Raw genomic sequence first — 60948 nt, 5'->3', positions numbered from 1 at the left:
TTCAAAAACAATAAAAGGGAGACTAGAATATAAAATTGTAGGGTCCAATCTAAATTAAGTTAGGTCTTAAGATCCAAATTTTCTATAAGGAAGGTTTTAAGAGGTGGCGAGTGAAGCATAGCATGCACCTATTGTGTGCTATTGCTTGGAGGCGGTGGGCTAGGGCAAACATGTCAAGCTAGTTGGCAATGAAAGAAATCGCAAATGAGGTGTGGAGGGAGAGTTGCAATGCCATTTTAGTCACTGGCGCCTTTGCGTTGCTAGACTTGGATGGAGACCATTGTTTTTTTCCTCACTCACTCACACTCCCATGAACACCTTTTAGGGGCACACATATGTTGAGGGCCTACACGGTGAAGTAGTAGGATGCAGGAGCTAGCAGAGGTGGAGCGAAGCGCCCCGCTATTTGCTTGAGCTACCGGCGCCGTCTCATTGTGCTGCAGCTCCGTAATATAGAGAGGGCACTGTGCTTGTGATTCCTGAGCTACTACGATCAGCGCACGTGTTTGTGGGAGTGCGAAGTTACCTGATTGTTGCATGGGTGGGGCGAGTGTGGTCTTGGGAGCGAGAGCAAAAGGGTGAGTGAGGTCAATAGATGCCCCTAGATATATGCCCCTAGTGAGGTCAAGAGAGGGGTTTGACTAGGAAAATGAGGTTCTTTTTTTTGTGGGGTGGTTTTTTTTTTTTTTTTCTTCTTATTGTGCTGCTTCTTCTTCGCCATCTTTCGAAAATCGTGGTCTTCTTCATTTTCTTCATTTTCATCATCTTCTTCTTCTTCTTCTTCTTCATTTTCTTCACAGGAGCATCGCCATCGCCATCGCCATCGCCATCGCCATCGCCATCGCCACACACAACAGCTTAGCTTTCTTTGCCTCATCCTCTCCATCTCTTTACCTCCACCTTCACCTCCACTCCATAGCTCCCTCCTCCTCCAAATTTCCCCTTCGCCTTACCCTAGCCCCTGCTTGCCTTGAGATCCCCCCTCCCCCCCCTGCCTCACCTCGAGAATGCCGTCCTTTCGCCACCAGTTCCCCCCCTCCCCCCCCCGGGGAGAATTGGTTGGCTCTGCAGGCCTCCATGCCTCTTAGTCAAATTTTGGTTTCTTTGCAGCTCCCCTGCTTCATCGCTTCCCGAATCGGTGTGGCACAGCGATCTTTTCCCCGGATTGTGGCTCTGCCTTCCTCCTCTCGATCTCTCTGCTCACGGCAGATCTTAACAGAGGCAGTAAGAGGTAGCTTCGTTCGTCTGAGCTTGCATCGTCCGAGCATTTGCGGTGGCGCTTGATAGGGCATGCGCGGGCGCGTGGCTTCGACGATTTCGTGCGGGGGTAGCTAGGTATGTTCAGTTTCATTCGCAAGACGAAAGGAAACAAGCCTTCGAAACCGGACGGCAATGAAGCTTCTGCCTCAGGGACTACAGCCGTCCAGCAGGGGGAAGCTCCGGGTGCACGACCGGCGGGAAACAATGCTGTCCGTGGCCCGGCGTTGTCTTTTCAACCTCCTGCGTTGCGGTTTCCTGCGGGGAAGGACAAATCCGGGGCTCTCAATGGGCTCGAGACTTTACCCGCTCTGCGGGATGTGCCGAGCTCCGAAAGGCCAGCTCTTTTGAAAAAAAAGCTGAGCTTGTGCTGCGTACTCTTCGATTTCACTGATCAGACCAAAAATGTGAGGGAGAAGGACATCAAGCGGCAAACCCTGCTGGAGCTTGTGGACTATGTGGCATCTGGGACAGCCAAGCTAAATGAAACCGCAGCGGAGGAGAGTTTCAGAATGATATCCACAAATCTGTTCAGATCGTTGCCTGTCTCGTCGCACGATAGCGCAGGGTCCGATGCATTTGATATAGAGGAGGAAGAACCTACGCTAGACCCAGCATGGCAACACCTGCAACTAGTGTACGATTTCCTCTTGCGCTATCTGGTTTCTCAAGAAACAGATGCAAAGGTAGCGAAGAGGTACATTGACCACTCTTTTGTGCTTCGGCTGCTGGACCTTTTTGATACGGAGGACCCAAGGGAGAGAGAATATTTGAAGACAATTCTGCATCGTATCTATGGGAAATTCATGGTTCATCGCCCCTTCATCCGCAAAGCCATCAACAACATATTCTACCGCTTCATCTTTGAGACAGAGAGGCACAATGGCGTCGGTGAACTTTTGGAAATTCTAGGGAGCATCATCAACGGCTTTGCTCTCCCTCTGAAGGAAGAGCACAAGCTGTTTCTAGTCCGTGCCTTGATCCCACTGCACAAGCCTAAGTGTGTTGCGATGTACCATCAACAGCTGTCATATTGCATAACTCAATTTGTCGAGAAGGACTTCAAGCTTGCAGATACTGTCATTAGAGGATTGTTAAAGTATTGGCCGGTGACAAACAGCCAGAAAGAGGTCCTGTTGCTTGGAGAGCTGGAGGAGGTCTTGGAAGCCACTCAGCCAGCGGAATTCCAACGTTGCATGATACCGCTGTTCAGGCAAATTGCTCGTAGTCTCAATAGCTCCCATTTTCAGGTTAGTCGATTCTGCCAGTGCTCCGGGCCACTGTATCCCTTGCTTGCATGTTAATGCAGTTGGTTCTTTTTGCATGCCTCCAGTTGAGTGCCCTTGGTGCTTTCGCTGCCACTGGGGGGCACATTGGGTGCATTCCTTCTGTATAAAATGTGGTCTGGATTTCGTCATTCAGTCACTAGCATCTATCAGTCTATCAGTTGGACTCTTCTCACTCTTCACGTAAGGCACCAAGATCATATATCGCTTAGTAGTACCCTTTCTCAGACATCAGCCATGATGTGTGCGTAGTTTCCTTGATCGTATTCTTTGCTTGCATCCCTTGCTTGCATGCTAATGCAGTTGGTTTTTTTTGCATGCCTCCAGTTGAGTGCCCTTGGTGCCTTCGCTGCCACTGGGGGGGGGCATATTGGGTGCATTCCTACTGTATGTTAATGTGGTGTGCATTTGTTCATTCTGTCACTAGCATCTATCAGTCTCTCAGTTGGACTCGTCTCACACTTCACTTAAGGCTCCAAGGACACATATCGCTTACCAGTCCCCTCTCAGACACCGGCCATCATGTGTGCGTAGTTTGCATGATTGTATTCCACAGGCACTTTCATGTTTCTGAGTTTCTAACAGGCCATTCTTCACACTTTTATCAAGGTCGAACGCTGTGCCTAGGATGTGGTAGAATTCAGAAAAGGAAGTTCTTTTTCTGCCATATCCTATCACATCTAGATCACAGGACGATTGCCATTTCTCCTCAACATTGATTGGCTGAAGTGGGATTGTGCAAAACTCACTTGCCTGTGCTATTTGATCAGAAGTTGCCATGCCCTTAAAAAAGAAATCTTAAATAGCTAATCTAAGCTGGAGGAATAGTCTTAACTTGCCAAGACCTTGAACTACGGCATATCTTTTTGAGTACACATCTCATATCTTTAAGGATATTTGATGGGTTTTGCTTTTGCAAGCGGGCTAGAGTGATGAAGATGTGATGGCTTGTGGTTGAATGAGGTTGTATGCTCTACATTTGATTATCTTTGCCTGCTTACTTTCATCATGGTCGAGTCGGCTTTAGAAAGTCGGCATGTTTGTCTGTGCCTAACCTGGCCGTTCTGGATCTGCCTTATGCTCTGGTTTAACCTCCTCCGTTGGCACAGTTATGGCCTCTACTGCAAGTGTAAGCTGGTCTTCCACTGCTTTGAAAGGTTGCAGGTTTGGCGTGGCCTGCACGTCATTGCATTGAGAAGTGGATGCTCATGAGATCATCAGCAATCTTTTTGGCTCCCAAAAGTTGTCAATGTATCAGAGGGACCTTTTATTCCCCCCTCCTGTTCAATTCTTTAACATTATCCATGTTTGAACTGCACATATGAGCTCGCCAACATGGTTTTGTCTGAGGTATCATGAGTCTGCTGATATTTTCACTGGGCCATGAAAGGTGCTGTCACAGCATAGATTTCCAAACGGAGGGTGTGTATTACCTGGCGAAGAATGAATGTGTGTGTGTGTGTGAGAGAGAGAGAGAGAGAGAGAGAGTTTATTAAAGTCTTCGGAAGAGCGATGGGTCTATGAGACTGCAAAAAGACCTGAATACAATGAGCTGTGGTAGTGGAGCTACTAAACGAGCATCCACACCAATGCAGAATGCAATAAAATGCAAAATGGCAGTACTAAGTCGTAAGTACAGCATAGTCATATCCCGACTATATATATATCAATCTCAGCATCATCGTCGGCATCACCATCATAACCATATCATCATCATCGTCAGCAACATAACATCAGGATGGATGAGGCTGTGGAAGTGGAGGCATGAGGTCGGCAATAGAGCGCTGTCGCCCCCTCAAGGGTGCAGTCTTGGTACGTCTCCTGGTCGTAGCTCTACATCTAACCAAGTCCACTGTGACCCTCGTCGGTCGGGCTCCGACCCTAAACAAGGAGGGATGTCCCCAAGTGTGATCTGTGAGTCAATCCTTTGTCTGAGCTGTCGGGTCACAGGCTTCGGGTCCGGTCATGTTGAGGTCTCGCCTCAGGGGGTCTATGTGATCTGGCTGAAAGAACTCCGTGATAGAGCTTTGAGAGGTATCAGTCAAGGGAGAAGTCTGCTCCTATCTCCATGCTCAGAGTATCCTATCTTGGTGTCTGAGCATCTCATGAATGAAACCAGCCAAACATCGCTGGTCTAGGTAGGAGAGGACACGAGCCAACATCCCATAACTATCTCTGAAGAGGCAGTAGAAATGCCCTCGGATCTCATAGTAAACAGGACATCTGAAGATGGAATGCCCCTCTTTCAACCTCTTGCATGTCACACAGTGTGCATATGCGCCTCTCCTTGGGTAACCGCTCTGCTCGGCCGCTCTCGATACGAAGTCTATGTGAAGAGATCCGGAACTGCCCAAGGGAGATCCTCAACGAGGGGGGTAGGTGAATCTGTGTGTATCCTGGTGGATCAATGAAACCCTCCGTTGTGATATGTAAGAAGTGATCTCTGTAGAAGCCCAGCTTTAGTGGAAGATCACTCGGGCCCAACCAAGTCCGGAATGTTTGTAGCTGTAGTAGATCCTCACGGATAATGTGGTTGACCTCGTGTGATAGGAGGGGAGAGAAAGGAGCATCCATGCTATATTGGAAAGGGGGTAGTCTGTCCATGTGGAGCCCTAATCATGCAAACCATCTCTCTGTGCGTGCATACCAACACCTCTGATCTTCCGCTGTTGCAAGTGCCATAGAAGAGCTAGCCATGGTATCCTGCTACACCCGGATGTGTAATCCCCATACTTCCTGACTCAATACAGCGATATAATGAAAATTATTATAGGTTAGCTATGAATCCATACCTTGGTACCTCTCAGCTTATTGGTTTGCTTGAGAACCTTGCTTCTTGCCATCTTATCATTTGGCTTGTGCCCCCTTGATGGACAACACAAACTATATCCAAGTCCCACTAAACCTTGTTGGCTTGTGCCTCCTTGTCAAGAGACGTCGTGGGTCTTTAACCCAACATAGCTGCTTATGCTTGGGCATTGATGATGACATAAGTGTTGCTTTTGCTAAGTATGTCTACCTTTTGTTTTTTCAAATTTTTTTGTTACCTCATTTTTCTTCTCTTTGGTCTTTTCTTTTAGTTTCTTTGTAGAATTTTGGACTATAGAACAAAAAAAAGTCTGAATTTGTACGATTGGATATATTCTAGTCTTACAAAGGATTATATATCCCAATCCCTCTCAACCTGGGGGGTTGCTTCTATAATATAATCAATCTTGTTTGTCATGCTCCCATCATGCCAATCCTCGGGTAACCTTCTATGTGTAGACTTAGGTATCTAGAAGCCCTTTTTTCCTGTTCGTGTACTTTGATTTCAGCTGAGTGGTGACCATGTCCTGGACTTTGGTCACCAACTGTGGTGCAGTGCTGCTTCATTGTGTATCTGCAATACTTTCTGTATTATTTCCTGTTTTCCCTTGTTTTCCATTTTGAAAACTCTCATTTCCAAAGAGGCAACTCTAGCCTTAACCACCCAGAGCTCCTGCTTTAAATAGTAGACTTGTTCTTGTGGGTCCAAACCCATGAGCTTGCTTCTTTTCCTTCGGTAATTCAAAGCATAGGGGGAGGGACGGTGATGGCTGCATAAGACGGTCTCTCTTTTTGAGTTAGGGTGGTATTAAAGTCTTCTTCCTATTAAAGTCTTTGGAAGACCGATGGGTCTATGGGACTCGGAGAAACTTGATACAAAACAAGTTGAAAGGAGAGAGAGAAGTAGAAGTAGAAGTAGAATTTATTAGCATCCTCGGGGGGCCAAAAATGACCCATGGGACCTGTCTCAATACAATGTAAAAAGAGTCTCCTCAAGGAGAGGGGTCAAGAGTATCTGAGTTCCTGACGACAAGTAAAAAGACAAGGGACAAAAGATCCCAAAGCTGCCGGAGAGGCAGTGGAGAGAACTGATGTCAACTGAGCGGAGTCCTCCAGTATCTGCTGGTAGTCCTACCTAAAATGTGCATAACGGGGGCACTGTAGAGCTACATGTGCCTCCGTCTCAACTGTTTGCATGTCATAAAGGGTACATGCTCTAGCATGTCTGGGCTGGTGTATCCAAGCTCCGTGCTCAATGTCAAATGTATGAGATCTGGTACGGAACCTGGCTATGTCTTGCGATATAGAAGGGGGATAGGTGTGCTAATATAAGGCTGAGCATGTGTCTCTATGGACATGTATGTAGACCAACATGTGGGATTTATGTTGTCTTGATAATATTCCAGCCTTACCCTCTTTTCACTTGTCAGCCAGTGATTCTGCGAAGTGCTCAGTAAAGACAGTTGAAAATCTTGCATGTTGACCTTTGCAGGCGGCATGGTCACATATGCTTCCACTTTCCATTTGCTGAACCATTTTCTTATGTCTGTCGCCCATCCTGTGCAGATGATCTTACTTTTGTAGTTCTTTTGAAGCTTTGTGCTGGCCTTCCATGCTTTATGAGGCTGCCTATTAGGTTGCATTTGCTGTACCTCTATTAGATATTGCATAACTCTGATCAATGCATGAAATTCAATCGGTCTCCTTCCCGTTTCCAAGAGAAGTGCTGAGTTCTTGCTCGGTCTCCTATCCACTTCACAAATTCAGCCTGTATCTTCATGTGAACTGATGCTTTGCCATTAGCCATCTTCTTTAGTCCAACTTCAATGTCTTCAAAGCTGAAAGGACTAGTGCATGTGACCGACAGATCCTCCTTCCCCGCATGTGCATGATTGTACAACTTGGTAACATAATCGAGCATGGTTGCATCTGATATATCCCTGATTACGTGTTTCCATCTGCCTTTCACTTGTTTCCAGCCCTTTCTTGGATTTTTTATGAAAGTGATCAAATCAGATTTCTCTCCTTCCAAAATATATATTCTTTTCTTTTTCCTTGTGAGGGCATTGTATGTCTTCTCTAATTGTTTATGCCTATCTGCATCCAGTATGTATTTCAGCTCTTGGCACAGTTGTTTGCATTCCTCGTCATACCATTTCTTGTGTGGTAACCGTTTGACCTGTTTCTTTTTTCTTGCATTTGCTGCTTCAAATGTTTGCGTGGCTGAGGCAAGTATTGCTTCCTGCAAGGCTGTCCATGTGGGGTTGGTTATTGTGCTCAGCTTTGCATCCAGAGTGTCTGCATAAACTTGGTGGGGTTGGTTATTGTGCTCAGCTTTGCATCCAGAGTGTCTGCATAAACTTGGTGTTTGTCGGGGTCCACTTTGAGACCTCCTGCATATGCTGAAAATTTCTGCTCCTTATGTTCAAGGTGTATGTCAAGATCTATCCATATTGGGAGATGGTCCGATTCCGGATATTTCATCCCTATGTTGAAGCTTTTGATAATGGGTATAGTGTCCACATGTACCAAGGCATAATCTAGCACACTGTCCTCCGCTGGCTGAAAGACACGTCATTTTGTGGGTGTTGGGGAATAATTGCATTCCATTCAAGATTGGCATGTGCAGCCCATTAATCATGCATCTGAGTGCTCTGCCTTGTGTGTTGATGGTGTCATCCTCAGATGCTTTCTGCCACATGGTGTTTGCTTCTATGACTGATTCTTTATCCATTTCATCATGTGTGATGGGCTGAAACTGTAGTTGACCAATTGTTGCATTAAGGTCCCCCATCACTATGACTTGACCCTTTTCTCTGAATTCGGCCACATCGAAACATAGTGCTTCAAACGCATCACTAGGGTCCACTCCGTGTCTGTGGTAGAAGGGTGACTCATTGTGCGGTATGTAGCAACCTGCAAGAAAGACGAGGCATTTGCCAGACTCTATTTTCAGCCACATGTATCTTTTGTATTTGTCCACTTTATGGATGCTGACTTTTTCTGCCATATGTTCCTATATCAGGCATGCAACACCTCCGTGTCCTCTTTTCCCGACTTGCCTTTGGTATATTGAGTGTACCTGTGGGATCTTGCATGTTTCACTTTCCCAGGTCTCTCCTAAAAAGATGATGTCTGCATTGTGAATGAAGGCATTTATGCTTATCCCTTTATGCCAAGGGAATACTTTGCAATTCCAAAACATGACTTGTAAGCATTTGTGTTTCCCATGGGCCGCGAATTCCTATTTTGCATTTTGATCCCCATCTTGTGTTTGGGGCAGCTTTCCTTGTCTCATTAGTCTTTCCGTGTATTGTTTTCTTCGCACTTCCTGTTCGGGGTATGGTCTTCACTGACATAGAAAGGTGTGCCTTTGAGATACACTTTACTGCTATCCAAGACAATCTCCCTTTTCCATGGATCTGCTATAGTGCACACGATAGCCCTTTTATTGGGCTTGTCTTCTTGTGTTTTCCCTACGCGGTGGGCTGCATATACAGTCACTTCAGGCATTCCAAAGTGTTCTGAAAAGAATTCAGTCACCTCTTTGGCCAGAGCAAGAGGGGTTTCCTTATCCATCTCGGGTAGACCATGGATGACAATCTCTTATCTCTTGTTTTGAGACCTCTTATCTCTTTCTCTCTGTTCCTAAACATCCTGGACATCTTCCTGCTTTGGGGTTGGGGACGTGGCAGTACTTGGGCTGATTTCGATGGATCTACAACATGTTCTGCATTGGCAGCTTTCTTGGAGACTATGTCAATCCACTTCTTCCCTTCTTGCACATCCTTTGCATCTCGTTCAATAGGTTTGGCTTGCATGAACTTTTGCATCTGTTGTCATCCACTATCCACTGTATTCTCCAGGGCATCCACTCTTCTTTGGAGTTGCATGACAGTTTTTTGGAGCTGGAAATTCTTAGCTTGTAATTCGATGAACATATTGGATCTACAACATGTTCTGCATTGGCAGCTTTCTTGGAGACTATGTCAATCCACTTCTTCCCTTCTTGCACATCCTTTGCATCTCGTTCAATAGGTTTGGCTTGCATGAACTTTTGCATCTGTTGGCATCCACTATCCACTGTATTCTCCAGGGCATCCACTCTTCTTTGGAGTTGCATGACAGTTTTTTGGAGCTGGAAATTCTTAGCTTGTAATTCGATGAACATATTCATGAGCATGTCTATGTTCTTGCTATTCTTGGTGCCATACACTTTCCCAAAAGGAGTATTTAGGCCCGGATGTTTGTTCAATTTGAAAGAAGTCTGAAAGGACCCCATGTTTCCTGGAAAAAAGGCAGCCCACTTCCACCACTAATCTTAGGAAGAGTATGCACTCTGTTTAGAAAGAAAGAAAGAAAAAAAATTTTCCTGTGTTCTGTGTGTATGTAGATGATCAACTTTGTTGGAGAGGTGCAGTGCAATGTCGAGCTGGCTGTCGATGGCAAAGGCAGGCAGGCTGTTCTTGAGCTGATTATCAAAGGCAAGCGGAAGGTCCAGGGCGGGAGCAGCGTGCACCAGGCAGCGGACTATCAATGAGTATGAGTTGAGCTGGCTGATTGTCAATGGCGGTGAGGCTGGTCGAGCTGATTGTCAATGGCTGCTGAGAGCCATGCAACGAAGTCGAGCTGATTGTCCTGCTAGTCGACGATGAGAACAATGCAATGCAGGTCGTGACCAATGGCTGATTGTCAATGGCTGCTAGTCGGGCTGATTGTCAATGGCTGCTAGTTGATTAGCATGAGAGCCATTCAAGCTGATTGTCCTGCTAGTCGATTAGCACTAACGATGAGCAATGCAGGTTGTGACCAAGGGGGGCAAAGTGTTTTGAAACTTTGTTTTTTGCAGACCTTTAATTGCCAAAAGCAGGAGCCCTTGTTTAGCTTGGGAAGCCATGCTTTCCACAATAGTAGGTGCTTTTTGGGTGATAAGCAAAAAATGAAATTAGCTTTTGAGAGCTTTTTTGGAGCCAAAAGCTTAGGCCAGCAGCTTCAAAATCCCCATCCTTGTCTAGAGCCCCTTGCACAGTTTAGGTTGATTGGCAAACTACCAGAGTAAGCTTTCAGCTAGGTCTCTTCATCGTACTTTCTTTTTTCCATCGCAACCCTACTGAAATTACAACTGCTCCACACTCCTAGACCCAGGCATCCTTCTCTTAGATTTCACCATCACTGCTAGCTCGTGTGGCTAAGATTCTCTTGCGATTTGCCATCTCTACGTGTCTCTTCACAGCACAGGCTTTGTAGTTGCTGTTGCTTCCCGGCTGAATTCTTCATCCCTTGTGCTATCCTCCTTCTCCTCTACCATTCCTTTCAGCCATAATCTTCTAGTGGACGATTTCCCCTCCTTGCACACTAGGTGGGTAGAATTGAAGTAGCTTATAACTTGCAATTTCAATTTTCGCAAGTTTTGGCAATGGAGAGACACCACAGTAATAAGATTATTGTCTTGTGGAATTGGAGGACGAAATCACCTCAAAACTCATTCCACGAAGATCGTAAGTTGTCCTACAGGAGATGGAGAATTTGCAAGAAGAGCTTTGGGAATCTCTTGTGAACAAAAAGAGAGATGGAGAGCAAACCACAAATGTACTAAATAGAGATAGGAAAACATACAAGAGGTGAAAGCTTTGTCCAAGTGACAAAACGTAAACCTATCCACTAACGGTAGTTAGGGATCCTAATTGTGTTTAGGGGGAAAAACCTCTAATGAAGGAAAAAGTGCCCTAACTCACTTATTGACTATACATTGGTCACTGCCATGAATTATGGCTGCAATTCCAACACCCCCTTGTAGTGTCAATGTGATGATGTACAAGGAAAAGATCAATCACTAAAAGGCGATAAATTCAGGGCATTGCAAAATGCCTCAAACTTCTCACGTGGAAGTGCTTTGGTGAAGATGTTTGCAACATTGTCATGTGTGGAGACATAGATCATACTGATCTCCCCAGGATGCAACTTCTCTCTGACATAGTGATAATGAACCTCAATGTGCTTCGTTCGATCATGAAACACATGATTCTTTGCAATTGCTATAGCACTCTGACTATCAATGAGAATTGGAGGACCAGCTTCACACGAGGAAGTAGCCATGGCAGATTGTTTCTTACTTAGCCAAGAAATGCAAGACAAAAAGAAACAATTACCACTTGTGGACTGCCTAGTGTCATAATCTCTAGCCCAATTTGAGTCACTGTAAGCATGCATCTGCAAGTCACCCCCCCTGGGAAACATTAAGCCAAAAGACTTTGTGCCTTGCAAGTAACGGAAGATGCGTTTTATAGCTTGCCAATGTGCAGTCTTTGGGCTTTGCATATACTTGCTCACTTGAGAAACTGCAAACTGAATATTGGGCGGTGTATCACACAAGTGAATGAGGCATCCAACAGCCCGGTTATAGAGTGTGGCATCTACTGATTCACCTGCATCATACATAGTAAGCTTCAGCCCTGGCTCCATGGGAGTGGCTGTAGGCTTGCAATCTTGCATGTTGAACCGATCCAAAAGCTTTTGCACATACTTGGATTGAGACATAACAATGCCATGTCTCTGTTGTCTAAACTGGATGTAACATGCCCAAATCTGACATGTCAAATGGGGCTTTCAATTCAGCTTTGAAATCTGCAATTTTTTCTTCATGTGACCTTGTGAGCAGCTTGTCATCTATGTTGGAATAGGAAGCTATGGTGGCTCGTAGATAAACATAGCTGGAGAGATGAAGAGAACCGACTGAATGCAAAAGATTGTGTGTTCTATTCATTTGAGAGGAAAGCCTCTCATTTTATAGAAAGAGAGAGAGGGTGGCCTAAATCATAGGCACCTCTCCTACATCAAAGGAAATCAATCCCTATATCATAGGGACTCCTAAATCAAAGGCACCTCCCTATGTGGGGGCCTTTGCATTACATCATCACTTATGCCATAGACTATGACACATCATAGCACTTATTGTGTACACATATATGATCATAGGACAAGCCCTTGATTACACAATTCCCAACATACCCCCCCTCAAGGGTTTGCCTCTTGCTATGTCAAGGATACATCTAGTCACATAGTTTCACAAGCCATCTCGTGGTGGTCAAGGATAAATCTATGGCTAGGATCCTCATGCTAACAAAGGTGCCCAAGGGTCAAGGTTTATAAAAATGGGATTGACCCCCCCAAATGGTTATCTCCCTTGCATGTACAAGGATTAATCTTAGGCCTTTTTGTGGACCTACTTTCTCATGTCTGCAAGAGGTACCATATCACATGGCCTACATCATATGGTGACCAGAGATGATTTACAAAAGACAAAACACATAACATTCTTTTTGGAGTACTACTCTAGGCAGAGAACCTAAAAATTGATCAACTGATGATAACATTTCAAAGATGTTGGACCTTTCCTTTTCTACCACAAGATTTGTTTCTTCATTTGCTGATGGAGTTCTTTCTTCAACTAGATTTGCCTTGCCTTTCTTCTTCAACCATAAAGTGACGTATTGTCCAAATAGCTTTACCCCGAGAAGTATGTAGGCCTAGAGGTAGCAGTTTGTACAGGTCGGTATTCATAGACTGAGGTGGCACGTCACAACTCACTGAATATGAATAAAAGCTCCAGCAGAGAACTAATAAGAGAGTTTAAGCCAACAGACATGTGAGAAATGTTGCATGAAGAGCAAGTAGTGCTATTACCATGTCGCTAGTCTTCATCCTAGAGTTTCAACCTTTTGTTCTATGGGTTTCAGTAGTGTAAGCAGCATCAATACTCAAATCAACAATAAACTCAGCACAGCTTATTACGAGTATGTGTGCAATGGAAGATTGTATGCAAAACACTGAGAACGGTACGTGAAGGTTGAATTCGTAGCCTACAATGCAAGAAATATTCAACTGGCAAAGAAGTCACCGATCAGTCTGAGCAACGGCAAAATGAGAATGCACAACCAGTAGAGACTCTAATAGCTCAAGGTAGATTGCAAAGCCAACAAGGAGATCCTGTCACATGAATGAATTGTGTAGAGAACTGGAAAACATGGCTACGAGAAATCAAGGCTCTGATACTACATGTTGGAATAGGAAGCTATGGTGGCTCGTAGATAAACATAGCTGGAGAGATGAAGAGAACCGACTGAATGCAAAAGATTGTGTGTTCTATTCATTTGAGAGGAAAGCCTCTCATTTTATAGAAAGAGAGAGAGGGTGGCCTAAATCATAGGCACCTCTCCTACATCAAAGGAAATCAATCCCTATATCATAGGGACTCCTAAATCAAAGGCACCTCCCTATGTGGGGGCCTTTGCATTACATCATCACTTATGCCATAGACTATGACACATCATAGCACTTATTGTGTACACATACATGATCATAGGACAAGCGCTTGATCACACAATTCCCAACAATCTACATAAAGAATGATGACCAAAATATCCCCCCCATCCTTCTTGATGTAGAGGGTACTTTCAGTTGGACTGTTATGAAGCCCCTTGCTGGTCAGAAGGCATCAATCTTGGAGTACCATGCACGTGGGGCTTGTGTCAGCCCATACAAAGCTTTATTCAGCTTGCAAACTTTATGTGTATTATCCAAAATTTCAAAGCCAGGAGGTTGTTTGACATAAACCTCTTCCAACAAGTCTCCATTAAGAAAAGCTATTTTTATGTCCAAGTGATGAACATTCCAATCAAAATGTGTAGCCATAGCAATAACTGATCTGATAGTGGTCATCCTGGAAGTAGGAGCAAACGTCTCCTCATAATCAATGCCCTTCTTCTGATCATAGCCTTTTGCAACCAGCCATACCTTGTACTTGTCAATGGACTCATCTGACTTTCTTTTTACTTTGAAAACCCATTTGGTACCTATGGCATTCTTTCCTGGTGGCAAATCCACAAGATTCCAGGTCTGATTTTTCTCAATGGATTGCAACTCATCTTGCATGGCATTCATCCAATGCACATTGTCCTTCTTAGGGGTCGTCCTCATCAATAAGAGTACTTCATATGGTGATTCAACAGAAAGGGCTCCCCCTTTGTGCCTTGCTGCACTACGAGTTCTGCGAGGCAAAGGAGCATCAAGCTTACTCTCCCTTAGAGTTTGGAGCAGCCAATGGGAACTGATTTGGCTGCGTGTATTTCTGTAATCTCTTGCCTGACAGCATCTTCCATTGCCTGTGGAGGAACTAAATCAGCCAGTGGTTGAATCAGGGCATGTGATACAGAGGAGCTTGCTGCAAATTCTGATTTTCAGCATGGATGTTAGAGGCGGAACCCAAAGCAATGGGTATTAATCCCTCAAAAACATCATCTGATGTAGAAGAAGCGTGCACATTAAATTCAGCTTGTGTACGTGTTGATTTTTCTGAAAAGATTCCATCTCTGCTGACAAAAATCTTGTGTGAAGCAAGATTGTAGAGACAATAGTCTTTTCTCTTTGCACTATACCCAACAAATATGCATTAAATTGCCTTGTCTGACAGCTTATGTTGAAACTCAACAGGCACATGGGCATAAGCAACAGATCCAAAGACACGAAAATGTTCCACTGAAGGCTTTTTCCCATGCTAAACTTCATAAGGAGTCTTTGTATTCAAAGCCTTAGTGGGAGCTCGGTTCAAAATGTAGTTGGCACACATTAGACCCTCAAGCCAAAACTTGCGAGGCAATTTTTTCCTTGTGAGCATGCATCTATCCATCTCCATAAGAGTTCTATTTTTCCGCTTGGCTTTGCCATTTTGTTGAGGGGTAATCCTAAATCAAAGGCACCTCCCTATGTGGGGGCCTTTGCATTACATCATCACTTATGCCATAGACAATGACAAATCATAGCACTTATTGTGTACACATACATGATCATAGCACAAGCCCTTGATCACACAATTCCCAACAATCTACATAAAGAATGATGACCAAAATATCCCCCCCATCCTTCTTAATGTAGAGGGTACTTTCAGTTGGACTGTTATGAAGCCCCTTGCTGGTCAGAAGGCATCAATCTTGGAGTACCATGCACGTGGGGCTTGTGTCAGCCCATACAAAGCTTTATTCAGCTTGCAAACTTTATGTGTATTATCCAAAATTTCAAAGCCAGGAGGTTGTTTGACATAAACCTCTTCCAACAAGTCTCCATTAAGAAAAGCTATTTTTATGTCCAACTGATGAACATTCCAATCAAAATGTGTAGCCATAGCAATAACTGATCTGATAGTGGTCATCCTGGAAGTAGGAGCAAACGTCTCCTCATAATCAATGCCCTTCTTCTGATCATAGCCTTTTGCAACCAGCCATACCTTGTACTTGTCAATGGACTCATCTGACTTTCTTTTTACTTTGAAAACCCATTTGGTACCTATGGCATTCTTTCCTGGTGGCAAATCCACAAGATTCCAGGTCTGATTTTTCTCAATGGATTGCAACTCATCTTGCATGGCATTCATCCAATGCACATTGTCCTTCTTAGGGGTCGTCCTCATCAATAAGAGTACTTCATATGGTGATTCAACAGAAAGGGCTCCCCCTTTGTGCCTTGCTGCACTACGAGTTCTGCTAGGCAAAGGAGCATCAAGCTTACTCTCCCTTAGAGTTTGGAGCAGCCAATGGGAACTGATTTGGCTGCGTATATTTCTGTAATCTCTTGCCTGACAGCATCTTCCATTGCCTGTGGAGGAACTAAATCAGCCAGTGGTTGAATCGGGGCATGTGATACAGAGGAGCTTGCTGCAAATTCTGATTTTCAGCATGGATGTTAGAGGCGGAACCCAAAGCAATGGGTATTAATCCCTCAAAAACATCATATGTAGAGACAATAGCCTTTTCTCTTTGCACTATACCCAACAAATATGCATTAAATTGCCTTGTCTGACAGCTTACGTTGAAACTCAACAGGCACATGGGCATAAGCAACAGATCCAAAGACACGAAAATGTTCCACTGAAGGCTTTTTCCCATGCTAAACTTCATAAGGAGTCTTTGTATTCAAAGCCGTAGTGGGAGCTCGATTCAAAATGTAGTTGGCACACATTAGACCCTCAAGCCAAAACTTGTGAGGCAATTTTTTCCTTGTGAGCATGCATCTATCCATCTCCATAAGAGTTCTATTTTTCCGCTTGGCTTTGCCATTTTGTTGAGGGGTAATCCTCACTATAAGCTGATGTGTGATGCCTTTCTCTTTCAAATAAGCCTCAAATTCATAAGACATATACTCCCCCCCTCTATCTGTGCATAGAATTTGAACCGTGAGGCTTGTTTCATTCTCAACCTTTGCCACAAAGTGTCGAAAATGCTTAAACACATCTGATTTGTTCTTTAGACCATAGACCCAAGTGTAATTTGACTAGTCACCAATAAATGTGACATAATAGAGATAACCACCCAATGCAGGAGTCCTCATGGGACCACATACATCACTATGAATGAGCTGTAATTTCTGAACAGCTCGTATTGCACCATCCTTCTTGAAGTGAAACTTGTGCATCTTCCCAAGTATGCACCCTTCACAGGCATGAGGGGGAGGTGACTCCAAAGGAGGCAAAGCATCAACCATAGAATGTTTTTGAAGTGTCATGAAACTGCCATTACTCATATGCCCATATCTTGCATGCCATAACTCCGCATTTTGCATAGCAGTAGTGGGAGTAGAAACTGCAAGTGCATCATTTGATCTTTTCTCAAAAACATCAAGCTGAAAAAGACTATGAAACAGCGTGCCAGACAGTCTCAAGGTATAATTATCTTTCCTATCTCGGACTGAACACTTGTCATCTTCAAAGACAACATGAAATCCTTTTTTATTGAGAGAGGACACTGAAAGCAAATTCTTCTTGATTCTAGGTACATAAAGCACATCATGAATTCTGAAATTTGTGCCATCTATGGCTGTAAGTACAATCTCACCAATACCACGAATTGAATAAGATGAATCATTTGCATAAGACACCCTTTTTCCAGCGGGTGATGGATGCAGAGAATCAAACAAACACTTCCTGGAAGTGAGATGTTTGGTGGCACCGCTATCAAAGTCCCAATTATTCAATGTATCATTGACATTGAAAGCTCATGAATCCTTAGAATGATCATATCTGCAAGTTAGAAAAGCATAAGAGTCATCCTCAGAAGTGGCTGTAATATCTAGAGAAACCACCTGAAAATCAGGACTGCAAGTCAGAAAGGCATACTCTTCTTCCACCAAGTTGGCTGAAGCATCACCACCATCATGTGCATGAGGAGCTGAATCTGTGACAGCCATACCGGAATCCTTTTTCTTTTCATTGGCAATTCTTTTCTTGCATTCCCCTATGTAGTGACCCGGCTTCTTGCAATAATGACAAACACCCTTTCTCTTGGGCTTCTCTGCATCATTCTTAGCCTTGTGAGAAGGCTGTCCAGAATCAGCTTTATGGTGATGTGAAGGCTGATTTGCATGTTGCTTATGCTGCCCCTGCCCTTCGGGCTTGAATTTTGAAAGCATCGCATGCTCACTAGCTCGTGAAGCCATGTTCTTCTTGCGACAAAAGTCCTATCAACTCATGAAAGGTGAGAGGGTTGCCACCCCCCTCAATGACAAATTCAATGAGGTATGAAAGCCAAGATAAGACTCAGGAAGAGAATTCATAGTGGTAGTGACCATCTTTGAATTTGGAATGATCTCATCAATATTCAACAATTGGTCTCTCAAATCCTGAAGTTTAGTGAGGTGCTCAGACATAGAGTCACCCTCATCCATATGACTATGAGTCAATTCTCTCTTCAGGAAAGAGACCTTGGCATCATTGCGGGCTGAAAACATACTCTCCAAAATATCCCAAGTTGCCTTTGAGGTCTTGCATGACCGAATGTGTGGAATGATAAACCTTTTGACAGAAAGGGAGATAGCTGAAAGTGCTAGTGCATCACGTGAATCCCACCTTTTCTGTTCTTGTGTGGGAGCCACTGCTGCTGTTGCACCTAGCACTTGTCCTGCACCTTGAGCTTGTCTTTTATCCCTTCCTCTACCTTGTTGAGGAGGAGTGGCAGGTGCAACCACATTCTCTAAGTGTTTGCCAACTAAGATATTGCGAACCATAAAACTCCATAGGAAGTAGTTGGTACCATCCAACTTATCCTCCTGTGTGAAGACTCCAAACACTTCATTGGGATTGTTCTGGGCCATAACTGCCAAAGAAAATGCAGCAAATACCATAAAAAAATTCCCTTCCTGGGACAAAGCCCTTCCGGGATATTGATGCAAACTGGCCATTGCTCAAAAAACGGTCAATCCATGGCTTAAAATGCAACAGCCCAAAAGCATAAACTCAATTGAATATTTGTCAAATGTGCCTGCGAAACACCTACAAAAAAATACAAAAGCCTTAAATACAGGAGAATGGGTGTCCCAAACCAAAGGACAGCTCGCTATCTCGGCCTAGTAAAGGCTCAGAATGCACCCAAACTTGCAAATGCCCAAAATTTGCCAAAAAACATTGCAAAGTCTGCAATGTGACTCAATCTGAGTCCAAAATTGCTTGCAAGTGTTCAAACGCCTTGTACATTGTGAAATTGCAGCCCAATCATAAAATCCCCAAATTTGACAGTGAAATTGCAACGAGAAAAGGACGAATTTTCTAAAAACCCCAAATCTTGACGAATGTGCAATGTTTCCGCAAAAGTCTCAAATGCGCTCTGCAAAATCCGTGCAAATAGCTGCAAATGTATGGAGGAGCTGATGTGAGAGCACGCGGGCTGCAATATTGTACGGACGGGCCAGTTGGATTAACGAAATCCGTACGATGTACTGATTGTGTTGAGTAGACGATCGTACAGTTGGCGGGATGACTTGTGTATGTGCATATGTACGGAATGGCGGGACGAATTGTGTATGAAAGGAGCTGTAGGACCGCACGACTGTATGACATCAGCACAGACATGACTACAGAGCTGTACGGTTGTATGGGCATGGCACATAATTTCGTACGTTGTACAGACTGCTTGTACGGATGGCTAGCGCCATACCAACTTGTATGAAATGGCTGGCGGTGTTGTACGAGAGTGTGTATAGCAAGTAGCAACAGAGTCAACCGTACGGCTGTACGAAATAGTGCACGTCTGGCAAGGTTGCATACAAGCGTGACGATAGACTCGAGGTTCGGGAGCAAAGAGACAAGCTTAACGATGAGCGTTGGGCATCAGATCCGGGAGCAAGCAGGCTTTGATACCAATGTGAACAAAAAGAGAAATGGAGAGCAAACCACTAACGTACTGAATAGAAGAGATAGGAAAACATACAAGAGGTGAAGGTTTTGTCCAAGTGACAAAACCTAAACCTATCCACTAACCGTAGTTATGGATCTTGACTGTGGTTAGGGGGAAAAACCTCTAATTAGGAAAAAGTGCCCCTAACTCACTTATTGACCACACATTGGTCAGTGCCATGAATTATGGAGATAATTTCAACATCTCTTAGATATTATGGCCTACACCCACTGTTAGATATTATGGTCTACACCCACTATTGGGCGCTGATGACGTCAGTGGGGATGTCATAGTAGCTAGTCCCTCTATGCGTGATGGAGTTTATGGTTTTCAATCTTATGAGTAGCTATCGTGAGATTGAAATTGCACTATGTTGTGTTTTTAGAGGATGAGTTTGGGAATGTTCCTGGATTCATCTAGGTATATGCTTCTGCGGTATTAGCGGACATGCAAATTTCACCTTGTGAAGTTTTCGTGCAAGTTGCGGCCTACTGGTATTGCGATGATTCTTTCCATCTTAAATGGTGCGTTGCCCTATCAGCTAGATTTAGATGCTTGTTTGGGAGAGACTAAAACGAAATCGTTCAGACTTTACAAGCAGTTGTAGCTTGAATGAAGAGATTTGGACTACTTTTTGATTAGCCTTCTCCTTTAGTGCTAGCCTTCGTCATGGCTGAGTTTGCCCTTCACCTCTGGAGTGCCGATAGAAACTCAGTACGAAGACTTTGTATAAATGGATACTCAAGTATGTGTGGGTGTGTGGATTTGTATGTGTGAGAGCATATTTTTATACTATGGTCTACACCCACTGTTGGGCGCTGATGACATTAGTGGGGATGTCATAGTAGCTAGTCACTGCTATGCGTGATGGAGTTTATGGTTTTCAATCTTATGAGTGACTATCGTGAGATTGAATCTGCACTATGTTGTGTTTTTAGAGGATGAGTTTGGGAATGTTCTTGGATTCACGTAGGTATATCTCTTAGATATTATAAGACTCCACAGAATCAGAAGTATGTGACTGAAGGCTCACACTATGACAAGTGTCGAGAATGTGTCTTAGAAGCATTGTGTCAATACCATATTCTTTATAAGCTTAAGAGATCTCTCTAGGCATCTCGGCCTTTCTTTGTACTCACCAAATTTTGGGCTGAATTAAATACATAGTTTTCTTATGCTTGCCATAAGGTTAACTCTGAAGATTTTGACCCACTTGTGGATGTGCTTTTAAAGATTTTGACCCACTTACTTGTGAATGTGATTCTGAGTTTTGGGAAACAAGCTTAGTTTCTAGGTTTTGATGGGTATAGACAGATGATTCGACTAGGATGCTGGTCAAGGAAGTTTTTAAGTACACAGATGTTGTCTATTCCCCGGACCAAGAGTTGGTCCCTAGGCTTGAATTGTGTTAATACTTTTTGAGAGCTTTTTTCAGTTTGTGGTTTTTGGTTGGTCATTTGTATTTACTATTTATGATAGTATGTGACAGATCCACAAACTAGTGTTATAGCAATCATAGCACGTGGGTGTGGTGTATTATGGTGGTATGGGACGCCATGATCCATTACATATTGTCGGGTTATGGCAAAGTATCCAGATTTATTTAGGATCGGCGCCTACGAACACACACTCTCTCTTGAGCAGGTGGATCTCTTGGTAGGATAGTGAGTTGTTTCTTGCGAGTTGACTACTTCCGAGTTTTTATGAGCTCAGGATTGAGCTCCTTGAGGAAGGGGAGTATATCATGTGCACGCGAGGGACAAGCAGGCATATGATGGGCTAGATCGCTATCCGTGGAAACATGGGTCTGCAAGATTGCTTTTTCACTTTTCTTGGCGCTTGTGCGCTTTTCTTGGCTTTTCTTGGTCAGCACTCTTCCCTGAGGCTATAAAGGGAGTGCCAGGGCCATAGTTGCACACATCGGCTAATGAGGGAGCAGAGCTAGGAGCTACCAGCGTATACTTTGTTGCTTTTGTGGATGATTTCACTGGACATACTTGGGTTTACCTATCTAAATCGAAGTCAGATGTCTTTACTTGCTTGAAGCGATTGCTTGATGGAGATGGCATGGTGTATGACAAAAGGTAAGTCTTTGCCCAACAAATTTTGATTGGATGTTGTTATGTGTGCCAATTATGTCTTGAGTAGGTCACCCACCAAGGCATTAAAGACTATCACCCTCTATGAGGCTCGAACAGATTATAAGCGGTCATCTCACATGTGAGTGTTGGGATGCCTTGCATATGCACATGCTCCAGCTCAGTTATGGCATAAGAATGAGGAGGACAAGGTTACAACTCAGAAAGAAAATGCTATTGGTTATACTAGCCAAGTACTGACAAGGTTATCATTAGCAGAGATGATGTCTTTGGTAAAAACTCTATCGTGCCGTTGTTGGTTTGAAGAAACGGACTTTTCAAGAATGCAAATGGGTGCAATGCATGCATAATTCGAATGCCAATTGGCCCTCGTGAGAGTACTTTTTGCTTTTTTGGACCTATATGCAAGGTGGGAGAGAGATGGCGGATGAAATGCAAGGTGAATAGAAAGAATGCTACGTGATTCACAATGAAGGGTGATACCCTTTCATTAATGTCCCTTGAGATCACTCAAGTTCCATCTTCCCATTTACACCTACCCTTATCCTATGACCTATGTATCTACCATTCAATGCACCTTAATGAACCCTTCCCTTCCTATAGCCCTTAGGACCAAGACACGTGTGTCACGTGTGCACATCCTCATTAATAAAATAAGCGTCACATGCCCAAATTTGATGCCGTTTGAAGCAGTGGCTCCAGCTTGACTAGTTCTGTCTACTGAGATGATCCATTGCCATAACAATTTGGTCAGTGTCCATCATAAATACAAATGCATGTTACACCACTAGCGTAAAATATATATAATAATGTTTTAATGTCTACTAATCACGGATTAGTTATGTCTCTTGTCATGAGAGTTGGACTGTCAAAAACAGCCAGCTCTTGTTGGTTCTGATGTCTTTAGTACATTGATTTGTTTGTTTAATTTTGCTTAGTCACCTTCTTCCTTTCTTGTTTTCTCTCTCTTTTGTTTGTTGCCTTTTTTTTTTCTGAATGCTTTTATAGATCGTGACTAAGCTAGATGCTATGACACTAGAGTGTGACATAGTGGCAACTGTTTGCATGCTTAGAGCTTCATGCATGTCTTGGTTCGGCGAGAAGCAGCCTATAGTTGCTACTTCTAGCTGTAAATTTGAGTACAGAGCAGCTTTTACAGCCACGGTGGAATGTATCTGGCTATGGATATCGCTTGTAGATCTTGATGTCGATCAGCCATCTCCCACCACTATCTATACTGACGGGCAGAATGCTTTAGCCATTGTGTGGAATTTAGTGTTTCATGTGCACTAAGCACATTGAAAGTCATTATCATGATGTCAGAGAAAGATTGTTAGCAGGGTATGTTCACTTGTCTTATGTTCCAACAGAAAACAATTTGGTAGATATCTTCACTAAGGCACTTCCTCGACCCAAGTTTGAAGCTTTTTGGCAAGCTTTACACTTGATTCCATTTGTTACATAATTCTGTCATCCTTGTACTTCCATAGGTTGCTATATTCTTGTGGATGGAGGCACATTGTTCCTTCTCATCTTGTCTCAAGAGTTGTCCAAGGTAGGATATTAAATCTTGTACAGGACATTGTGGTGTCCAAATATTGTCATGGAGCTTGAGGTTTCAGCTTGTGTGGGCTGTGTCTATTTAGATTTGTATTGCCTCTCCTATCTCTCTCTCATGTGTCAGTTGTTCTTGGTTAAAGATAGCTTTTGCTGATGTGGATTGCTTGCATGTGAAATCCCTCTCCTTCTCCTTCCCCTTCCTTTTTGGTCTCTTTCTCATATTCTTCTTTTGGATTTTTTTCCCAAAAACAATTTGTAAGATTGGATATGCTCCGGTCTTATCGAGGGGTAAATCTTGTCTTTATTTGATATTACCTTGATTGCTTGATGTCATATGTGAGGGTGGCCTTGGTTATATTGCTTGCTTCATAAATCTCTCAATATCTATATGCCTTGCAATAGTTGTAGCGCAGAATTTTGATATACATTTGCTATCATGATTTGATCCTCCTTGGGATGAATTCTCTCTATTTTATAACATTATTTGTTACGTAGACTTGGACTTGAACCACATCGATCATTCTTCTTATTGTTGGTTAGATGATTGCTGCTATTTTCCTCTTCGTATTGCTTCACCTCAGCTTGTGTGGTTGGTTGATGCTACAAATGCTTGCTCATTGAATGATTTTCTTACATTGCTTGTGACAAGCGCTCTTTAGTGAGTCATATTTTCTATAGATCTTCAATCATTAGTATGCTTTTTGGAAATTGCATTGTTTTGGGCTAGGTTCTCATAAACTTCTCCTAATCCATAAAAAAAAACCTAAAGAATTGATTGTGGCCCAATGGGCTCTTTAGTTGATGCTCTTGAGATTGTGTGCTTGTTTTGTCTTATTCATCACCATGTAGCCAATAGAGTTGAAGTGTTCATTGCTTTATAAAATGGTGCCATTTTATTTCAGACTTTTTTGGAAGTTTTGATATGTTTCAATTGATGAGCATTCATTTTGCTTGATCAAATGTTATGAAATTCGTCTTGTCTCCATGCAGCTTTTTCTTTGAGATCATGTACGTCTTTGGAATCATTGGTCGGCTTTTTATTGTGCCCTCAACATATTCCCAAGAAAAGAAAGTTTCCATCTTCTATTTCTAGTCCTTATAATTGGTGCATCCGCGTTTATTTAAGCTTCAACATTGATCTTTCTTGATGTTGTGATTGATGTGACGATGGTTGAACGTCGAACCACTTAAAACAATGCAATAACTTTTGCACACCGACGTCTTATCCTTCTAGTATTTATAGATGTTTCCTTTGCTGAATTGGACCCAATGTGAAGGTGTTTTTGATTAGGTTCAAAATGGGTTCAAATGGTATGAAACATGTGAAATTGATTCTTATACTTGCGTTGTTTCCCAAAAATGTCTTTGAATGCTTGAAACTTGGGTTCAATTTGTTTTTCAAAGTGGCTTTGGAAGTCCCTTAATTTGACTTAATGGAAGGCCGGCCTCATCAGGAGTCTTTTCGGATCTTATGCAATGAATGCATTTCATGATATATATTTTTTTGAAAAACTAATTGTCAGATGATATTAATTACTTTGGAGAGAATTTAAAATTCATGAAAGGTGCATTACATAACATAAAATTTCCCGCCTTCTTTTCAATGGAATTCGATAATCAAAGGATATGTATCAAAATGCCATGTCAGTTGCTAATGTGGTGCTTGAGTGACACTTGTACTTGAGAAGATGCCTTGTGTCAAAAGTGGATGCAAATATGAGACGTGCAATGCATCATGCTAATTGACGATGTGGCATGGGAAGTTTTGTAGATATTTAGAAATTTGAAGTAAGATTGGAGTTTTTCATGGGATGGTGAGGTTGTGTGGTACCTGAAACCAAAGGCACACCCGAGGTCAACTTGGATCTATAGCGCATGTTGCTTACTTCGACAACCATGCACATGGTAGAGGAATTCTAGGAGCTAGCTATAGTTAAAGGTTCCTTGCATGTCCATTTGGACACCCATAAGAGGAACCAAAAGTAGCATCATGATAAGAAAGCACAACCTTTTGACTTCAGGGAGAGGCAACTTGTGTGTGTGTGTGCGTGTGTGGGTGGTAATCATCATCATCTTTTGAAACCTAGATGGCAGCTTATGTTTGGGTACTGATGAGAACATAAGCATAGCTTTGCTTACTATTTTCTCAGCTAGTCGGCTTACAAATTCCCTTCTTTCCTTAGAAGGGTCTATGAGACTAAGAGAAACTGACACAATGAACTGATAGGTGGAGCCACTAAACGGGCATCAACGCCTAGGACAAATACAAAAATCCATAGCCATAAACCATAATCTTGCCCATAGCAGCGTCGGTATGTAGAAGGGAAAAACTCTCTGAGTGGAAGCCAATGAGAGTGCCAGCTCTAGGAGGGGCGCGTCGATGTGTGAGACTGCAAAAACCCTGTGATATGGTTGTATTAAAGTGCTCTTGAGACCCGTGAGGATTTTTGGTGACCACTGTTAAACTAAATAGTGGTCCAATACATCTATTGAAGTATTTGCTGGGCTATTTTGTGTGCTAGCCCGAGGACTTTGTTGTGGTGCTCCAAGACTTTTTGGCTGGCTGTTCCAGTAGATTCTTTTGGTTACCCCTGCTTCCATTATACTTTTCTCTGATGTGTGCATATGCTTGGCATTTCAGAAGCATGCGTTGATCATCTTGTCCCTGCCTTCTACAGCAATTTTGCATACCTTTCCTCTCTTGGGATCTTGGCCTGTGCCCATCTGCCCCTCTCCACCTCTAGGTCATGCGAGTTGGTTCTTATTTTGCAGATTATGTCTTATAAACATTGAGATGTCTGCCCCAAGATATTTCTGCACTTCATACCTATCCATCGGGTTAATCTCCTGCTTGTAAAAGTGCATTTCTGTTCCTGCGTCTAGCCATAATTTATGTAGCATTTTCTGCATTACTAGTTCTCTGATTTCACTTGACTCTTCTGGTATATCAGCAGCCTTTATGCCCCATATTTCCATCCATTCCTCCCCATCTTTGTTGTCTTTGTAGCCTTCATGGCTGAGTGAAAGATTGCAAGTGGAGACCAAAACGAAAAACACAAACAGAAAAAAACCCCGCTGGCAGAAATCGTGAATTAGAGGGAGGGGGTGTTACTTGAAATGGCCCGTTTCAGCGCTTTGAAATGCCCTAGCTGAAACGTTTTCGCCCTGAAACACCGTTTTTGGTTGGGGCCTTTCTTGAAACGCGTTTGAGGGCCCTGCTAGGTCCTGAAACACAATTCAACGCCCTGAAACGCGTTTCAACGTAACTATGTTTGTTCCCAATGGGCATTACCCTTGTCTTCGCTGTTTACTTGTATACCTGAATATTTTACAAAAATTTCTCAACACATCCAGGTGTGCTTGCATGTCTTTCTCATCCTTTGCAAAGAAAACCATGTCATTGGCTTATATGAGCAATAATAAGTCATAGCCAGCAACCTGGACTCTTCCTTTGCCACTAGTTTTCATCCAATCCTTGCACTCATCTATGAAGAGGTCGAAAAGAGTCAGTGAGAGGGGGCAGCCCTGCTTGACCCCTATGTCACGGCTTATGATAATCTTTTCCTTGGAAGAGGATCCATCTACTTGACCCCTATGTCACGGCTTATGATAATCTTTTCCTTGGAAGAGGATCCATCTACTAGTGTTTGTGCTGCTTCAGCTAGTACCTTCTTGTAAAGTGTGTATGTAGCTTCCCCGAGTTTCAAAGGAACTTGGAGCTTTTCTAGTCTGTCCCATAATTTTTTACGTGGTACAGTGTCAGATGTTCCCGCCCCCCTCCCGGGCTCTCCTCTCCTTGTTCTGCCCATTTGTTGATTTTTTTCTCACCTATAACTTGGGCCATCTAGCTACTCACCATGATGGTTTTGTAGTTTTTTGCTACCTTGCTCCTTTATGGATTGGCACAATCTTGCCTAGTTGCCATTTTGGGGGAAGCCCTCCTCTAGGGCCTTATTCATGATATTGGGCATATTCCTTGTGTTTTCTCAGCATTTCAGCCACTAATCATTGTGTGTTTGAGGCCTTTCTCCACAGGAATGCATGAACCGTTTCCACTATTATTATAAAAGCAGAACTATTTCCAAAGCTAACATAGGATGGCCATCATGACAATAGTTATAATACTAGGACTCTTTAGGCTTAGGCTGATAAGTGCTGTCCCTTCATTTTAAACAGCCCATTTGCCGTTTTTGCCCTCCTTTCTAGCTTCCTCCTTAACATCATTGAGTTTCATGGTGCTTTGATTAAGTTGGTTCTTAGTGAGCTCTTTTGATATTCAAATCTTTAATGCCTTTTAGTTTGTAAGTCTGCTTGAGAATCTTTATCTTTGCTGACCGGATTTTGATAGCTTATGCAAATTTCTTTATATACCCATTCAAGATTGTATAGTTTTTTTTTGCAAAAAAAAAAAGATTGTATAGTTTTCTATGAGGCTGTTGACCTTATCTCTTGCAAAATGTCATCATTATCTTCTGCAAGATGCTCATCATTATACCATGCATCTGATAGTCTCTCAATTCGTAGATCTTGAGCATTGTTGGGTCTTGTTAGAATTATTAATATATTCTAGGTAGTGGCCAATGTAATATAATAAGTGAGTTAGGGGCACTTTTCCCTCTTTCAAGTTTTTCTCCCTGACCACGGTCTAATCTCTAACTACGGTTAGTGATTAGATAGGGTTTTGTCAGTTAGACAAAACCCTTATCTCTTTCCTTGTACTCACACTTCATTCACTTCAGTTTAGTACATTTTCGAGAGTGAACTACGTTCAGCTCACTCTTCATCTTACTCACTCTTGCTCTCTTACTTTTTCTCACATTTGGTATCAGAGCACTTCCTTCCTGCTCCCTGCTCCCAGCCTGTTGCTTCCAGCTCTTGCATTTTTGCTCCATCGCCAAGCTTTAGCTCCGGGACGTCCGTACAGCTCCATTTTGTCCGTAAAAGTCGTACAACTGTACGGATTATGTACCATGCTTGTCTCTGTCTGTACACTTGTGTATTCTATTCGTACAGTCTGTACGACTGTACGGATTTTCATATTGGGCGTTAGTTTCGTTCATACAGTTCCGTACGGCCGTCCATATAGTTCCGTACTTTTGTGTTAGTTTTGTTTGTATAGTTCGTACAGTACGTTCGTACAATTGCGTACAATTCTGTACTTGTAGACTTTTACAGGTTGAAGGTGTCCGGTGTCCATCATTTGCAGGCAGAGTTTATTTGCAGGCTTAGTTGTGCATCAGCCATTGTTTGGCTTCGCTTTTGGGAGCACATTTGAAGCTGTAGCAGACATTGCAGTACATCTGTAAGTTTTGGAGAAATTTTGGGGCTTTTGCAATTGCACTGCAATCTGGCAGTGAAATTTGGGGCTTTTGTAGGCAGAGTGCAATTTGTGCAACATTTGGAGCTTTCAGATCATTTGCTGTCTTTTGTATGCAATTTCTTGCAGAAAATTGGGGTTTTTGCATTTGGGTTGCAATTTTGCAGGTAAAAGAGCATTTTGGAAGTTTGCAAGCAGTTCTAGACTCAGTACGAGTCAATTTGCAGACTTTTGCCACTTTTTGCAGATTCTATTTGCAGATTTTTGGGCATTCAACAGAGCATTGAAGTGCATTTTGAGCCTTTGATACGCTATGACAATATTTGTCACTGTGGGCAGATTTTCTTTGCAGATTTTACTTGTGCATTTTACATCCCAGGAAGGGATTTTACTTGGTCAGTTTGCTGTGTTTTTTGAGATTATCTGGTGAAAATGGCTCAGAACAACCCCAATGAGGTGTTTGGAGTTCTCACATAAGAGGATAAGTTGGATGGCACCTTCTACTCCTTGTGGAGTTTCATGGTTTGCAATATCTCGGTTGGCAGACATCTTTGGGATTATGTCAATGGAGATGAAGCGAGACCAGATACAGTGGCTACACCTGTCACTCCTACAGCTGGAGGTAGGGGTAGAGGTGCAAATGCAGAGACTTTCCTTCAAGAAAGATGGTGCAGTGAAAGCTCCACGGAAATTACAGCTTATTCACAGTGATGTCTGCGGTCCCATGAGGACACATGCTTTTGGGGGTTCTCTATTTTGTTACATTCATACATGACTTCACCAACTACACTTGGGTCTATGGTCTCAAGGCAAAATCAGGAGTGTTTATGCATTTCAAACACTTTGTGGCTATGGTTGAGAATGAGACAGGAGTCAAGGTGCAGACACTTTGGACAGATTGAGGGGGAGAGTATATGTCTCATGAATTTTAGGCATTTTTGAAGAAGAAAGACATCGCTTATCAGCTTATAGTGAGGCTTACACCTCAACATAATGGCAAAGCTAAGTAGAAAAATGGCACTGCCATGGAGATGGATAGATGCATGCTTACAAGTAAGAAGTTGCCTCACATGTTTTTGCTTGAAGGCCTCATGTGTGCCAACTATATTTTGAATCGGGCTTCTACAAAGGCTTTGAAGACAATCACTCCCTATGAGGCATGGCATGGGAGAAAGTCTTCAGTGGACCATTTCAGAGTTGGTTGTGTTGCATATGCCCACGTGCCCGTGGAGTTTAGACACAAGTTGTCAGACAAGGCACTCAAATGCATTTTCGTGGGATATAATTCACAAAGCAAAGGCTATCGTCTCTACAATCCTGCTACACACAAGATTTTTATTAGTAGAGATGCTATATTGTTTGAAATTTCAGATTCCAGCTTCTTCAGATGATGATTTTGAGGGGATGCTTCCTATAGCATTTGGTTCCCCGCTGAAACTCAGAATTTACAGCAACCTCCTCTAGATCCACATGCCCCGATTCAGCTACCGGCTGATTTTGTACCACCTTAGGGTGTGGATGAAGTTGTGAGGCAAGAGATTCAAGAGATACATGCAGCCGAAACAGTCCCGAATTGGTTGCTTCAGACTCTCAGGGAGAGTAGGCTTAAGGCCCCATTGCTTGGCAGGGCTCGTAGTGCAGTAAGGCAGGCAGGGGGGGCTCTTTCAGTTGAGACAGTATGCAGGGACTCTTCTTGATGAAGAGGGGCTTGACTCTTTTGAAGAAGCAAAGGATAATGTGCATTGGATGCATGCCATGTAGAATGAGTTGGAGTCCATAGAGAAAAATCAGACTTGGGATGTTGTGGATTTGCCACCAGGTAAGCATGCCATTGGTACCAAATGGGTTTTCAAGGTAAAAGAAACCAGATGGGTCTATTGATAGGTACAAGGCACGGCTGGTTGCCAAAGGCTATGCACAGAAGAAGGGCATAGATTATGAGGAGACATTTGCTCCTACATCCCGGATGACCACCATATGGTCAGTTATTGCAATGGTTGCAAATTTTGTGTGGAATTTCCATCAGTTGGACATAAAAACAGCTTTCCTTAATGGGGACTCGTAGGAAGAGGTTTATGTCAAACAACCTCTTGGATTTGAACTTTCTGGCAATGCACTTCAAGTTTGCAAGCTTAACAAAGCTTTATATGGGCTGAAACAAGCCCCACGTGCATGGTATGCCAAGATAGATGCATTCCTGGCAAGTAAGGGATTACACAATACTCCTACGGAAAACACTCTACATCAAGAAGGATGGGGGGAAAATTTCGGTCAACATTCTTTATGTAGATGACATGCTGCTCACAGGGTCAAATGAGGATATAATTGTAGATTTCAAAGCTGAGTTGAAAGCTGAATTTGACATGATAGATTTGGGCATGTTAAATTTTATTTGGAGATCGAGTTTAAACGTGAGAAGTTTGAGGCATTTCGCAGTGCCCTAAACTTATCTCCTTTTGGTGATTGATCACTACCTTGTACACTACATTGGCACTTTAGGGGGGTGTTAGAATTATTGATATATTCTAGGCAGTGGCCAATGTAATTTAATAAGTGAGTTAGGGGTATTTTTTCCTCTTAGAGGTTTTTTTCCCTAACCACGGTCTAATCTCTAACTACGGTTAGTGATTAGATAGGGTTTTGTCACTTAGACAAAACCCTTATCTCTTTCCTTGTACTTACACTTCATTCACTTCAGTTTTGTACATTTTCGGGAGTGAACTACGTTCAGCTCACTCTTGCTCTCTCGCTCTGGGTAATTGCGTGCATCTATGGATTCTGTGCGGTGTTGGATTGAAATGATGATATTATTGGTCGAGAAAGTGGCTTCACGATCCTTGGCCTTGGCATTTTACAATTTTTGAAGGGCTTCTTTCAAGCGAAGTGTGGTGAAGAGTGTAGAGCTAATGGGGATAGATGTCCTCTTAAGTCGAGAAAAGGACATAGTTTTTTCCATACATTACCATACACATACGTCATATGGGTATAGAAGTATGATTGGAGTATGGTTCAGCCCCTGGGCTGAATCATATGCAACCCTAATTTTACAAAAGAAAAACTAGGAAAATATACATTTGTACACATTTACTTTAGAGAGAGCTACAAACCTTTCAACTTCAAACTTCAAACTTATAGTAATTTTAAAGTCATGAAGAGTCTAGGATCTGGATTCTGTCATGTGATACATAGTGATAGATACCAAAACATCATGATCAATATTCTCCCCAAGTGATTAAGTGATCAGTGCGAAGCGAAAAGAGTTGGAATGCAAGTACGTAGCGGGTATCACATTGATTGCAAGGCATGAGGAGATTGGTCAGACTCTGAATGCTTGGTGACACCACTGTTGAGCCGACACGCCTAGTATGGGTATGGCAGCTCTAGATCAAGCACCTGTCGATTTATGGAGTTTTAGTGGGGTGAGCTGTGGCCTGGGGGTGGAAGGCAAGTCTTGCATGCTTGGGTCCGTCAGGATCCTGGTTTCTTCTCCGCTCCCTAAGTTTCGTTTGGTTCAGAGGGTCCACACTTGAGGTGGCGCCGAATAGATAAGGTGGGGGGAAAGAGTTCTCCATGAGATGTCTGGTGGGTGTAACTGCCTAGACAGCAAAGCCAGCTCTCAAAACAAAACAAATTATCAATCATTAAAGGTAGCAGGTAGTAGATAAGTGAAAGAAGCTTGTAGGCTGTAGGTATTACACCAAAACATCAAAGGCAAGCTGGAAAACATCATATAACAAAGTGAAAAGGCAGCCAAGCTGCCACAGCCAGGAAACAAATCTGAAATACATCACAACTGATGAGGCTCAAGCCTCAAGCTGCATCCTCATCCGGTGCCTTGCATCTCCCAAATCAGCCACATCTGCACCAAGCTCTCGTGCAAAATTTTTTAAACCTGCCCTTGCTTGCAACCTTTTGCAAGTGTCTTTCACATTTTCAGGGGGGAGGCACCAGGGTCAACCCCAAGGCCTGTCAGCCCAAGAGAGTGTGCTCTCTTTTGCAGGTAGGTGCTCCACCCCACTTGTGAGGGCAATACTTGCATTTACAAGTGAATTTCCTATTTCTCAAAGGCTTCAGTGTCTCCACAAATTCCCATTCTTCTTCTTTCTTTCTTCCCATATGTGTGAGAAGAAAAAAAAAAAAAGATGTATTAATGTCTCGCATGGGCCTATGAGACAAGGTACAAAGTACACCAAAAAGGAAAATCTCATGCAAACCTCTAGGGGTTGGAGGGAAGGGCGTGCTAGAGCCCTTGCTGAGTGGTAAACTAATCTACGGAGCTCAATATCTCGAACAAAAACAGATGCAAATATATATGAGACTAGCTGAAGTAGGCTGAGAGCTAGGACTTAGAAGCTGAAACCCGGCACCGTGGTGGCACGTCTATGGGCGGCAAAAATGTCTCGGATGTGCATCTGTCGGGTTGTCTCATGCAATGGTGGTGGGGAAGGGCGTGGTCTCCTTGATCTTTGAACCTGTTGGGCTATGTTCAGAGTGATCCCCCATCTCAGGCGGTCTCTTCTAAGGAAAGCTGCGATAGGATGGACCTCAATAGAGTGAACTCTAGTCGCTCTCCGTGCTGCAGGTGGTCTCTGCGTTTCTCTCTCAACAATTCAGGCTACCCGCATGGCAGCTATCTCCTCCTCCATACCCCGCTGTCCTCTGGAGCTGACTCAAATGCTTTGAAGTCTGTGACGTGTTGTTGTGCTCTGTCGGCCTATGTATCCTGTGGTTTGGTCGCCTCCTGCTGCTCTCTAATCTGTCGTAGTAGAGTCTCCCTGTGTCTGCGCATCTCCAGTAGTTATAGACCAATGCAAACCTAGTCCTTCGTGAGAGTGGGCCGAAGCTGCTCCCCTCCTGGAAGAGGCAATGGTATCACCCCTTGATCTCATAGTACGTTGGGTAGGTACATAAAAGTTGCTCCTCTATCTCAACCTCTCCTAGTGTGCATAGCATACAAATCAGCTGCTCTTTGGGTATGCTTGCTGCTCTCCCTATCTCAATAGTCAACTGATGAGATGAAACATGCATATGTCCAATGGCGATCCTTAGTGCATACGAGACTCTGTCCTCGAGATACCAGGGTCTGATGATGAAACCCTTCTTTGACACTCCCAGGAAGTGATCACGATAGAACTGGGACTTGGTGGGGAGTTCCTGGTCCCCTCCCACAAGCCCGAGATGTGTGGAGCTGAAGGAGATCCTGCCGTATGATACGATTAAGCTCGTCTCGCGGGATCGACTCAGGGGGTGCGTCCATGCTGTATCGAAAGGGGGGAGCCTGTCCATCTGAATACCATGCTTGACAAACCATGTGTATATCCTTGCATACCATGTGTTTGCTCCGCTCTTTGCTAGTCGTCTGGATGACTCCAGAGACAACCTCGGTAGTCTCCATCGAGGTTAGTCCCAGACTCTGTGGATGAAAGTCACTGTCTGAAAGATGGCATCAACTTGTAGGGGAGTCATGACGAACTCTGCTTGCACTATCTCATGTGGGACTACTCCGAATCATCCTGGACCCCATAATTACTTGTAGCCGCTCAAATTTCTTCCACTCGGTCTTCGGTAGATCACATCCCGGAAGGGTGTTGCATACATGGCAGTCGGTCGCACAAGTGTGTCGAAGAGCTTGCTCTTCGTCGGTGGGTCCTGAAAGTGCACTGTCTCTCTAGTCGGGCCAAAGCACTCCGCCCTCGTGCGAGTCGTGCTTGGGTTGCATGTGTCATCGTGAAGAGGGGTCTTGTGGAGACTGCTCCCAAATATGTGTAGGATTGCACTCTCTCCACTGGCTCACCACGGTAAGTGAAGCTGAGTCGACGGGCCACTGCATGTGAGGTGTTGAAGACCATAACCTTGGTCTTCCCAAGGTTGACTGTCAAGTCTCTCTCTCTCTCTCTACATAACACCTATAGAGCCTGAAGATGTCTGTGTAGTTGTCACGGGGATGTGAAAAGTGATGTAAAGTATCTTTGTAACTCAACCTACGCTTAAACCGGGATTAACCATGCTTAAGTGTTGTAATGGTTTGGCCGTGAGGGACTGGCTAGAGGAAGTGCATACTTCCTAGAAGTTCCTAGGGACAAAGTCTAGGTGCACCACTAGGTCCTAGGGGCAAGGCAAAGGCTCTAAAAGAGGGGTCTAAAAGTTGGGCCGACGGACAACCAACGTTGTCCTCCTTGGTATGGGGGTTAGGAATTTAATGAAGGGGCAAATGGCAAGGAGGAGGTGCCATTTGGCATGCATGTGTATGCATGCCCTTCCCTCACCTTCTCTCTCTGTCTCTCTCTCCCCTCACTCTTTCAAAGGAGTTGGACGTTTTCAGTTGTTCTTGTGCAGTTTTTGAGCTGTTTCAAGCCTGTTTTCAGCTGTTTTAAGCATGTTTCAGTTCTTTCGAGGCTAGTATGCACTTCTAGGAAGTGCCAAGTGTCATTTTTCAACTTTTTGAAAATTTTTGTACGGCCTACACGGAATCTGTACAGACGTGTGTGACTGCCTCCAACAAGTGCCCGGGGTTGTCTTTTGCTTTGCTAGACCTTTCTGCACGTGTTTCTGGCTGTGTGGTGGCTTCTGGATCTGTTTTGGACCAGTGCAGGTTGCAAGCAGAACTTTCCCTACTGCTTTTGGTATGCGCTCTTAGGACGTAGGCATAGAGCCCGAGGCAGTCATTTCGGGACAGATCTGTGGACTATCTTTCCTCTACAGCTCTTTCTTGTTCAACCTTCGCTCTCTACCTTTATTTCTCTCTTATCTTGATTGCTCGAAGACACTTGCACCTTGCAGGAAGCCTGGACAGAGGACAGGTGTGAGGAAGGAGCTCGCCCTTCTGCCACAGACAGTGAGAGTTGGTTCCAGGTTTTGTTTTCCCTTGTTCTTTCTTGTTTTGCAGCTTTTTGTAGTGCATGCATGTTGTTTGTAGTCCTTTCAGGACTCCTACAGGCTCTAGAAGCACCCAGAGGCAAGGGTTCTCTTGTGAAAGGCCTAAGGACAGTGTGGATGCATGTGATAGCCTTGAGGCTTCCTTGAGCTCAGTTTGTCAGAGGTATGGATGCCTGAGTACGCTTTGCTAGTGGGAATTCTAGTGGTGCACTTGGATTAGATGCCTTGAAGACAAGTAGAGGATTTGCAGAGAGGAATGGTGCAGGGTTGAACCCCTGTTGTAAAGCATTTCCATTCAGTAGCATTAAATAAATACCGTAAGGGGTGCCAAGGCTTTTTGGACCAGTGGGTGCACTGTGTACTATTTTCATTGAGTAGGGGCATTCTAGCCTCACCTTTGTTGTTGTTGAAGTTTGTTTCTAAGTTGTGCTAAGTGATTGAAGTGAATGAAGCTTGCATTGTGGTCATTTATGAAGTTTATGACTGAGTAGAAGAAGATCACAGCCCTTTTGTTTATCCAAGGCCGGTTTCAGTAGCCCTTCCATTGAGGATGATATAAGGACTATGTCATCACCGTATAGGACTATGTGCATTATGAGATCAGCAAATTTTGACCCCTCGCCTCCTAGGCGGTCTATGAAGGATGTGATCTCATCAATGTAAAGCCCGAAAAGGGTCGGTGAGAGTGGACAGCCCTGCTTCACCCGGATCGTGCTCTTGACCCAGTCTGATAAACCACTTGGGACACGGACTCTACCTCTAACTGACTCATATAGGCTCATCACACCCCAAATCATCATCTCTGGAATTTGCAGCTCTTGTAGTCTCTTGATCATGCGGGATCGCGGGACAGTGTCGAAAGCCCTCCGAAAATCTACAAAGCATGTGTAGACTTTCTGGTGTCTAGACTGGCCTGCTCAATGATAGCTCTCAGGGTGAAAATGTCTAGAGTAGAGTGCTGTCTCGTGAAGCCTGCCTGTCCTAGTGCCCGCTGTCCCTGAGCCTTGGTATGATTGTTGAGGTCCCTCTCTAGAACCGACCCATAAATCTTGGCCAGAGTATGACCAATCATGAGGACACGGTAGTTCCCAGTTTCCATGGGGTCCCCTGCTTTGTGTATCAGTACAATAGTGGTGGTGCTTCAAGCAAGTGGGAAGCCGTGACAAACATCTTGGTTGAACATCTATGCCAGGACCGGAGCTAAAGCTTCCCACCCATGCGCAAAGTGCTCAGTCCGTTGGCCCTCGTGATCTTGTGCTTTCCGATTGTGTAATCGATGAAGTGCAGCCCGTACATTCTCTGTGGTAAACAAATGACAAGTGGCGGGCTTGGGCATAGAGGACATATCCGGTGGTGTTTGCATTTGGGCATCATAGAGGGAGCATGACACATTTGGGTTAGTGATGGGGATAGGTGGCTTCCCTTCCGATAGAAGTCCCCATCCAGTGATGGGTCACCTCCACACAAGGATCCGATCATCTTGCCCATCCTGTGTATGAGAAAGGCTCGCTTCTTACACCGTGTCACTCGGGGTGAGATCCGCTGTGCCTCAGATGGATTGAGGTGTCCTAGGGCTCACTTGCATGTGAGGTAAGCTCTCATCTCTATGTACTTGTTGTCAAACCAAGAGCTTTGGGGCATCTTCCCGTCTAGAACATGTGTAGATCGAGTCGTGGGAAAAGATCTGATGGCAGCATCCCGTACTACTGAGACAAGGACCTCCGAAGCATGGTCGAGGTTCATCTTGTCACCAAGTACTGTCACCATTGCCTTCTCCGATGTGTACATAGGCTCTACATTTTAGGAGTACACGCTGCTCGTTTTCTACTTCCCTTGTGGAACAGATTTTGCAGATCCTTTCTTCTCTGGGGATTTTGGCCACCTGCCCCTCTCCACCTCCAGATCATGTGAACGGGTTTTGATTTTGCAGATTAGACGCCTTGTAAATATTGGTATGTCTTACCCGAGGTATTTCTCTCATAGTTGTCCGTTGAGTTAATTTCTTGTTTGTAGAACTATGTTTTTGTCCCCAGGTTCTGCCATAGTTTCTGTAGTATTTTCTGCGCTACTATCTCCCTGATTGAACATGCATCTTCTGGTATATCAACAGCTGCTATACCCCATGATTCCATCCACTCCATTCCCTCCTTGTGCCATTTCGTGATGTGTGTAGCTTCCATCCCCTTGTGTGGTATACTACTGGCGTTCATCTTTCCAATTTTCTTGAGATAAGCCATGAATTGACACAATGCCTCCCCTTCTAGAGGTATCATACTTGCTTCAGCCAGTGGGATGGGGTAGGGTGTCTGTGCCTTAACCTCCTATTAGGAAACGTTTATGGAAAGTTTCTATTCTTTTCCCAGTAGATCTAGAGAGTCCGGGCGCCCAAGCTAGGCAACCTGTGAAGGATTACTGTTTGCACAAGCATGGTGTACAGAAACTCTCTCATTTTTCAATTTCACAAGTGTGTTTTCTTGCATTTATTTTGGAAGCTATATAAAGCCTTCAAGCCACCTAGAATCATCCTCTCCACACATGCATTCCATTTGTAGTTGTATGTGAATTCCAGTCCTAGTTACTTGTATGCGTTTACTGTTTCCAAGGGCTCTCCTTCAAAGGTGACATCAATGTGTTTTTTACATGTCCCAATCACCATTACCTTTTTCTTATCTATATTGACCTGCATCTACGAGTGTCTTCAAAATTCTCTCTGTGTATCCAAATGTGCTTGCAGGTTCTTCTTGATCTTTGCAAAGAATACCATGTCATCTGCATAGATAAGCATTAACATTGCATATCTTGCAATCTGTGCACCCTTCCTTGCTGTGTATTCTCATCCACTCTTCCAACTCATCGATAAAAAGGCCGGAAAGGGTTGGTGAGAAGGGGCAGCCTTGCTTAGTCCCTATATCATTGCTTATGACAGTTTTTCCCTTGGAGCTGGATCCATCAACTAACTGCTGTGCTAACTCTGATAGAACTCTCCCATATGGTCGGTGTGTGGCCTCTTGGAGTCCTTGAGGGACTAGTAGCTTTTCCAACCTTTCCCATAGCTTTTTATGTGCTACTGTATCAAAGGTTTTCTTGAAATCTACAAAGCAACAATAGACCGCTTGTTGCTTACGTTCGGCTCCTTTTGTTGCAGCCCTTATGGCAACTAAGCGAGTAACCGTCACGTGCTCGGGATGATGCCTTAACTCCCTGATACTCCACTCATATGCTGATCTTTTTCTCAAGGATAGTGCCATATAGCTTTGCCATTATATTGCTCACCATGATTGTCCGATAATTCCTTGCCATCTTAGTATCTCCCACTCTATGGATTGGTGCAACCCTTCAAACCTGCCACATGAGGGGAGCCCTTCTTCTAGATCCATATTCATAAGTTTGGTAAGCATTTTCTTTGTCTTCTCTCCTCGCCATGTTAACATTTCCTTTCCACCCCTTGTATGTGTGGAGTCTTTCCATTAGCTAGCTTTTCAGGCCTCTACCCACGACTTCCTCAGTTATGATTCCATTTGTTGCCTTGATGATATCATCGTGATTGACTTTCTCTTCCCTATCCTTTTTGTATGGGCTTTTGAGAAGCCGGATCATGTCTTCCCATGGACCCATTGTGCTTTCCTCTCTTGAGGTTTAATGCTATGTAACTTTTTGGGATTTTGTTTTAGTTCCTCAAAACCTCGATCTATTTGCTCTTGAGAAATATCTTATCTGTTCCTTACTACCTGTTTATATATTTGCGCTTTGTCTTCCTTCTCTGATGTGTTTGCTGTTTTCCAGGTTTATTTGTATCTTTACAGTCCTGGTCATACCAATGATTACATGGCATTCCCTTACTTCTTCCCTTGCTTCTAGTGAAGCACTTTTGGGCTGTTGACAGCGGCATGTAGAAAGCATCTGACCTTGTGCCATTGCCGCCTCTATTTTTCTTTCGTAGATATGAGTGCTGTTGTTATCTATTCTGAACTTGGGAGGTATAGTAATTTTCTGTTTTTTTCACAGCATTATTTGTCCCCAATATGCCTATAGACATTGCCCTGTGGTTAGACTCAAAGGATTCCTCTCCAATCTTGCTAAAATCCATCAGGTGCTTTGCATGCGGGCTTGTTATCACATAATCAACTACACTTGATCCTTGTGTTGTTTTGCATGTAAATCGTCCTGTGTTTTGAAAATTCGATGTGCCATTACAGATTTGCAGCCCAAAGCCTCCACATAGTGTGAGTTGTTTTCCCATATGCGTGATGTCTTTGCATCTTTTGATGTCCTTTTCCAGGCTCTTCTTTCTTCGTTGTCCTCTTCCACTTCTTCCATCCATATGGGGTCTCTCCCCTCCGTTGTCGTGGCTTAAAATCTCCTGCAAGAATAATTGGATTCTCTTTAGGGAACCTGGCTATATCCCCCCCCTAAATGCACGAGGGGTCTTCTCGGGATATATGACAGTTATTTTTGTAGATGGGTGATTGTGGGGGTGCAAAATAGTATGCTGTCAATCTGATATTCCCCTCCTTTGCCATAATTTCGAACCACATATCGTTTGTGTGCGTCTTCTCTTACAACTTTTGCTATTTTTTCCCATGCCACTCGGATGTAGCACCCCAAACCAGTACGCTACCCCACCCGAGAGAGAGAGAGAGAGAGAGAGAGAGAGAGAGAGAGAGAGAGAGAGAGGTGATTGTACAGGATCTGGCAATTGCATCAGCTTAAACAATTGCAGAATGTAGGAATTTTTACTGGGAGTGCAGATTGTTGTGCAAGTTATTAGGAACTACAGGTGATTGACTGTAACAATGAAGTTGGCTACATTATGCAGGTCGCTGAGCGGGCACTGCTATTGTGGAACAATGATCATATTGTGGGTTTGGTTGCACAGAATCGGCAAGTTATTTTACCTTTGATATTTACTGCACTGGAGAAAAATGCTAATAGTCATTGGAATCAAGCTGTGCATGGCCTAACACAGAATGTAAGGAAGATATTTCAGGACTTGGATAAAGACCTGTTTGAGGAATGCCAGAAAAGCTATCATGAAGAGGAAGCCAAGGCAAAATTGAAAGAGGAGAAAAGGGATGCAATTTGGAAACGGCTGGAGGCTGTTGCTGCAACTAAAGCTCCAATAGCGAAATCAGTGTTGGTCACATGAAGTCTGATACATCTTTGAATTATTGCAAGATGGCTATATGAATTCTAGTGCAGGTGGCGGCAAAGTTCAGGGTTATCCCAAGAAATGAGGATTGCTATGTTGTGTTCTGAAGGGTAATGAGCCCTATTTCCATTCCTGATGTAGAATTGGTCACAGTTCAGCCCAAAGAATGATGGGCTAGAGGCAATCTTTGCCCTTGTGAAAATTGGTCTCTGGCAATCAATGGTGGACAGAGGAGTGTATTTTAAATATATGGTTGTTTGGGCTCATTGTTGAGCCCACGAATATGTCATCTACAGTTGTGCAAACTTGTGCTTGTCTATGAAGGGCGTTTTCCCCGGAGTATGACACAGGAATCACTCAATCAAACCATTGTGCTCAGCTGAACTAGTCTGTTCTATTTTAATTTTAATAACAATTGTCTTTGTTTCTGAAGTGGGATAATCCAATATACTATGTTATAGAAGCAGGCTAATTCTTGAATTTTCTGGTGCTTAGGTTTAAAAATTTTGCGAAATCATTGTAGATAAATGCTGGTATTTAGTTTTCTTGAGTACGTTTTTACCTTGATATTGCTTGTTAATGAAAATGCCTCTCTCTCTCTCTCTCTCTCTCTCTCTCTCTCGTGTGTGCACTTGTGCATGTCTATCTGCCTGTTTCTTATGTTCTTCCTTTTTTTGGGTGGAGGGTTTGCTTTGTTTGGGAGAATTGAGCTAGTGTAAATCTCGTGATAGGATTCTGATTATACTGCACTTTATTAATTTATGTGGTTGTCCACTGTTGTGGGATGTTCCTGACTGGAACGTGTTTGTTAAGAACAAATGGATTAGGTTTTGGTTATTTGTTCACAATGTGAGAACAGCATTCTTGAGCAGTTCACATCATGGTATCTTAAAAAAAAAGTCTATTATCAGTTTTATTGAGTAAAAGGAAGCAAAGCATATGCATATCTTGGTTCCACAAATCTGGGGGGACAGCATTGTATCTGTATGCAGTGTGTTTATGTCACAATTGGAGTATCCTCCAGTTGAGTACGTTCATAGCATTCACATTCTGTGCTCCAAAAATCTGCAGTCAGAACAGGGGTGCTGGGGTCATGGGTTCTTCTCAATTGTCCCCAAAATGTTCATAGTATTATCAACCTTGCCTCCTATATATCCTTTAAAAGAATGACAGAGACTTCTCATGTGCTGTAACATCTGTCTTTGTTAGTCATACTTGTTCAACCGTGTAAGTTTTTAAAAATACAATCTGGCTTATAACCAGTGGGACCTAGATCCCTTAATGTGGTACATATCACCTCTGAGCTCTGCATAGTGGTTAACTTGTTTGCCTGTCGGAATTTTGTATTCGAAAGGGGTACAAAAAGTTCTTTTTCAATAGAGCATAAGAGCACGAGTGGATCCAACTCTTTCAATATTGAGAGAAGACTGGGCATGGCAGCTGGGAAGGGAAATCGTGGTTTTATTGAGATTCTTCTAGTGAGTTAACAATTCAAAATGATTGTTACTATGATTTGACTGGTTCTATATATGAGACATTCAGTGCTACGTGAAATGGCTTGAGTTTCTTAAAGAAAAGGTTATTGAAATGACAAAAGAGAAGAGGTTTCAAGATCTGCCTACCTAACAAAGTGTAGTTTAAGATAATATGTTTAATTATATGAATGTGTAAGATCTTAAGAGTCTAGATCTATCAAACACTCCTCGACTATAGACTTATGACAATGATTCATAAACAAAGTCATGCATAGGTATCAAATATGAAAATTGAATCAAATTGGGAACTTTGATAACAAAAAATATAATTCATTAAAGTGAAACTAGTTAAATTGAAGTCTTTATAAAGCTTAAACCATGTGGTTCCAAGTTTCAATATATTCTACAATATGTTTCGAAACTGCTAGAAACATCTATTGTAATCTCGAAACATATATTGTAATCTCGAAACATATATTGTAAGTAGGCAATGAGAATGAAGAAAATATGGTAGTCCACATTAGCATGCCTCATCATTAAGTTTTCCTTTTACCATGGTATCTTCCCCATGATTCTATACCACCTTGATCTTTCCCCATGAATATCTAGAATGCAATTGTCCAAAGGAACATTTGATTGTCTTTAAGGGGCATATGTTTGACGTAATACGGTCTATAGTACATGTGTGTTCCAAGAATGCATGTCAAAAGTCTACGCATAAATGTACATCATTTGGAAATGAACCAAGCTCAATTAGGGCCTATGAAGGTGTTTGTTTTCTTGAAGAGTGTACAAGCTTAGGTGGTTGCAAAAGAAAAGAGGTAGATGAGCAATTCTCGGATTACGACAGTTGTATTTTTCTAAGAGCGCCTTCGGAAATCAAAGGGTAAGGAGACAACAAATGTGCATTTAACGGAGGTCAAGACGAATAATATGTATTCCATTTGTAGCTTTGCTTGTCCAATCGACATATGGGGTGCATGCACCATTCAAAGTGCTTGGTATGTGTGGACCATGAGTGCCTACCTATGACCCACATTGGATCAAATTACGTGTGGCATCTCTAGCTTTTGACACAAAAAATCAATGGCTCCATGTGCTTACATAAGGTATGAGCTTTTAAAAGGCTTTTAGAATTGTACCTTTCTCATTGGTTAGCAAATATACATATTATAGAAGATACAAGAAACACATTATATCATGTTGGTTCTATAAATCCTAGGGTGTAATCTTGAAATTAACTCTATAGCATAAGCTCTATTTGCTAGCATTCTTATAAACTATTATTAATGTCATTGTGAACTGAATAATTAAAGCAAAAAGAAAAGCAAATAGTGCATCATATTATTGTAGTAATCAACTCCACATCAGGCGTGGACTACCACATCCTTAATAGACAACCTAATTGACTTGCCAAGTCATCTTACATAGTTAGCATGGTTGTCACCTTGCCTTGCCATCTCATATTGCAAGCTTAGAAAGGGACATGCCATCAAGCACGTGCCATTTTCCACCTCATATGTCATTTGCCACATCAACTAGGTTGACATCATGCCACATAACCTAGGTTGACATCACCTTGTCATCTTTTACTACCACCTCATACATGTTGACACATCATCAAAGACATGCCATCAAGGCACTTCTTGCCACATCATCCCATGCAAGGCCCTACATTTTACCACATACTACTACCTCATATAAGGTGACACATGATCAAGGATATGCCATCGGGTTTCCCAGGATAAAAAATTCTATGCAAGCCCTACTTTCCACTTTAGCCTTCACATGTCCATGCATGTAATACAATTGATGTGCCATATCACCAAGGGAAATGACACATGCATGTCCATGCATGCAATAGTATTGATGTGCCATATCATCGGGGTGAGATGACACATCATTATCACCCATGCCATGTCATCATGCATGCATGTAGGCATGAAAGTCATAGGCATCGTGCTAGGCCATCTGTGTGTGTGTGTGTGTGTGTGTGTGTGTGTGTGTGGGGATGCATGCAAGTTATGCTAACACGAAAAATCACTTTGTCTACAGATAGGTAAACATAATATTTATATCGAATCACTTGACCTACTCAAGCATTTGATTTAATCATATCGTAGAGTTTTTTATTCTTGAAAAAAGTCACCTTGAATCATAGTTATATGGCTTGATTAAATTATAGTTATATAACTTAACCATTCTAAGGAATATGCAATTTAATGAAATTGAAAGAACCGATTAAATCTAAATTAAATCAAGGAAGAGGGAGTGTCTAAGTTTCCTATGAAAGGGCATACTCTATATGACCATTTAAGTCATTATTAGTTTGAAGCCTATTCCTCATTGCCTCTCCATCATTTCGATCTCCTTTCACCTCCTTTGATTTCCTAGTAGCTTCATAGAGAATGGGTTCTCAAAGCCATTAGACATAAGAAAGGTGATAGGAATAGGAAACCCCCTACTCATGAAGCTCTTGAGAGAAAGAGGAAAGCCTGTGTGAGTGAAAGACAGAGTAGAGAGGACAATCTTGGGCGCTACTACTGATGATGCCAATCCTTTTGTAGGTACATCTCATGACCTAGCCCCTCCTCGTTTCTCTCCTCCTCCTCCTCCTCCTCCTCCTCCCTCTCTACCTACTTTAGAGACTCCACATGATTCTTGAAATCCTCTACACTCTCCTCCTACTAATTTGAAGGCCTGTATGACTATTGAGAGGGATGGATCCAGATGCGACTTATAGAAGTCTAGCAAATGTCATTGTGTTCAAGGGATATTTCAATCATTCTTTTGTGAGCTCACACGTTTACCAATATCAACCATCCTCCCCCCTTAATTGCTGGTTGGTTGATCATCTTGACTTGATAGACTGTAGAGTGTTTGCTGGTCTTGATGCATGTAGGGAGAGGGTAGCACCCAGGTAGCATATAGTGAGGGACTTAGTAGCATTCATTACACATATGATTATCAAGAAAAGGAACATTATAGATGCATTGGCAGTTCATTGTGCTATTGCAACTACTATTAGTAGACCCTACATTGTAGGTCAATGCGTTCTAAATCTTGTATCCTTCACATAGCACCATGGACATTGAGTCAACATGACGGTGAGGGAGTCAAAAAGCAAAAATGAAGACTACACGTGGAGTCTCTTTCCTCACAATTTGCAATGTCTTGTACTAGCCAACACCATCTAGAACTTGTGTAACATACTCAACATTCCACTAAAGCATGATCTCCAACTCAGCTACATCCTCCTCAACTGTCAAAAGACTAGCCAATTGACCACATGTGCCACATTTCCCTTCCACACAAGCAAGAGAATGGTAAAGGAGATCATCCTCTCATGGACATAACAAAGAGTGAATGAAATCTTGTGGACTAGTAGGTACGACTACTTTTGTGACCACCAAGGAAACAAAAAACACCCAGTAAAAAAATTAAGGAATATACAATATTAACATTTTTTATGCTCATAGGAGTATCTCACAAACCATAGCTTACACGTCTCAAAGGTCTTTGACCAATCTTGACGTGGGAATATCTCTTTATACACTGAGTGAAAAACCCAGTTTGGCTAATCTCAACGTAAGATGCCCCATGCTAAATCAAAACACCCTTTTAATACTCTCATCGTCATTGCTTGAAAATCGGTGATGCCCTACAATTCTCCTCCCAAATCTACCCAATCCAAGACCTAATTTTATCATCAAGCAAACCATCACTCCAAGGTGCACAACCAATGGATGCCCACCATGATTAACACGTGTCATGCTAGTAGGAACATCTCACAAACCATGGCTTACACATATGAAAATATCTTTGACCATGTTAAAGTGACAATCTATCTCTATACACTAACTGTACAACCCGGTTTGGCTAACCTGTCCCATGCTCAATTAAAACACCCTTTGACGACTCCTCCTTGAACATTGGTGATGCCCTACAATTCTCCTCCCGAATTTGCCAAATCCAAGATCTAGTTCTATCATCAAGCAGACAATCACTCCAAGGTACAAGAGCAATGGACACCTACTTGCATCAACATGATTGACATGCAAATGTACCCCTACATACAACACACCCACACTACAAAGTTTGGGTGTGCTATATGTAGCCTACAAATAACACACCCACACTACAAAGTGGGAGGTTGTAGCATGAGATAAACTCGAGGTTTTAATTTTCTAAGCAGGTAATATTATCTTCTTTGGTCATGCTTTTATAAGAATTTATGTTTGTCCTATTGCCCTCATTGTTGTTTTTTATCTCGTTGTGTAGGTTGCTATTTTTGTACACAGTCGTTACCATGATGCATAATCATAGATGGAATGCGGTAAATAGTACCCCTCAGTCGAGTGATTATTAGGGAGAATTAGTTCTGCATCAGTGATGATCATTCTCCTAATTATTAGGGAATACTAATTCTACATCAATGATGATCATTCTCATGATGTGGATTTTGTGGAACATTGCTTCACACATCACGATTCTATATTGAGAGATGATGGATTCATTTGGGATTTGGTAGTTACATACTAGGTATGATTTAGAAGTTACACAATTTTTAAATCATCCAGGTATGATTTGGCACTTACATGCTACATTTTGTACAACATTGCTTCACTTGTGACTATATTTTCTCGAGAGATCATGGAGTCACATGGTAGTAGAGTGGGATTTGGTTTGATAGATGTGCTACATAGCTCAAATCTACCAAGCAAGTTTTTTGGCTATGCAGATGACACTTAGATGCTAGCATCCAGGTGATTTGGAGCTACTTTGAGGTTAGCATTAGGAAAGGAGACCATGATCATGTACCTACATACATGAGGCTTGATTTGTGACACATCTAGGTTCTTATACACAATTATATAGCCCCTCTCTTGAAGAAAAGAAAAGATGTGAATTATAATAGCTACAATAAAAAAGCAACAAAACTCTTGGAAGAGTAATGAAAAACAAGCAATACCAAGTCATTTCTACTAGACAATGTCCGGATTCCTATACAACTCAAGTACAGTGTATGCATGCCCAACTGGATTAGAAAAACTAGAAGCTTAGAAGAGAAGAAGAAGAACATAATAGTGAATAGGCTATTAGTTCCAATTATAATGAGTATTGTGTCTCAATTTGAGACTTAGGATGTTTTTTAAATTACATTTTTAAGGGCAAGATAGAGGTTCCTTATTGTTTTTCTTAGCTAGTAATTCTTGCCTTCATCTCCTAATCCTAGTCAAGGCCATTCTTTCAAGAGATACAATGTATAGCTTTTTAGCTTACGATAAATTATTAAGCAATGTTTACATAAAGGATATAATATGTTAGGGCAAATGCTAAAGATCTTAGTTAAATAATGTCGCACATATAAATGCACGATCACCTTGCTCCTCTCGACTCCTTCTAGGCATGGGCCAGTTTGGCAGTATGAGAAGTTGTGGAGAATTGGGAAACAAACTTGATGCAACATTCACTTCCACGTGGAATTTTTCATCTAAATCTTAAGGAGATTACACCATGGAGATATTCGTAGATATATGTGTGAGGAAATCTTGGTTTTGTTGTGCTTTTTTTTGGTAGGTTGTTGATCATGTTTCTTATACTGCATGGTGTTCCTTGCATGTTGGAGATGGGAAAAATGGCACTGCTGCCTTGAGCTATCTAGTTATTGCCATGGATCAACGAACAAGCTTTCAAAGATGGACATGATGCATTGCTCTGGTTCTGTCTCCTCATAGCTGGCTGGCGATGGCAGTGGAAGGGGAAGCTAGAAAGGCCCAGTAGATCAAGGTTAGGTTATGGGTTGGGTTAGGAATATGGTTAAGTTAAGGGTTATCTTTGGTTAGTATTAGCTAGGGTGGGTTAGAGTCAAGTTAGGGGTTCATTAAGCATACCTTTAGGAAGGTATGTAGAAATGCGATTAATGTAGATTTTAAAGTTCCTGATTAGATTGGTTTGTTAGCATGTGATTTTTGTTAGCATTTTGGAAAACATATTGGTGTTGGAATCATGTTGATAGGGCATTCAAATAGGAAGTTACAAATTTTTATGCAAAGTATAGATATTATGTTCGATATATGCCCACCCCTCTGACAATTATGCTATCATTCAAAACAAAAGGGAAAAGTCTATAGGTTAAGTAAAATCCCAGTCAAAATGGACTAATTAAAAAATAAAAGCTAGTCAAAATATGATAAGAATGCCAAACTATGATAAGAATTCCATAATAGACTTGATAATGTGCTCACAATAAATATGGAGAAAAAGTGTGGAAACATTTGAGAGGAATACCTATGAGTTTCTCATGCTCACCCATATGGTGCAACCTATACCTATTTCACGTCAAATTTAGTTTTATCAAAAGACTATTGAGAATAGGAAATTTGGAATTGATAAATCTATCCCAACAATTATTGGGTTCATCAATGTTTCTCATTTGATGAATATCAGGAAAATACAATGTCCGCAAACTATGCAAAGATCAAACTATAGAGAAAGGGAAAATTGTTGGAATAGAACATCTTTCCTTCATATAGAATTTAGAAATAAGTGTCTTATTAGTGAGGTACATAACTTCATAACAAAATGAGGAAACATGTAAATAGGCCTAATCTCATAGTCTAGAAGTTCATAATCTCACAAATACAACCATCACTTTGCATTTGTAATGATGAAATTGAAGCAACAAAGCAAAAATATAAAGTAATTAAAGAATTTCAAATGAATGGATTCCAAGCACTATGACTCGTACAAATAAACATATCAAAGGTGTTTTCCATGCCATGATGTGATCCGATAAAAAAAACATTAGTAGGCAAGGAACCATGTATGCATTGTCATGTTAACCACAGATTAGGTAGTCTAAAGTACCATGTAGAATGGTTCCATATAAATTCTTAATGTGGCCTATCCTATAGTGCCATGTGTCATGATGGCCATGTGTAAGTTAAGCATCTCAAAGCTCACTTATATGCATTTCTCCTTGGTTACCCATTTGTATATGGGATTAACTCTTGTGGCTATTGTCACATGTTATCCAAGGGTAAGGGGCACGTTAAGCCCTCTTCACTAAGTTCCAACATCCCCCCTTGGCCCCAGCTGAAGGGGGTTGACGATATACCATCCCGTGCATGCATGGCCTTGGACTCCATGTGTAGGTTTCATAGACTAGGGGAGATTTGGACTCAAGAAGGGCCTCGTAAGAAATTGATTAGGAAAATGCTAGATCATATTTTTGAGGCTTTAACTATTTGCAAATACATTCACTATCTTTGGGTTTCGATATCTCCCCCCATTTCGTCATCTTATAAATTTAGTCCATTTCTCATATTCAAGCCCTCTCTCCTTTCTCCCTCATCTCATCTCTTATCATGCATCCATCTTTCTTATGCTTCACTTTTCTCAAAATGTTTGGGCATATGCTTCATTTTTTTGCCTCATTTGGGCAATGTACCCTTGGAAATAAGGTGTCAGGAGATGACTCAGGCAGGAGAAAAAGAGGCTCTTCCACCACCTCAAATAATAGTGAGGAAAGGTGTAAAAGTTTCTCATGGGTTTAAATCCCTACTATGAGAATTTGCAAAGCAAAGAGAATGGAGCGAAGGTAGATCATTTGCCCCTGTCTTTATATCTCAAGGGACTTTGAAGGCTAGGGAGAGGGAGAGGTCATATTGTAGACTATCTTCCATGAGAGTTGGAAGTACTACCATGAGAGTCGACTCCCAAGCTTATACAACCTTACCATATGACGTTGATTGCTAGAATCAGAACATGATGGATTCACAAGGTAAAAGGTTCATAAAATAAGTTCATATTCTAGGTGCTCTTCCATAGAAGGTAGAAATACTACCATGAAACTTAAATCAAGAAAAGATCAAATTTGTAAGACAGGGAGATGTGGAAAATGCAAGCTGGTTTAGAAGAAATTCAAGAAGGAGATGAAGAACGAGGCTAAGAAGTATGACCAACCATGGGGGGTGGCAGTAGCCAGGGTGCTCAAAGTTGACCAATCCCACTTAGGCCATATATATATGTGTGTTTGAGTATTGTACATAACTCGGGTTAAGGTAAAGTGGCCTTTAAACGCCACAACCTCCCACTTAAAGGCCAATGTGCCTTTAAGGGAGAATAAGTAGTGGACATACTATCCAATGCCCATTAAAACATGACAATACCCAAATCGTTGACTAGGTAGACTCTTTGTCAGCATATCTGTAGGGTTATCATCTATATCGACCTTGACAAGCTCTATGCACTTGTCCTCGAGTACCTCCGTGATGAAATGGTACTTGACCTCAATGTGTCTGGTCTTTGCATGAAAGAATGGATTCCGTGCTAGTTGAATAGCACTCATGGAATCACTATACAATGTTGGTACACCTGTATGAACCCCCAAATATCCCACTAGCCAATCAAGCCATATAGCCTCCTTGCAACCCTCTGTGGCTGCAACAAGTTCGGCCTCTATGGTAGACAAAGAAATGCACTTTTGTGGATGAGACATCCACGACACTGCACCACCTGCAAAGGTGAACACATAACCAGAAGTGGATCTCTTGCTATCCACATGCCCTGCATAGTTTGAATCTATGTACCCAAGTACACAAGCAGATACACATCTCCTTGGTACTCTTCATGTACCTCATGATGCACTAATTGCCTCCCAAGGCCTCTTTCTTGGATTATCCATATACCAGCTAACAACTCCCACTGCAAATTTAATGTCCGGTCTAGTAGCTATCATAGCATACATAAGACTCCCAACCGTTGATGCATAAGGAACCTTGGCCATCATGGCCCTCTCCTCATCTAATTTGGGACTATCTGCCTGACTCAGTTTTACATATGGAGGCAATGGAGTACTTATTTCCTTTCCCTCTCATATTGAAATGTTGCAACACTTTTGTAACATACTCCGGTCACACGTGATGCACATACCAAGAATATGTCCTTTAGGTCCCAAATCCTTCATATCAAAGGCCTCATGCAACTTGGACTTCAATGGTTCTAGCTCATTAGTGTTCTTGCTAGCCAATAGCATATCATCCACATAAAGTGCTAGGAGTATCATGCTATTATCCTTAGCCCCTTTAGTATAGAGGCAATGATCAATCTCACTTCTTTTGAAACCCTGGGATTGAATGAACGCATCAAACTTACGATATTATTCTCTAGGCACTTGCTTAACGCCATAGATAATATTTTTCAACTTGCAAACCAAATGTTCTTTACCCTTTTCTTCAAAGCCTTCTAGCTGTACCATGTAATTTTCCTCATGCAGATCCTCAGGAAGAAAGTTGTCTTGACATCCATCTGCATAAGCTCCATATCCTTTGTTGCCACAAGTCCAAGTATGCATCTAAATGTTGTCATCTTCACAACCAGAGAGAAGATATCATCAAAGTACACACCCTTCTCTTGCTTGAACCCTTTAGCAACCAAATGGGCCTTGTACTTATGCACATCATCACTTGTGACCTTTATCTTGTAGAACCATTTACATGGCCATGCTTTCTTTCCATGTGGCAAAGAAACCATCCCCAAGTATAATTTTTTATGAGTGAATTCATATCTGATTGCATAGCATACTCCCACTTGCGCTGATTCTCGTGCATCATAGCCTCCCTATAGCGAGAAGGCTCCCCACAATCAGTAAGCATCACATAGTCTGCCCCTGGAACAAATCTCTCAAGTGGTCTAGACACTCTAGCTGATTTTCTGATGGGCATTTCAGCTTGCTGTCCCGCTTGTATATCGCCACATTTGGCTCATAATCTCCACGAATAGATGATCCATCATCTGCCCTTGATTGTGTACCTGTGGGAGTACCCGGGGGCACCATTTCTTGCACATTTGGTGCATGGACAGCTTGCTATCTATCAACATATGTGAGTGGATTCACATCTTAGAAAGTGATTCTCCTCATTTCCACATCCCTCATGGGTGTCTTATGCATCTTCTTCTCATTAAAGACCACATCATGGCTTCGTATGCTCTTCTTTTCCTCTAGATCCTAGAGACAATAGCCGTCTCTCCACTTTCACCATAACCCAAAAAGATGCATTTCCTAGACTTAGGATCTAGCTTCTTTCGAAGCTCTTTTGGCACATGTGCATATGCCTCACACCCAAATATACACAAATGAGAGTAAGAGGGCTTCTTACCACTCCATGCCTCTTCATGAATACCACCATCCAAACTCTTACTAGGTGATCTATTGATCACATGCATTGAAGTCTTCATTGCCTCAACCCAAAAACCACCAAAATGGCTTGCATTGGAAAACATACATTACAACATTTCCTGAATGGTGCGGTTAATCTATTCTACAACTAGATTTTGCTCTGGAGTATGAGGAGACATGAGCTCCCTCTTGATCCCACGTGTATCACAGAAATGCTGAAATTCATGAGAGATATAATCTCCACCATTATTACTCCATAGGCATTTAAGTGATCTACCTGATTGCTCCCTGATTGATTTTCAGCCAAAGCCAACCATTTTTGAATACCTAGAACATATTGCTCTTTTGAGCTATAGCATAAGGCCACACTTTCCTAGTTGCATCATCAATGAATGTCACATATAGTATTGAGCCCTATGCCTAATGACCTTGTAGGACCACATACGTCTAAATACACCAAATCAAGATTTTCAAGCTCTTTCTTTCCCCTTCTTTTATGGGCTGATATAGTCTATTTTCCATAGAGACAATGCTCACAAAATTAAAAGTCTAAAAAACTCAAAGGTGGTACATAACCCAAATGGCATAAGAGTTTCATTCCATTCAGACTCATGCGCCCCAACGTACAATGCCATAAAGAAGTACTTGGATACTCAGTTATTGCAACAACATGATTAGACACCCCTGATACATGTAAGGGATAAAAAGTCCCACACTTGGCACTACTAGCCAAAGCTATAGAGCCCTTCTGAATTTTCCAACTCTGAAAGCCAAAGTGGTCTGAAAACCAGCATCATCTAGCTGACCCGCTAAATGAGACTCTTGGTCAGCTTAGGCACATGTCTCACATTTTTCAAAACAAATGCAAACCCATTTGCAAAAGAAAACATTATGTCACCTACTCCTACTATGTCACATGCATAGTTATTTCCAAGATGCACACAACCTGTCTTTCCACTGTCTCATAAGTGGAGAACCATTCCCTATGGGGACTAACATGGAATGAAGCACGAGAATACAAAATCCAATCCTAGGAATATGCATCATTTGAAGTGGTAAGCAAGTCTGCAGGTAGACTAGTCACAACTCAAAGAATGTCATTGTCACTATTATCAGTGACTATATTAATCTCCTCGATCTTCATTTTTGATTCGTCCTTCCTCGGACTCTCTTCCTTCTTATTTGCAGTGCAATATGCATTCTTTTTCTTATCATTTTTATCTCTTTTCAGCTTGTAGCAATCCTTTTTCATGTGGCCCTTCTTGCCATAATGGTAACACTTAATGTTTTGACCTCTGGATTTGCTACGAGACTTTCCTCTTTCTTGGGACTTCCCCCTAAACTGTGATCTGCCCCTTTGCACATTTAAGGCTACATCTTGCTTGTTGCCATGCATAGAATTCCGTCTAATCTCCTCAGCCAACAAGCTACCCACAACATCATCAAACTTTAGTACTCCACTAGGTGCAGAGTTACTGACAGCTGTATAGAAGATATCCCATGGGGATGGCAATGAACACAAGAGGAATATTGCCTTAGTCTCCACATCAAAATACATCTTCTGAGCCTGCAGCTAGCTGAATCTATCGTGGAACTAGATTTTGCTACTATGGAGTATGAGACGTGATCTCCCTCTTTATCCCACATGTATCAGAGAAATGCTGAAAGCCATGAGAGATATACTCTCCACCATTATCAGTCCGCAGGCATTTAACTGTTCTACTTGGACTGATTTTTAGCCAAATCCAACCATTTTTGAAATACCTGGAACACATCGCTCTTCCGAGCTATAGCATAAGCCCACACATTCCTAGTTGCATCATCAATGAATGTCACATAGTATTCAGCCCCGCCTAATGACCTTGTAGGTATGGGACCACATACATCTGAATGCACCAAATGAAGCTTTTCAAGCTCTTTCTTTCCTCTTCTTTTATGGGTTGATTTAGTCTACTTCCCATAGAGACAATGCTCACAAAATTCAAAGTCAGAAAAACTCAAATGTGGTACATAACTCAAATGGCACAAGAGTTTCATTCCATTCTGGCTAATGTGCCCCAACCTGCAATGCCACAAACAAGTACTTGGCATCTTGATTATTGAAACAACATGATCATACACCCCTAATACATGTAAGGGATACAAAGTCCCACACTTGGCCAAAACCATAGAGCCCTTTTGAATTTTCCAACTCTGAAAGCCATGGTTTGAAAACCAGCATCATCTAGCTGATCCATTGAAATGAGACTCTCGGTCAGCTTAGGCACATGTCTCACATTTTTCGAAACAAATGCAGATCCATTTGCAAAGGAAAACTTTATGTTACCTGCTCCCACTATGTTAGATGCGTAGTTATTTTCAAGATGCACACAACCTGTCTTTCCACTGTCATAAGTGGAGAACCATTCCCTACGAGGATTAACATGGAATGAAGCATAAGAATCCAAAACCCAATCCTAGGAATATGCATTGGTAAGCAAGTCTGCAAGTTGACTAGTCATCATGAAGAGAATGCAATGTTGTCACTATTATCAGTGACTACATTAATCTCCTCGATCTTCATTTTTCCTTTGTCGTCCCTTGGACTCTCTTCCTTCTTACTTGCACCCTAATTTGCATTCTTTTTCTTATCATTTTGCACTCTTTTTAGCTTGGAGCAATTCTTTTTCATGTGGCCGTTCTTGCCACAATGGTAACACTCAATGTTTTGAGCCCTGGATTTGCTACGAGACTTCCCTCTTTCTTAGGACTTCTCCCTAAACTATGATCTGCCCCTTTGCACATTTAAGGATGCATCTTGCTTGTTTCCATCCATAGAGTTTCGTCTAATCTCCTCGGCCACCAAGCTACCCACAACATCATCAAACTTTAGTACTCCACCGGGTGTAGAGTTACTGACAGCTATACGGAAGGTATCCCATGAGGATGGCAATGAACACAAGACAAATATTGCCTTAGTCTCCAGATCAAAATTCATCTTCTGAGCTTGAAGCTGGCTAAAAATAATATCGAATTCATTCAAGTGAGAAGCAATGGAGACTCCTTCCTTCATCTGTAGCTCAAACAACCTCTTCATGAGGTTAACTTTATTAGAGGCAGTTTCCTTCTCATAAGTGGCACATAATTTCTTCCACAAATCTTTTGTAGTCTGCTTATTTACTACTATGAAATAGACTGACTCTACAAGATGAAGTCTAACAGTAGACTTTGCTAATGCATCCAACTCATTCCAATCATCCTCAGATATATCTACAAGCTTAGCTCCAATCCCTGCCAAGGGTTGAATGTGCTTCTTTTGAAATAAGCACATACCTTATTTGTTCTTTCCATAAAGAAAAATTTATCCCATCAAACTTTTTAATGCTAAAAAATTCCTTTCCAGACATGGAAGAGGATGCCATGATGCAAATGAAACAAAATCCCAAATGCTAGTACTTGCAAGAGAGAAGTCACATCAAATACCAGGTGCACCCAAATATGTCTGCCTTATTGAAGGATAGTGTCACCAAAACTCAAGGCTCAAAGCATTAGAATACATTTGACTCATGTGCATATACTATGCATCCATATGAGCTAATCTGACCCAAAAGAAAATGTCAACCTGCAATGACAAAACAATGGCAAACCCAATGCCAATAAGAGCCAAATGCCTCAAGCATAAACACTGTCCATGGGCATAATCATCAATAATGTCTCATCCAAGAGAGCATAGCACTATGAGTGCATCAACTACAATGTGTCGAAGCTTTACCTTAACTTGCATCTCTGTGCTAAATGTCCATCAATAAAGCATCCCACAAGGAAATCTGGGCCTATCAGCACATCCAATAAGGATCGCAATGCATCCAAATGGCCTATAGAGCATCTACTGTAACCCAATGCAAGCCACAAATGAGCGTACATGGCTCAGACTACAACTAGAGTGACATGCATGAGCTATATCCAAGAAATCACGATCCCACGGCAATGACTGCTAGTGAAAATAGAACTTGGGATGCCTCAAAACATGGGCATCACTCCATAATCGGACTCAACAAGACAATATGCAAATATCTCTCTTCTCTTGGAACTCCAAAATCCCAACCGATGAATGGGAAATAGGGAGTCAACCCTTGCAATTGACCTATAATCCAAAAGTCAAAGGTTTGAACCTTTGAACGGAATTTTGACAGAGAAACACATGATTCGGCACCTTAGAGAGATAGAAATTCTCTAAATCTCTACGAAATCATGTAGGAGCTGACAGGTAGGGGTCTTTGGGCCTCTAGAACACAATGGAAGAGACGCTTTTGGAAACCATGGTCCCAATCACCGGGTCCAACACACGGACCAAAAAGCATTTTTGCAAACAGATCTACTTGTAAACACCACCAGAGTGTAAATGATGAGCAATACAAAAGTCTTAGGACCTTCTGAGTCCACCGAACCTGACAGATCTACAAATATTTACTTTAAACTCGAGTACACGAGCAAAAAAACGTTGAAGCAGAGACAACGAGTAAGAAATCCAACAAAATGATGCCAAATTCAAGAATAAAGGCATTTTTAAACTCTCGAAGTGCAATGGAGACTAAAAGCAGGTAATGGTTGCCTCTACAGGTCATTCTGAACTCTCAATCATTGAAAGCAACATGGGAATCATTTAAAAAACATATTTTTCCTCAAAAACCACATGGTGGCTTGTAAAAAACCACTCAGAGTACTTTCCAAAGGTTCTTTGCACACCTGGATGTAGGTAAAGTCACCCAATGGAGCTTCTCCTTCCTCTCACAGAGCTGTAGGAGCAGACTTTGGGCTCCAGGCTCACATCTGGGCTTAGCTAGAAAACCCACGCTCTAATACCAGTTGAGAGATCTCAACGATGGAAGCAGAACAGAAGAAGGTGAGAGAGAGGGAGAGCTAGAAGAGAGAGCCACACAAGTTTTAGTGGGTGCAGAACACCCTAATCTTCTATGTCATCCATATATATGTGTGTTTGAGTATTATACATAATTTTGGTTAAGGTACAATGGCCTTTAACCCCACAAACATGGTATGGTGGCTCTCTTCAAGATGCTTCAAAAAAATGGAGAGTTTCTTGGGGAGGGTGGGGGGGTGGGGGAGGGGGGAAGGAGCGGCACTATGTATAAACCCTATATATCATGTATGTTCAAGGTCTATTTATAAAACCCTTTATTTGTGAATTTTTCATTAATAATATGCACCCTTTTCCTATTAAATTTTGTTTTCAAAATCCTTTTTATAATACCTTTTTGTATGTGAAATGGTGAGAAAAATAAAATGAAATATGTCCTTTTATTGAACTTATGTGATAGTCACATATATTATTGACTGACCCCCTCTGAAGGGACTTCGTTCCCTTTGTTGGTGTAAGCTCTTCAAACTACATGAATTTATTTTTCAACAAAATACTAAAATTGAATAAGTAGAAAATCTACTAACCTCTAATGTGTGTGCTTGTTGAACACCTAAGATATGGACAAAGCCTTGGACCAAGGCCCATCGGCATGTTGAGGGAGCACTTGGAGGGGGAGATGATGATGATGAGAAGGGTGGTGGTGATGCGAGGGGCATGGCAACAACAAGGACTTGGACGACGATGACAACAACGATGAGGAATAGGAATGATGAGTGGGCTAGGAAGTAGGCATAATTTGGAATAGATACAAACAATTTTTTATAGATACATACAAGTTTGTACTCACAAACAATGTAATACACACACCAATGGCCAAAACAATGTAATACAAAAATATATATAATGGATTGATTAGGGAAATGCAGACCCCTAATTCACCCTTTAAAAAATTTGAAAAAAAAAATCGTTGATATGCTCTTTAAAAAAAAAAGCCATCGATATTAATGTTGATATTAACATTGATATTAGGATCGGTATTAATGTCGATTTTTCCATCAAAATTATTCTCAAAAGCATTTAAAAAAATTTTCGGTGAGTATTTTTATTGAAATATGCATCTATACAAGCTTTGAACAACAGTCTTACATCTTAGTGGGTATCAATGAATTTTCATCGAAAAGGTTATCAATATTTTGTCATGAGATTGTATATCACGATGTGAATATGATGCTTTCCTTTCAATGCTAATACTAATGCTAATATCCACATTTCACAACATTGGAATTTTTAAACAATGTAAAAAAAGGTTCAATTTCTGGTAGTGTTAGGGGCACTATTCCTTTTCCTTTGGACTCCCTTGCTTTCCTTGGAGGACTTCATTACTTTTGAGCCCCTAGTTTACCATTCTCACATTTAACACCTATTTCATTAATTTTGGACTTTTTGTGTTGTTTTTGGACGAAGCCCAAAAATCCTTCCCAAATGAAAACTTTACTTTGTGAAAATATCCTTCCCAAATCAAAATTTTACTTTCTGAAAATATTCTTCCCAAATCAAAAGTTCACTTTGTGGCACTATCATATTCACATAAAAATATTGTTTTTTCAATCTATACTTTTGCACCAACATGCAAGAATTTGAAATAATCCTATATTAGAAATTCTAGCTATATCTAAGTTATTTGTTAATTTAATTATTTTTAATATTTTTCCTTGACGTTTTTCCTTGACGTGATAAATTTATAAATCCATGAAAGGAGACATAAATATTTCATGAAAATAACATTATCACTCGCAATATGCACAAAATTTTTAAAACTTTTAATAAATAGAAAAAAGACATGATGCCATAAGACCCAAGTTTTGTATTGAACCAAAGAGGTATAATAGCAATTATAGCTATTATTATATGATTACATTGACAGACGTTGCTCTCAGCTAGAGTCTTTATATCCAAAATGATATAGATTGAACATATGTTTACAATTTAAGCTCTTAAAGAGCCTCAATTCGTGCCATCTGCATAATTTGACTCCCCATTGTCTTATTGCTCAATGTCACGATAGTCCCTTGCCAGGTGCCATCTGCATAATTTGACTCCCACTTGTCTTGCCAAGCCTTGCCCCTTGGGTGCATTGACTCCCCATTGTCTTATTGCTCAATGCGATAGTCCCTTGCCAGGTGCCATCTGCATTAACTCCCTATTGTCTTGCCAAGACTTGACCCTTGGGTGACATCCAGTGCAAAATAAAGGTGCCATCTGCATTAACCCAAGCCTTGCCCCTTGGGTGCATTGACTCCCCATTGTCTTATTGCTCAATGTAATAGTCCCTTGCCAGGTGCCATCTGCATTAACTCCCTATTGTCTTGGCAAGCCTTGACCCTTGGGTGACATCCAGTGCATATTTTGACTCTCATTTGACATAGGAGGTGATGACTCTGATTATAATTGTCTTGGAGTGGCTTCTTGCCTAGTACCCAAATAAAATCCTTCAATGGACTTTAATACAAAGCTTTAATCATGGACATTCTTCATTTGCGCTGTCTCCTTCTACTTCCTCCATGGCGAGCATCCTTAAAAATTCGTGTATATGCAAAATAGTTTGCTGTGGTATTTTTATTTTTCCTTCTACCTCATATCCCATGCGCTTCTTTGATTTCTTTGCCCTTGAATGCCAAGACACTATGATTGTCTCCGTCGAAACTTGAGAGACCGCTTTATCATTTGGGACCCACTCCTTCATTATACAATTAGTATACAATGTGTTGTTATCCATATTCTCCTTCCTGCCCTTTGGCTCATACCATACCGCTGTAAATGTTGTAGCTCTCCCTTGGTCATCTCTTTGCACATCAACTACTTTTGCAACCCAAAACTTCACATTCTCATATTCATCATTCGATGGCCGAACCACAACAAAACAATCGACCTCTATATCTACTTGTGGCATAAACTCTCTCTTCTTCGGTCCACAATATGGACGTGGGAGTAATGATACAAATTCATTTTCAAAGACTGGGAGCTGGGCGCAAATCGTTATGAACATTTGGCCAAAACATATTGCATTCTTCCTTGACATCCTTTGAGCCTCGCATTCTCTCAAGGTCCTTTATTAAATTTTGTGTCTTGTTAATTACAGTGGTAGTGTGTTCTCTCCAAGTAGGCTTCGAATCAGGATATCTCCGGAGCATTTCCTCTTTGTATGTAATAAATGCTTTTAATCCTTCTATTTCACAGTTAGACCTCTCATTGAATTCTTGTATAGGAGCCCATGTTGGATACCTTTCCTTGCTGGGAATTGAAGTTAAGAGACTGTAAGGTTCTTCAGGTTCCCATTTTGTATCATGAGAATACTGTTGCCATTGCATTACGGGTTTTTCATCTTAAAAAAAAAAACGAAAGTAGTGTGGATTGGTATGACCTGTCAATGCATCACCACCCATTTGTATGAAAGGTAGAATGAAGCTCTTCCAATCATACATTCTTTCGAGCCTCTCACATACTGTACTTTCCTTATGACCACCAACTTGCCTGCCGCATCTTCTTACCAAGTCATCTATTGTCTCCACATCCTTGCATTTAAGCTCCCTTGAGACTGTGCTAAAAATATGATCGATATCCTCATGTGTATGCCCAACATACAAAAATCCACATTCGACCTCATTGAAGATTCGATGAGCAACTAGCATGGAGCAGAATGCAAACATGAGTACATTCTTATTTTCTCGCCAGCAATTATCAGCTTGTATTCTCAAAGTCGGTGGTAGGCGACCTTTTTCTGCATGTACATTGCGAATTGCCTTCATAATAGATGTTACAACTTGATTGCTATCATGTAGATGCAAGGAATCAATTCATATATCT

At 42.0% G+C, this 60948-nt stretch overlaps 1 protein-coding gene across 1 annotated transcript; it reads left to right on the top strand.

Moving 5' to 3' along the window:
* Window positions 1–744: 744 nt before the first annotated feature.
* LOC147898281 (serine/threonine protein phosphatase 2A 57 kDa regulatory subunit B' beta isoform-like) lies at window positions 745–41000 on the top strand. The gene is made up of 2 exons (XM_087379881.1): window positions 745–2507; window positions 40236–41000. The coding sequence occupies exons 1-2, from the start codon at window positions 1338–1340 to the stop codon at window positions 40563–40565; spliced, it is 1500 nt and encodes a 499-aa protein (XP_087236007.1). The 5' UTR covers window positions 745–1337; the 3' UTR covers window positions 40566–41000.
* The last annotated feature ends 19948 nt before the right edge of the window (window positions 41001–60948 follow it).

Source organism: Dipteris shenzhenensis, chromosome 9 (assembly GCF_047967505.1).
Source record: "Dipteris shenzhenensis isolate YYH24624 ecotype China chromosome 9, Dip_SZ_1.0, whole genome shotgun sequence".
In the NCBI taxonomy this organism is placed as follows: domain Eukaryota; kingdom Viridiplantae; phylum Streptophyta; class Polypodiopsida; order Gleicheniales; family Dipteridaceae; genus Dipteris; species Dipteris shenzhenensis.
The sequence above is the reverse complement of the archived record's forward strand: the minus strand, read 5'-3'. Positions and strand labels throughout refer to the sequence as shown.

What these genes read in the sequence shown, in the direction of transcription:
- LOC147898281 (XM_087379881.1), top strand. Translation starts at nt 1,338, where the DNA reads ATGTTCAGTTTCATTCGCAAGACGAAAGGAAACAAGCCTTCGAAACCG. An exon ending in TCAATAGCTCCCATTTTCAG is followed by an intron (nt 2,508 to 40,235) that starts GTTAGTCGATTC and finishes TACATTATGCAG; the next exon opens with GTCGCTGAGCGGGCACTGCT.